Source organism: Hyperolius riggenbachi, chromosome 3 (genome assembly GCF_040937935.1).
Source record: "Hyperolius riggenbachi isolate aHypRig1 chromosome 3, aHypRig1.pri, whole genome shotgun sequence".
Classification (NCBI taxonomy): Eukaryota; Metazoa; Chordata; class Amphibia; order Anura; family Hyperoliidae; genus Hyperolius; species Hyperolius riggenbachi.
In genome coordinates this window covers 45,343,062-45,415,150 of record NC_090648.1, presented here as the reverse complement: position 1 = coordinate 45,415,150, position 72,089 = coordinate 45,343,062, and the positions used below count along the sequence as shown (strand labels likewise).

The following is a 72,089-nucleotide window of genomic DNA, read 5'->3' as shown; positions in this document are numbered from 1 at the left end:
CCTTAAAACCCTGCTGTGCGTTAAATCCGTAATTTTCCCAGGGATTTATCTCACTCCGCCATGCCCCCAGGTGTTAGACCCCTTGAAACATCTTTTCCATCACTTTTGTGGCCAGAAACATTATTTGTAGTTTTGAAAGTATTGAAGTCTGCCTATTGAAGTCTATTGCGGTCCGCAAACTTTTGCGGAAGTTTGCGTTCGCGGTTCACGAACCGAAAATCAAAGGTTCGAGCCAACTCTACTAGCAACCAATCATTGGAGGGGAGGCTCTGCCCTCCCCTCCTGTATATAAAGCGTTGGCCATTACAGAGCTCCGTCCTTGCTAGACTCTGAGAGCCTCTCCAGGCCATATTGCATCACATCAGCCTTTTCTCTGATTTCATTGCTCTATTACTGTATTTGATACTTGTATTTAGCTAGCTAGCCAGTGATTAACTAAAGTTAGTTGTAGTCAGTGTAGTCGTCAGTGACAGTGTACCAGTGGCGGCGCCAGGGGGGTGCTTGGGGGTGCTCAAGCACCCCCTAAATTTGTCCAAGCACCCCCAAAGCACCCTCTGGCGTGAACTGACTTCAGGCGTCTAAGAGACGCCGAGTCAGTTCACAGCAGCAGCACGGAGCAGCAGGCAGGGCTACGGTAAGATGCCAGGCTGTGCGGCGCAACAGGAAAGATACAGGCAGCCCACCTCACGCTTGGGCTTGGGGGGGGGGAGGAGCCGACGACAGCGAGCGAGAGTAGGGTGGCCGCAGGCAGCCATAAATACGCAGTGTGTGACTGCGTCGCACTCACAGAGCCTCTCAACCTGAGTCAGTCCAGAGACTAGCAGACTGGCAGGCAGCCAAAGCCAGCCAGGAGCAAGCTCATGGAAGAGGGGTAGGAATGGGGTATCACATGCATGCATAAAGAGGTGGAAGGTGTGGGTGTGATTAGGCAGGACATGGGTGTGGTTATGTGGTTGGGCGCGGTTAATTTAACCACTCCCATAGGCGCCAGAGAAAATCTTGCACCCAGGTGCCAGGCACCCCAGGCTCACCCCTGTGTGCAGCAGCAGTGTGCGGCGGAGCCCAGCCCCAGAGGGTGGAGTCTGTTTGGCCAGTTGGACTCGGGCTCCTCGCTGCCACTGCTGCTAGTGTGTGCCTTGGCCCTTGCTGCCGCTGCCCGCTAGCACCTCCATGGTCCCCCGCCCGGACCCCCACCGATCCTGGCCCGGCGCCTTCTTCCAGTTCCACCTGCCATGAGATGGACCTCATGGTAAGTAGGCAGTAAGGCAGGCAGTCTATGTACTGCACTGCCTCTCTCTTTCTGACGTGGCTGCTGGGGGAGGGGGAGGGGGGCGCTCTTTTTGCCCTGGGCTGGTGGTCAGAACCCACCATGGTGATGGTCTAACAGTGTGACTCCCTGGCTGGGGGTAGGGGGGCACTCTTTTTGCCCTGGGCTGGTGGTCAGAGTCTGACCACCAACCAGCCCAGGCAAAAAGAGTACCCCCCCGTCCCCAGCCAGGGAGTCACAGTCAGACCATGGTGGGCTCTGACCACCAGCCCAGGGCAAAAAGAGCACCCCCCCTACCACCCACAGCCAGGGAGTCAAAGTCAGACCATGGTCTGACTGTGACTCCCTGGCTAGGGGGGGAGAGGGTCACTCTTTTTTTCCCTGGGCAGGTGGTCAGACCACCATACTGTGACTCCCTGGCTAGGGGGCGGAGGGGTCGCTCTTTTTTTTTTTTCCTGGGCAGGTGGTCAGACGCAGAGTAAAAAAAAATAAAAGTAAAATAAAAATGGTGAGTTGGTTTCAAGAAGCCTTTTGACATGATTTCACTTAGCAGCTTTGATTGGGGGGGGGGGGGGGGGATCTTTTGACTCTCGAACTGGGTGAAATTTAGCCTAGAAACTGCCCTGCTCCTGAGTTTTCTCCTAGGTGATATTCTTAAACTTGTCAATAAAATGACTTTTAAACCACCAACAAGCAAGAAACGATTATAACTAATTTTGATAGTACCTTTACCTACTTTTTTATACTTTTTCATGTACGTATGTAAGTGCTGAAAAATTATCTTCTAGGAGAAAACTCAGGAGAAAAAAAATAATTGCATATGTGCCAAGTTGTAAAAATATCACCTAGGAGAAAACTCAGGAGAAAAAGTGAATTGTATATGAGCCTTTTTCTCCTAAGTTTTCTCCTAGGTGATAATTTTTAAACTGTTCTTTAAAAGGACTTTTCAGCATTTCGCAATTTAAAAAAAGTACCAAAACTAGTAGAAAAAGTGCTATCAAATTAATATTTTGCATTTTCTTGCTTGCTGGGGGGTTTAAAAGGCATTAAAAAGTGGGCAAAGATCAACTTGAAGAAAACTAGTTATCTGCTAGATCATTTTCATATTCTCTTTAAAATAACTTTTAAAGCATTTTATAATTTAAAAAAAGTACCTAAATCTTGGTCAACAAGTACTATAAAAATCATTACATACTCACCTAAGAAGAGGGAAGGCTGTGGATCCCATAGAGCCCTCCTGGTCATCTCCCCCGCCGGGCCACCGTTGCAGCGTCCGACTGTAATGTGGAAGTACTGTTGGATGGCTGCAACGGGGGCCCGGCGGTGGAACGAGGGGATGCAGAGAAGACCAGGAAGGCTCTAGAGCAGTGATGGCTAACCTTGGCACTCCAGCTGTGGTGGAACTACAAGTCCCATGAGGCATTGCAATACTCTGACAGCTCTAAGCATAACTCGAGGAGGCAGAGGCATGATGGGATTTGTAGTTTTGTCACAGCTGGAGTGCCAAGGTTACCCATCACTGCTCTATAGGATCCAGAGCCTTCCCTCTCCATAGGTATGATATATTATTGTTTTTTTTTTGGGTGGCTACAGTTATCCTTTAACAAAAGAAGTGTTGCTCTACATTACATAAAGATGGCCTAGGCCAGTGATCTGCAAACTTGGCTCTCCAGCTGTGAAGGAACTACAAGTCCCACGATGCATTGCGGGAGTCTGACAGCCACAGTCATGATTCATAAAGGCAAATGCATTGTGGGACTTGTAGTTCCTCGACAGCTGGTGGAGAGCCAAGTTTGCAGATCACTGGCCCAGGCTGTAAGAAATGCTGTCCTATGAAAAGATAAAGTTAAACATTGACAAAAAAAAAAATTGAAGGGATATACTCACGTGTTGTAAAGGATAACATTACAGATACAACTAAATAATAATAATAATATTAATAATAATAATAAAAAAACAATTATATTAAAAAATGCATTGATTTATAGTATGGTTATACACTTCAGCCCTGCACAACAATGTATTGCTCAGTGATCATCATCCCAGCCTGCCCCAGGGAACTATCTACACTTCACAGTCTAGTCATTCCATTCTTGTGTTTTCTGATAAAACACAGTGCAAGCATGGAGGGTAGATAGGGGAGCAGTGAAAGAGAGTGAGATAAAAACCATACTCACCGCAGCTCGGTCCAGCAGGACTCTGGGAAGAAAGGACGGGAGCAGGCTGAGATATTGCAGACAGTTTGAGGCCAAAGTAGAGGGGGTGGCTCTGCAAAGAATGGGGAGGGTGTACAGACTGCTAAAAATCAATTTATCATTTCACCTTACGTGGCAGGTATGAAGCCCACAGCACATGTCATACCTGACACACCTCAGATACCAACTTGCCTGTAAACACTACCGCCATAAATCAATGTCGCAATTATCCTGCTCTACAGGCATTGCTGAAATCTTCAGCCCCCCCCCACACACACACACAGTGAACGTAAGAGGGCAACGTGGTGGGAAGGGCTAAACAATGGGTGTGACTTAGAGGTAAATGACCAAGGATTACATGCTGTAGCCCTTGTGGTAATGGGCCATACTTCCTGTATTCGTCATGTCATCTTGTTCGGCCTCTCTCCATTTGCCATTTCTCCTAGGAGATAATTTTTCATCTTAAAACGAAAGTTTCAGCACTCTGCAATTGAAAAACTACCAAAAATCAGGTGGAAAAGTGCTGGTGGCTTAAAGCGGACCCAAACCAAACATTTTTTTTATTAAAAATATTTAGTTGCACCACTCTGACACATACAAAGATAAATAAACTCTTCTTCAAGCCTATGAGCATTTCAGTGCATGCTTTTCACCCTTCTCTTTTCATAACTAGGATTATACTGGGGGCAGCCATTAGCAATTCCTCCATTGCCGGACACCACCTACTTCACCAGTTTGCCGGATTTTGTCCCGGCACTTTGAAAGGAAGGGAGGGGTTCCTCCAATAAATGTAAAATATTTTATATTTGTCATCATGCAGCTGAAAAAGGCTGCTATTTATTATTATAATTTAGAAAATAGATTTTATTTCTGAAATCTTGTATTTTTAATTTCGGTCCACTTTAACTAGTTACGGCATCTTGTGCAGTATATCTATGTCCCTCAGAACTTCATCTAAAATCCCAGGGACGTAGATATTTCTCTACCACTGCTGAGGGCTCCTGCGCTTTCTCACCACCGATCGTTAGTGAGGAGATCAATGAATGGGAACGCAGTTCCTATTCATTGATCTAAGTCCCCATGTCAGTGATCCCCAACATTAATGAAATGCCTGCAGTCATTGTAATACCGAAAGTAATACATACACACATTACTTCCTGTTAACTAATCGTACGCGCAGGAAGATAATGTGTGACCAAATAATAAAATTACACCTACATACATTTTTCATAATAAAAAGTCCTACACATACTATAAAAATTAACCCCTTATCTCCCACACTCTCCCATAGTTAACCACATAAAACATTTGCATAAAAAAAAAATGACGATAAAAAAATACATAAATAGTTACCTTAGAGATTGAACATTTTTAATATGTTGTCAAGAGGGTATATTACTGTTATTTTTTGCCAATATGGGTTTGTAATTAGTGATGGAAGCAAAACGGAAAAAATGCACCTTTATTTCCAAATAGAATATTGGCGCCATACATTGTACTAGGGAAATATTTCCAACATTGCAAATAATCGGGATAAATGGGCAAATAAAATATGTGGGTTTTATCCACAGTAGAACCTTTTATTTTAAAACTATAATTGCCAAAAACTGAGAAATAATGATTTTTTTTTTCATTTTTTTCCCATTATTTCCATTAACCTCCTTGGCGGTAATCCCGAGCTGAGCTCGGGGTATGCCGCCGGAGGTCGCCGCTCAGGCCCTGCTGGGCCGATTTCAATTCTGAAAAAAGCAGCACACGCAGCCGGCACTTTGCCAGCCGCGTGTGCTGCCCGATCGCCGCCGCTCCGCGTCGATCCGCCGCGTGCAACGGCGAAAGAGGGTCCCCCCAGCCGCCCGAGCCCAGCGCAGCCGGAACAAACAGTTCCGGCCGGCGCTAGGGGCTGGATCGGGCGGCTCTGACGTCAGGATGTCGACTGACGTCCATGACGTCACTCCGCTCGTCGCCATGGCGACGAGGAAAGCGAAACAAGATAGGCCGCTCATTGAGGCCTATCTTGTTACTTTCGATTGCCGGAGGCGATCGAAAGTACGCTTCCGGAGCGCCCTCTAGTGGGCTTTCATGCAGCCAACTTTCAGTTGGCTGCATGAAATATTTTTTTTTTAAATTAAAAAAAAACACATTGCAGCCTCCCTGGCAAAATAAATAAACCGCCAGGGAGGTTAATGTGCATTTAGAAAAAAATAATTCTTAGCATAATGCACCACCCAAAGAAAGCCTAATTGGTGGCGAAAAAAAACAATATTTAGATAACTGTGTTGTGATAAGTAGTGATCAAGTTATTGGTGAATGAAAGGGAGGAGCGCTGAAAGGAGAACATTTCTCTGTTCCTTAAAGTGTAACTGTCGGGCATAAAATTAAAAATCAATTCTTTATTTTTATCTGGTAAACAAGTAATAACGGTGCTAACCAGGCAACCCAAAAGTTAAAAATCACTATTACTTTTCTTGTTGATAAATTATCATTCCCCAGTTTACCTCACTGTTATTTGGTACATTGCCGCACAAATGAAGTTGCAGGGCATGCTGGGTTGTCCTTTTTTGCTTCTCTATTTTCCCCTCAGACTTGTTTTCCCTCCCACACCTATGTTCCTCTCTGATTGGCCAATATTTCTCATGCTGAGACAATGCACTTTCTATTGCAGAGCTGGGTGGGAGTACCCGAAGACTGGTAGGAGGGCGGGCAATGCATACACAACCAAGCTTTAGGAGGGAGATTTAGGGTTAGGGTCAGGTGGGGTCAGGTTTAGTCACCACAAGGTGGGAGTCGAAAAGTTAGGCACCACCAGGGGGGGCCTTAGGGTTAGGCACCACCCGGGGCGGGCTAGGGTTAGACACCATGGGGTGGATCTTAGGGTTAGGCACCACCAGGGGGTGTTTTAGGGTTAGGCACCACGGGGGTGGTCTTAGGGTTAGGCACCACTGGGGTTGTCTTAGGGTTAGGCACAACCAGGGAAGGGTTTTGTGTGAGTGTAGGATTAAGTTTAGCCACAGCAAAATATTGGTAAATATTACCAAGATTTTACTATCAAAATCAAAATGCAGTAGTAGAATATCATCACTAAGCTTAGCAATGTTTTACTAGCAGCAATCCCAGGCACCCTTTTTACCAGACGCTTTCTTTACATGTATGTCCCCAACGTAACCAATTATGAGAAAATTCACTATATTGGTCCTTTAACTTCGAGGACCATAGGTTTACACCTGCCGAGTGACCAGGCTTTTTTTTACAATTTAGGCCACTGCAACTTTAAGGGCCCGCTGCAGGGCCATAAAACTCAGCACACAAGTGATTTCCCTCCTTTTTCTGTCCACCAACAGAGCTTTCTGTTGATGAGCTTTGATTGCTGCAAGGATTTTTGTTTATTTATTTATTTTTTTATGTGTTTGCTGGGTTTTTTTTTTTCAATACATTTTACTATTTTTTAAATTTATTTTTTCCTATCCACCACCTCCCTCCCCCCCCCCCCCCCCCCAGCCAATGACAGCGATCGGCTGTGATAGGCATCAGCCTATGAGAGCTGATTGCTTTTGTGCCTCCCCAGGGGACAGCCGAGTGTCACAGCTGTCCCCAGTACAGCACTGCCTTAGATCGCAGCACTGTACATTGTAAATAGATGGCGAAATTGCAATCGCTGCTGGGAAACTGATGATGATGATGATCATTCAAGCGGGCGATCTCCTGCAAAACACGCCCCCAGGACTTGACGCCAATCGGCGTTAGACAGTCCTGGGGAGCCACCGCGTCCACACCCATCGGCGTGACGTGGTCGTAAGGCGGTTAATGAGGAGAAATGTATAATATCTGATAGATACTCAAACAAAGCATGAACAAAACTTTAGTGAGACTGCCCGTCTGCTAAACTAGTCCTGGTGGTAGACTCTGGCCTTGGATAACTAGTAAAACATGTTTAAAGGAATCCTCACAAAACAGGTTCTTCTGTATATATACGGTATATACAAAACTTCATTTGAAAAGCAACATATAAATCTCTCCAGTATGACAAAAAATGTAACAAATTCTTGTTTCAAATATCTTATTTTAATTTATGAAATATAATACACAAGAGCAGCTATTTTAGCTGCGTGTCTGTTTATGTAACTGGGTACATCTGTCGGTAATGGGTACTGTTGATACCTATATGAAATAGAGGTGGGAGGAATATGGGTGCTTAAGACAGCCCCTAGTAGAATATTAGAAACATTACTGATATTCTGCTATTAGCCTCTATGCAATTGCAATAGTAAAATATTGTTTATTTTTGTTATTTTACTACCACCTAACCTGACTCCAGTCTCACTTGAGTGCTCCCCCAACGAATACCGAACCCCAACCAACCCCCCGACAGATGTCTTACCTTAACTGAACCCCCATAACCCAAATATAACCCAAATATATATAAAATGCTGTAATTTGTTCTCCAAAAATAATAAAGAGTGCACCATTCAGTTCTTTTGTAATCTAGTACCCCTCCCCCATCCCCAATGGCTTCCCTGGTAGTCTAGACTAGAGTTCCCTACATAGCTTCACTGGTGGTTTAAAGTCCCCCTCCCCCAAATACTCATTGGTTTCTCTGGTAGTCTAGTGCTCCCCCTGTGTCCCCTATATGCCCCCCCTCCCCTCATGTCCAGGGCTGCCTCCTTTTGGATTGTGGAGTCTGGATAAACATGGAATGGCAGTCTCCTGATCTAACCAGAACACCATCACCACTACCTTGTGTAATACTGCTTTACCTCCCCAAAACATTACTCCCAGTGCTTCCTTTATGCAATTATTTAGTTACCAATGATAGTATATCACTACTAATGGTGGTGGCTGGATAGTGTATGGGTTAAGGGCATTGTTTTCCTATGCAGTGTGCCAGTACTTATTCAGTAAGGAGTCCATGGGCAAGACTCCATAACACTGCAGAGTGGCGATAGAATGGAATTTTGGAGTTTCCCCTTTTGATGCGATCAGGTAATCTTGCTCATATGCAGCTTTCAATAAACATGGATAAAACAAACAAAAAGAGTGCTCTGAGACTGGCAGAAAGTAGCAATCACTGGCGTAAAAATAGGGCCTGCAGCTTGGGGCCGTTTTGGGGGGCTGGAGGGGTCGCAGCATGAGGGGAAAGCCATGCTGCACTTCGGTGGGGAGGGGGGACGGTCCCCCCTTCCCTCACCTCGGGTTCTCCCCTCGCGCTCCCCTCCAGCATTGAATAGTTTGTGTATGCAGGCGGCGGGCAGCGGCAGATACATACCTTCCGTGCGCTCCAGCATGGACGTTTCTCCCTCTAGTGTCTGACACGACTTCCTGTATAAACAGGAAGTCACGTCAGAGGCTAGAGAGAGGAACATTCACGCTGGAGTGCATGGAAGGTATGTATCTGCCGCTGCCCGCTGCCTGCATACACAAACTATTCAATGCTGGAGGGGAGCGGAGAGCCTGAGGTGAGGGAGGGGGGGGCCGTCCCCCCTCCCCGCCGAGTGTGGCCATAGCTTTCCCTGTGGTGACATATTGGGGTGCTTATGATGTAAGGATAATACAGGAACATATTTCTTTCATTTTTCTGACTGTATCACATAGGTTTGTCTGTTAGCCAGTCTGGCTTTGAAGGCTGGCAGCTAGCTTCCTGGAATTCCTTATATAATGTAAATTACCTCTATCATTGTCTGCTTCTAATTAGGAAACCCTTAATCAGACAGTTGCTGTGAAGCCTATACAGATGGTCAGAGTCTGTTGTCTGAATACTGTCTCAAAGGTGTATTGTGCTTAGGAGCAATTGTCACCTGGACTGGCTGCAGTATGCATTGAAGCAGCTCACACCAGCCTGAGCCAGGACTTTACATATGACATCCTGCTGCAATGTGAAAGCCTTAATCAATTGTCACCTTTAACCGGGAGTAAGGAAGTCTTTTGTTGTGTGTGCTATAAGGCCCCGTTCACACTGCACGTGTTTCCAGCCGCGTTTTGGAAACGCGTGCAGGTGGCCGACACGCACGATATCAGACATTGCATAGAGTGCAATGTCTGATGTTCACACTGCATGCGTTCCGGACCTGTGCGGTCCGGGAACGCATGCTGCACGCATTTTTTGTAAAAACGCGTGGCTGTCCCATTCACTTTTCAGTGATGGGATCAGCCACGCAACGCACACAAACGCGGATGGCGTGTGTTCGTACGCGTTTGCGTTCCGCGTGCGTGCCCGTCCGCGTTTGTGATGTGAACGGGGCCTAATACACTCTTTACATGTGGAACTAGATCTCTGGGAATCAAATTATGTCTGAGGATGTAATTAAAACTAGTTCCCCCCGTCCAAACAGGCTTGCAGCCTCAAGGCAAATATTCCAGCATAAAAAGCAGGGGGCAGATACCTAAAATCAGTCCCCTCCTGACGGTAGCTGAAGCTGGATTCCCAACCCACGCGAAGTGGGCTCCTGGTCCAACCAAAACTGTGTCCGTCCACAAAAGTCCAATGTTCTTCTATCTTGATCCCTGTTATTTTGGTAAGCAAATTGCCTTGTGTGTAACTTTGTAACTTTTATCCTTGTAATTTTTACTGTTTTTGTAAATCTTTTGTATATATTATTTTCTGCATTGTTCCATTTTTCCCTGGAATATTAAATTCTTATTTAATAAGTTTGACTTCTGCAGTACTAAACTAACACTCATAGCCTAGAAGAGACTGAAGTGTAACTAAGTTCATGCCTGATTGTATGATTGAGCGACACTACCGTATAAGATTGTAATTGCATTGTGTGTGGGGCGTTTGTCATATGTTGGCCTAAAGCGCGCAGCTGACCCAACGTACGAAAACACCAGTGCGAGTAGCTCGACAGCAGACTGGCTAACAGTATCGTTCGGAACGACTGTTAGTGGTTTTGCTTCACTACAGTGTAAGATTGCAACTGTGTGTGTGTGTGTGTGTGTGTGTCTGCGTGGCGTTCCCGTATTCGGCCTAAAGCACAAAGCTGACCCAAATACGAAAACGCGGATTGCGCGCTGAGCACTCGACAGCAGAGTGGAAGGGTCTAGCAACAGCTAGTGGTGGTAGTGAGAAGTGTTCTGAGGGGTCTCAGCCTTGTTTTAGCGTGACTAAGACTGCTTTCCCTCTCGATTTGGTCAAACTCGCAGTCGGGAACCGTATACGCAGGTGTGCCGCGGGCCGGTTCCCCTCATGCTGCGTCCCCTCCAGCCCCCCAAAACGGCCCCAAGCGGGCCCCGAGGGGGGGGGGGCGCTTAGTATTTCTGCAGGGGGGCCCGGTGGGACCTTGTTACGCCCCTGGTAGCAATCACACTGTCCTATCCAGGGCAGGTCTTACCTGGAATGTAGTGGCTGTCGGTAAGGAGTTAGCTTGTGTCCCTCTTAGATGGCAGCCGGGCATGAGACCAACACACAAAAGATTGTCCACAGGCCTCAAGTCTTGCTTCATATATCATGGGGAGTCATAGATCACAGTAGGAGGTTCATCAAGCCTCCAATGCAAATCCTGTCCATACTTAAAGGGAACCTGAAGTGGGGAAAATTATTTAAAATAGACACATGATGTAGCTGCAAATGAATATTACATACTAACCTCACAGTCAGTTCCTCTCAGAAGCTCACCATTTTCTTCTTACAGTGATCTCTTCCAGTTCTGACAATATTTTGTCAGAACTGAAATATACCAGTTGCTGTCAGTTATATATCAGCTGCTGTCAGTTACAACTGAATGTACAAGGTGATGTCCATGTTTCCCTAGGGCTCAAGTGGGTGATATTACAGTTTAACAGTGTGCTGACCAGGTAGTTGTTATGGGGTAATGGCCATTTTTAAAATGGAGGACAGAGAATTCTATTGCTCACAGTGGAAAAATGGGACGCAGGAGAGGAGAAAGAGATTGAGGAGTAGACTACACAGGAGGTAAGTATGGTACCTGTATATGGTTATTTTGACTTTTTATTTTCAGTTCAGGTTCTCTTTAAGCAATCGGATCCGGACTCAACCCTTGAAAAGGTAATCTTCTTACTGAGTTTATTTTCATTATTAAGAGTTTATACAGCAAACAGTAAGCACAACGTTTCAGGCTACATGCCCTTTCTCAAGGGCTTAACCATCTGAGCCTACTCAAACCTTTACATAGACAAACCAACATAGACACACCCCTCCAAGGAATTGGGGGGCGGGCACACAACGTTTCCAATACATTAACCCCTAATACTGAAAGGATAACCAACTATCATAAGAAGCACTTTAAACTGAAGTCCTCGTTGAGGCCACCGGGGGACTGCGTCTCCAGCTTGATGGATTGACAGGCTGGGGACGCAGTCCCCCGACGGCCTCAACGAGGACTTCAGTGAGAAGAGACATGGGGGAGTGAGTATAAGCTCCACTGCCAACATAGCACATTGTTTGTCCCGAAATTGAACACCGCTAGAGCTTTTCACCCCCAATGCCCCACGCTGATCTAGCTATATATTTGACACGATTGGCCGATTTGATCAATTTTGGCTGGAAATCGATCAATCAGCATCATCTGCGGCATCGAATTTTACCAGATTTGAATGTACGCCCACCTTAAAGGACAACTGAAATGAGAGGGACATGGAGGCTGCCATATTTGTTTTCTTTTAAACAATACCAGTTGCCTGGCAACCCTTCAAATCTCTTTGACTGCAGTAGTGTCTGAATCACACCAGAAACAAGCATGCACCTAATCTTATCAGACAATAATGTCAGAAACACCTGATCTGCTGCATGCTTGTTCAGGGTCTATAGCTAAAAGTATTAGAGGCAGAGGATCAGCAGGGTAGCCAGGAAGCTGGCGTTGTTTAAAAGGAAATAAATATAGCATCCTCCATATGCCTCTCACTTCAGTTGTCCTTTAAGTACCTTGCATGCTCATTTCTATAACTATCTGTTCATTCACATCTCTCCATGGAGTCAGTCCTTCACTCCAGCGACTGATTTCAGTGCAGAGATTGTTTTCTGTGCACATGAAGAAAATCATACTGCCTCCTGCTGGCAGGCCTTGTCAGCACAGCGTAAGCTGCTATAGAATATCATTCTTTGCACTTGCCGCATCAACTCCAAACAAGTCAATGTTAAAACTATGTGTTATCTCCCTGGTGCACGGGGTGTGGTGGAGTCCCGAGGCTAAGGAAACCAGCAGAAGAGATTAGCAGTGATAAGGGACAAAGTAAGGGCATAGTTGGTATAATTTTGAGCCGTAGCTAAAAGAGGTGATGTTGTATTTGCATTATTAGTTTGGTATCTGTCTGCAGTGCAAATAGCAACATTATCAAGAGAGGTCAGAGGACCAGGGCCGGGCTGAGGCAGAGGCGAGAGAGGCTCCAGCCTCAGGGCGCAGTGTAGGAGGGGGCGCACAACTCACTCAGCTATCATTCCCCTGTTGTGTTTGAAGCAGAGAGAAAGAGGAAAAGGGGATACATGGCAGTGACTGCAAGCCGGATAACTAGAGATTAAGGTGTTGGGGGGCCCTGGGGCGCCTCTTAGACTAATAGCAATCAGTGTGTGATGGCTGGGGTGGGAGGGATGGAGGGGCGCACTTTGGTGTTTCAGCCTTGAGGGCTGAGGACCTTGTCCCGGCTCTGCAGAGGACTATTCATAGTATGGGCTTCAGAGTAGATCCAAACAATTTTTTACGTTCAATCAGCATCTCCAAGTTTGATTTTCGGGTGGTAAGAGGGAGCCAGTTTTGAATTAGAAGATCCCTAGGTAGAAGGGCTTCAAGTCTCTTGAATCCATCAAAGTGTTGAAATAACTCACCGGGCACCAGAACTCTACAATTACTGGAGTGTCCTCCATGATTAAGACGGGCCTCCAACAGTTTGATGACCTCCTCAAACTTGTCCAATGGAAAAATCCCCGCCACCACAACCTGGCGAAGGAAAGAGAGAGATTTTAGATTTAGATTTGATTTTACAAAACGGGTTTTGAAATGGAACACACATCACTATTTGGTAGTACTTTTGTATTTATAGGCGGAGTTGGATCATGTAATAAGGGTTGAAAATTGTGATAGCAGATTTATTTCCCCAACACTTTCATATTATCTATATCTATATATATAATAGGCTAAGTGCCTCAACCTTCAAGCAAGAAGAAGAAGTATTGCCCTGCCCCCAGGGCCGGTCCAAGCAAGAAGAAGTATTGCCCTGCCCCCAGGGCCGGTCCAAGCAAGAAGAAGAAGTATTGCCCTGCCCCCAGGGACGGTCCAAGCAAGAAGAAGAAGTATTGCCCTGCCCCCAGGGACGGTCCAAGCAAGAAGAAGAAGTATTGCCCTGCCCCCCGGGCCGGTCCAAGCAAGAAGAAGAAGTATTACCCTGCCCCCAGGGCCGGTCCAAGCAAGAAGAAGAAGTATCGTCCTGCCCCCAGGGCTGGTCCAAGCAAGAAAAAGAAGTATTGCCCTGCCCCCAGGGCCGGTCCAAGCAAGAAGAAGCTAAACACTGCATTCCAGCAGCTCTGGAGGTGTGTTTAGCTTCTAAAGGCAAAAATGGTTAATTTGCATATATTCAGCAGTGTTGCACTGGGAGACATCTCAAGCTCACTCCAACCTGAATTATCACAAATTCTTTCTGTTTTAAGAAAGCAAACTTTTGTTTTTCTTAGCATTTTAGTAAGGGGGCTTTTAGGACCATTGTAGTCCCTTACACACTCCAATGAGTTCTGGGTCACCATGAGCTTGCTGGATAGTCTGTACCTCTTGGTGTTACAAGCCCTACTTCATAGAGCCACATTAATCCATGCCATGCGCTGATGAGGATCAAACAATCCAAAACAGTCTGTGTGCATGTTGGATAATTTTGGCTCTGTACACCTTAACAAGCTGACACATCATTGCATTCCAGTGGTTCTGGAGGTGTGCATAGCTTCTAAGGGCAACAATGGTTAATTTGCATATATTCAGCAGTGATACACTGGGAGACATCTCAAGCTCACTCACTAAATTATCGCAGATCTATTATATATACAGTATATATATATATACATATATATATATCCACTGTATATCTATCTATCTATCTATCTATCTATATCTATATGTATAATAGAGTAAGTGCCTCAACCTTCAAACAAGAAGAAGAAGTAGCGTCCTGCCCCCAGGGCCGGCCCAAGCAAGAAGAAGAAGTAGTGTCCTATCAAACCAAGGGCAAAAAGGGATAATTTGCATATTCAGTAGCAGTGCATTGTGGGTAACCACAAATGTTCACTTATAGCTGAATTATTGCAGATTTGCTTCTGTTTTAAGAAGGAAAATTACACCAAGATTTGCTTTTTTTTAGTAGAAGGTCTTTTTGGTCTATTTTATCCTCCTATACATTCTTAGTAGTTTGGGTCACCCTTAGCTGCTTGGTTACTCTGTTGTACTGGTCCAAGCCCTATCTCATACAGCCTTATCAATCTCTGCTATGTACTGATAAGGACCAAATGTCTGAAACAGGCTGTCACATGTGGGATTAATATGACTGTGTAAAGCTTAAAGCTATAGGCTTGCTTGGCTTACTAAGGGTGAAAAGGAATAATTTGCATATTTAGTAGTGGTGCATTGTGGGTAATCACAAATGTTCACTTATAGCTGAATTATTGCAGATTTTCTTCTGTTTTAAGAAGGCAAATTAAACCAAGCTTTGATATTTTTAGTAGAAGGTCTTTTTGGTCCCTTTTATCCACTAGAGATGCAAAGTTTGGATCTTTTCAAGGATTCGGATGATTTGAATCGGATCATTGAAAAGATCTTTGATCCAAATCTCGGATCATTTTACTAGGGAAGCATTGGGGGGGGGGGGGGGGGGGCAGAGAGCGGAAATGTTTTTTTGCACACAATACCCAATTGCAATCATATGCTTTACATATATTTCACCTATATGTTCATCTGTATACTCTGAATGCAAACGTCTCACAGTGAAAGAAAGCATTCCCATTTTCTCACCTCGAACACATCATAAATTTAGGGAGAAGATAAGTGCAGCTGTTTAGAGCAGTGCAGGAGGATCATATTGCACAGCAATCACTGTGCCTGTGTTCCAAGCTGTCTGCAGAGTTACTGAGCTGTGCTTCTCAGCCAAAAGTTTCCCATTTGTTCACAACTACAACATATAATCAGCAGCACATTGCAGCCAGTAGTGTGCTCTACACATATCTGGCAGTGGCACCCATGTCCCCTTTCCCAACTACCTGTCCCTGCAAGGCTGGCTGGCTCCCCTCCAACTGAGCGATCCATCTCCGCTCTGCTTCCAGGACCCCGCTGCCCGCTGAGAGAGGGGGGCATGCCGCTCCTGGCTCCACCCCTTTTGATCCGAATCTGTTCATTTTGATGATCCGGATGATTCGACTCACAAAAGAGATTCGGATCAAAGATCCAAATCGTTCATGATCCGGACAACACTATTATCCACGTATACATGCCGAGTGGTTTGGGTCACCCTGAGCTGCTTGGTTACTCTGTTGTACTGGTCCAAGCCCTATCTCATACAGCCATATCAATCCTTGCCATGTACAGATGAGGACCAAAAGTCTGAAACAGGCTGTCACATGTGGGTTTGATATGGCTGTGTAAAATTTAAAGCTATATGCTTGCTATACACCATAAGGCAGGGGTCACACTTGTCTTTCAGTTTCTACACTTTTCAGAAAACTGAAAGACAAATGTGACCTCTACCTTACAACAGCTAATGTAATTTATAGAGAAAACTGACAAATTGCGCAAGATGTCAGTTTTTTTTCTGCATGTGAAATCTGCATTAAAGTGTGACCTAGCTCATTGATTAACATGAGTTCTCAGTTGAAGTCAGTTTTTCTGTGCAGAAAACGCGTACGAAAGCCGGTAAGTGTGACCCCTGCCTAAGGGTTACTAAGGGTGAAAAGGAATTATTTGCATATTTAGTAGCAGTGCATTGTGGGTAACCACAAATGTTCACTTATAGCTGAATTATTGCAGATTTCCTTCTGTTTTAGGAAGGCAAATTACACCAAGCTTTGCTTTTCTTAGTAGGAGGTCTTTTTGGTCCCTTTTATCCCCCTATACATTCCGAGTGGTTTGGGTCACCCTGAGCTGCTTGGTTGCCCTGTTGTACTGGTCCAAGCCCTATCTCATACAGCTGTATCAATCCCTGCTATGTACTGATAAGGATCAAAAGTCTGAAACAGGCCTTCTACGTGTGGGTTTGGTATGACTGTATGAAATTTAAAGCTATATGCTTGCTTGGCTTACCAAGGGGGAAAAGGGGTAATTTGCATATTTAGTAACAGTGCATTGTGGGTAACCGCAAATGTTCACTTATAGCTGAATTATTGCAGATTTCCTTCTGTTTTAAAAAGACAAATTACAACAATACAGTGTGCGGCATTGCAGGAAGTGACGACAGTGGAACGCACGATGGAACATGGAAGAGGTGAGTCATCCCCGCTCGCTGCCTCTTACTAATAGTGGCGGCTGCTACTGTGCTTAAGCAGGAGGGGGAGGTTCCTGCTGAGCTTAAGCTGGAGGTAGAGCACACATGGGGGACCCAGTTTAGGGGGGTCTGACCCCCCTCCCCGCCACTGTGCCCAATACCCCCTTCCTGCCCTCTACCCTCTTATGTGGCGTATGCTACGCCGCGGGTCGGCTAGTATATAATAGAGTAAGTGCATCAACCTTCAAGCAAGAAGAAGAAGTAGTACCCTGCCCCCAGGGCCGGTCCAAGCAAGAAGAAGGGGCTGGTCCAATCAAGAAGAAGAAGTAGTGTCATATCAAACCAAGGGCAAAGAGGGATACTTTGCATATTCAGTAGCAGTGCATTGTGGGTAACTACAAATGTTCACTTATAGCTAAATTATTGCAGATTTGCTTCTGTTTTAAGAAGGAAAATTACACCAAGCTTTGCTTTTTTTAGTAGAAGGTCTTTTTGGTCTCTTTTATCCTCCTATACATTCTTAGTAGTTTTGGTCACCCTGAGCTGCTTGGTTACTCTGTTGTACTGGTCCAAGCCCTAGCTCATACAGCCTTATCAATGCCTGCCATGTACTGATGAGGACCAAAAGTCTGTAATAGGCTGTCACATGTGGGTTTGATATGATTGTGTAAAACTTAAAGCTATAGGCTTGCTTGGCTTCCCAAGGGTGAAATGGAAGTATTTGCATATTTAGTAGCAGTGCATTATGGGTAATCACAAATGTTCACTTATAGCTGAATTATTGCAGATTTTCTTCTGTTTTAAGAAGGCAAATTACACCAAGCTTTGCTTTTTTTAGCAGCAGGTCTTTTTGGTACCTTTTATCCCCCTGTACATTCCGAATGGTTTGGGTCACCCTGAGCTGCTTGGTTTCTCTGTTGTACTGGTCCAAGCCCTATCCCATACAGCCATATCAATCCTTGCCATGTACAGATGAGAACCAAAAGTCTGAAACAGGCTGTCACATGTGGGTTTGATATGGCTGTGTAAAATTTAAAGCTATAGGCTTGCTAAACACCAGTGGTTCTTGCTTGGCTTAGGCAGGGTTCACATTTGCGTTAGCAGTCAGGATTTTCCGGACCGGATCCGGAACGTATACTGTAACAACGGAACAGACGTTTGACAATCCAGTGATAGTCTATGGATGCGTACATACTCGTCCGTTCCACGCGGACCGGATCCGGACTCCAGACAGTTTTCCAACTTGCTCTATTTTCCCGTACGTTGGATGGATCCGGCCACCGCACCCGGACCGCATCCTGACTGCACCATCCGCACAGCTGAACCAATGAGAAACGGAAAGGAGGCAACACACTGGCAATAAAAAAATCTGGCATTCTACCCACTTCCTATGCGTTTTCTATGGTCATAGCGGCCATTTTGGATGGTACATGGGCCCAGTGTTTGAGGAGTGGAGCAGCAGTGACTTGTGGCTGGAGATATTTGGCAGCATGTCGGATGAAGAGGTGAGGCCCTACACACCTGAGGACCTGATTCTACAGGTGCAGCAGCTACCTGCCTGGTGCAGCCACCATCTCCTGCGAGGAGCACGCCTTCTTCCCACGTAGTATAGGTAAAAATCAAAAAGGAGACAATTCCCAGGTAAAATGAGTACAAAAACACTGGATCCATAGTCCAAACTGCAGTCTCTATATCCAAGGGTGGTCTCCACACGTCAAGCTGTCTCCAACAATGTCCCCAGGGCTTCTGCAGACCTCCCAGACCCCAAGAATTTATATAGTCTGTATCTCTTTAAAAACGGATCCGGATATCAACCTAATCACCTACTGATGAAAAACCGGATGCAAACGGAACGGATCCGGAACAGATCCTGAGTGCAACCGTACGCATCCGGTCCGGATGCGCACAGAACAGATCCGGACATCCATTCCGTGTTTTGCAAAAACGCAAGTGTGAACGGTGCCTTACTAAGGGTGAAAAGGAATTATTTGCATATTTAGTAGCAGTGCATTGTGGGTAACCACAAATGTTCACTTATAGCTGAATTATTGCATATTTCCTTCTGTTTTAGGAAGGCAAATTACACCAAGCTTTGCTTATTTTAGTAGGAGGGCTTTTTTGGTCCCTTTTATCCCCCTATACATTCCGATTGGTTTGGGTCACCCTGAGCTGCTTGGTTACTCTGTTGTACTGGTCCAAGCCCTATCTCATACAGCTGGATCAATCCTTGCTATGTACTGATGAGGGCTAAAAGTCTGAAATAGGCTGTCACATGTGGGTTTGATATGACTGTGTAAAATGTAATGCTATTTGCTTGCTATTCACCAGCAGCCCTGAATGCTTGCTTGACTTACCAAGGGGGAAAAGGGGTAAATTGCATATTTAGTAGCAGTGCATTGTGGGTAACCACCAGGGCCGGATTTGGACTTCCAAGTGCCCTAGGCCTGGTATCACCATCCGCCCCCCCCACCGCACACACACACAAACACACACACACACACTCAGGGTGCATACGCACATCAGACCATAGTCTTTGGAAAAGGCAAGTTAACAGACCAATTTTTTTTTTTGAATGTGCACAGCATCTTTGTGTTCAGCATCTTGCAAAGATTTTTATCTGATGGGGAGTTCAACTCAATAGAATAGGCTGTGTAGGTATGGCTCTCATACTACATGAAAGGGGGTAAAATTGGTCTGTGATCTTTCATTTTCCAAAGACTATGGTCTGATGTGTGTATGCACCTTCACTCAATATCATTCTGTCCAACACCCTGACTTAAAGGGAACCTAAACGGAGAATGATATGGATTTTTTCTTTTAAAATAATACCAGTTGCCTGACTCTCTTGCTGATCCTTTGTCTCTAATACTTTTAGCCGCAGCCCCTCAACAAGCATGCAGATTAGGTGCTCTGACTGAAGTCAGACTGGATTAGCTGCATGCTTGTTTCAGGTCTGTGATTCAGCCACTACTCCAGCCAAAGAGAGCATTAGGACTGCCAGGCAACTGGTATTGTTTAAAAGGAAACATCCATATCTTTCTCAGTTAAGGTTCCCTTTAAGGGGCATACACACATCAGACTATAGTCTTTGGAAAATGAAAGATCACAGACCTATCTTACCACCCTTCATGTAGTATGAGAGCCATACCTTCACAGTATATTCTATGGAGCTGAACTCCCCATCAGACAGAAATCTTTGCAAGATGCTGCACACACAGATGCTGTACAGACACAAAAGATCAGTATCTGCAAAAGATCTGTTCCTGCAAAAGATCCGTTCCTGCAAATTGCATTTATAGTCTATGAGATCTGCAGATCCTCATACACACCTTGTTTAACCACCTTAGCGGTATGGACGAGCTCAGCTCGTCCATTACCGCCAGAGGGTGCCGCTCAGGCCCTGCTGGGCCGATTTTGATCAAATAAAGTGCAGCACACGCAGCCGGCACTTTGCCAGCCGCGTGTGCTGCCTGATCGCCGCCGCTCTGCGGCGATCCGCCGCGAGCAGCGGCGAAAGAGGGTCCCCTCAGCCGCCTGAGCCCTGTGCAGCCGGAACAAATAGTTCCGGCCAGCGCTAAGGGCTGGATCGGAGGCGGCTGACGTCAGGACGTCGGCTGACGTCCATGACGTCACTCCGCTCTTCGCCATGGCGACGAAGTAAGCAAAACACGGAAGGCCGCTCATTGCGTGTTACTTTTGGCCGCCGGAGGCGATCAGAAGAACGCCTCCGGAGCGCCATCTAGTGGGCTTTCATGCAGCCAACTTTAAGTTGGCTGCATGAAATAGTTTTTTTTTTAATTTAAAAAAAACCCTCCCGCAGCCGCCCTGGCGATCTTAATAGAACGCCAGGGTGGTTAACTGACATTCATCTGCAGATCAGACAATCATCTGCAGATCTGAAAATCCATCCTGGTAGATCTTATTTGCAGATGAATGTCAGTTAAACAAGGTGTGTATGATGATCTGCAGATCTCATAAACTATGAATGCATTTTGTAGGAATGGATCTTTGGCAGGAACAGATCTTTTGCAGATACTGATCTTTTGTGTCTGATCAGCATCTTTGTGTGCTGCATCTTGCAAATATTTCTGTCTGATGTGGAGTTCAGCTCCATAGAAAAGACTGTGTAGAAATGCTCTCATACTACATGAAGGGTGATAAGATAGGTCTGTGATCTTTCATTTTCCAAAGACTATGGTCTGATGTGTGTATGCACCCTAACGATCACTTGTTTGCAGGAGGAAATTCCTGTTTTAGTGACTTGTGTATACCTATGAATGTTTTCTCTCTAAAAAATGATGAATGATTGTTTTTCCTGTCAGAGCAGTGAGTCCCTAATGCCTGGTACGCACCAGATAGATGGGTTGAATCGATTTTCCGATCACTTATACAAAGTCGATTAGAAAAATTATCAGAAATCTGATTGGACCTGTCAGAAATAATTGATTTGACCCGTCTATCTGATGGGAAATTGCATAGTGTGTACCAGGCATGAAGTAGCAGAGCGGCGTTCATCTCCCTCTCTGCTCTTCTGTAATCACAGATCTGTTGCATTTATTTTCTATTATTTATTGTACTGATTCTTTCACAGGTTTTTTTTTTTACTGTTTGCCAACACGGTACAAATATATATGTTTTTTTAATTTTTAGTATATGTTATTACTTTTGGTATACAAAACAGAATGTAACAATACAAAAGTATACGACAGTACATTTGCAATTATAATTATAGAGAAGTTGTCTATCTCATACTACTGCAGACAGTGCTGCTGCCTTAAAATGAGCCAGAAAGGAGTTAAGATTTAGCTTAGAAGGGGCTGTCATAAGGAAAGAAAAACCTTATCTTTGTTTTTAAGATTTACAATCCAGGGGGAGAGAGGAGAAGAAATTGCTCAAGTCATTAACAGAGTCTGACTAGCAATACATTGTTTAGCCCAGCTTGAGTTGTAAAGTGGAAATAATTCTGTTAAAATGTTTACTTTTACTGGATCAGAAATTGTGTCTACAACCAGAGTCAGCCCAGCAAGCACATGGCAATCCATGTTTTCCTACACAACTGGCATTAAACTGAAGCTTGTATGTTCAGGAGATAGCACTGTCTAATCACATACCATGAAGTAAGGAAAATACACAGAGCTCTGGAATTCTGACTGTGTGTGCAGCAAAGCCGGGGCGGCTTCAGAGCAGGATAAATTATTTATTTTGACATTCAGCCTCTTATCTCTCTCAGGTCCTGCCGCCCTTTTATCCTTCTGATTTTTTACCGCCCTAGGCCATGGCCTTTGTGGCCTTTGCAGAAATCCGGCCCTGGTAACCACAAATGTTCACTTATAGCTGAATTATTGCAGATTTCCTTCTGTTTTAAAAAGGCAAATTACACCAATACAGTGTGCGGCATTGCAGGAAGTGATGACAGTGGAATGCACAATGGAATACGGAAGATGTCAGTCATTCCCGCCCGCTGCCTCTTACTAATAGTGGCGGCTGCTACTGTGCTTAAGCAGGAGGGGGAGCACACATGGGGGATCCAGGTGAGGGGGGTTCCTGCTGAGCTTAAGCTGGAGGGGGAGTGCACATGGGGCACCCAGGTGAGGGGGGGTTCCTGCTGAGCTTAAGCTGGAGGTAGAGCACACATGGGGGACCCAATTAAGGGGTGTTCCAACCCCCCTCCCCGCCACTGTGCCCAATACCCCCTTCCTGCCATCTACCCTCTTATGTGGCGTATGCTACGCCACGGGTCGGCTAGTTATTGGTAAATTGCTAAAATGAAAATGTCATCAAAATGCATGAAGTCAATGTGAAGGGAAATGTGTGGTGGTTGGTTCACAGTGAATTGAATGGACAATTCTTTCTAAATCATGGCCAAGGTTGATAGGGAAGCTTCAGTTGACCTCATTTCTCCCACCCCACTTCTTCAGACTGTGAGGCCCTTATTCAGTTCACTTTTTTCCCTCAAGGTGCCCATACATCTACCAGTTTTTGGCCTTATCGACCATCCAATTTGATGATTTGAATTGGGTGGAAATTGGTGCTGCAACAAACATCCCTGATCAACAATTCGACTGATTTCAGGCTGAAACCAGTTGAATGCATTGATCGGACATGCTAGAAAAACATTGACATGCTAGAAAAACCTTGGGATGACTGACGGACCCCAGACTGCTGTCATACCAAGCGTAAAGTGTCCCCTTCCCCGAGCCCTTGCAGTGTAAAATCTCACCTCTTCCGCTGCCTCATCTACTGTCACCACCACGTGGCACCACATACGTGTACGTGTGTGACATCATGTGGTGGTGCTCAGGCGTGACAACGGAGAAGGCCAGAAGTCACGGCAGTGGGACAGGTGAGATTTCACACTGCATGGTCCCAGGGAGGTGCCAGGCAGGCGGCATGCTGAAATCATTAGGGAATAGGCCTGCATTGTATGGGCAGAAATTGATCCGTGGATTATTAGAAGGCATAGGTTTTTCATGCATGACCCTCCATACCGTTAGTCCGCGGTCAATGCGACTCGTCCGCCGCTCCAGCTTTATCGCAGCTTCCCAAAACATGTGGTCCATTTATCAGAACGTGCCGAAGGAATCCATTCTGACGCAGCAATGTGGACGGATCCCATTGATTAACATAGGATCTGTTTATCCCCGTTAGGTCCGTTTCGCTCAGCTGCTTTTGATGTCAGTGTGAATTGGGCCTAACTAAAAAAAATTGCGTTCATCTAAAAGAATTGTAAGAAAATTTGAGTTCTTAGCGAAAAAGGTGCCTTAATCCTATATAATCAACCCTCCATGTCCCTGCGTCCTCTCCTGTCCCTGAGTCCGTGCCTTTGCGCTACTGCGCATGTGTGGCACGCAGCCGGCCATTGGGACAAGAGGAGGACAGGTGCAGGGGCAGCATGGCCGTGCACATGGGTGCGTGGTCCAGTGCGCATGTGACAGGTAGCAGCCTTGCATGCGCGTTGACATGCGGAGGATGGTGGCGGTGAGAGAGGCGGGAGGGGAGGGGGGTTGTGAGGGAGGCTTAGAGCCCGATATTGGAACACGCTTAGGTCTGCTAATAGTAAATATTTCCTAAAAATAACTAACTGGTCATGAATTGGTTTGACTAGTTTCATTGGGAGTGATACTGAATTTTTTTGACATAACATTTTAGCAGGATTCGTACCATTAACACCCGTATCCCAATAATACTTGCATCTCTTTAGCAGTGGTAGAATCTGAACATATAGAAATATATGAAATAGAGGACCTTACCTTGGAGTGAATACACTTGAACTCCTTTGGCAGGTTTGGTGGAGGATTTTGTATGTGGACCCCAAGAACTCTTGTCACTCTTGGATGGCCAGAATTAATTGTATCTAAATTTGTGGATCAGGCCACCTACACCTCGTCATCTTATCCTGGGGGCAACGTAAAGAACTTGAACTACAGCCGTCTCACCGTCATCAACCAGGATGAAGGACTGTAGAGGAAACATCAACAACTGAACGATACAGACAAAAGTCCATAATTCACTCAGTGCTCGAACCCTAGAGGAGTTTGTAATATTAATGGCCCCCTCCCACCCCATGGTAAATGTAGAGTAGTGCAGGGAGCGCTTTGATATCCACCTGATTCGGACACTGGATCAGGTCTCCTCTTCCACCAGGAAACTGCGTTGTATGCCAACCAGAGGCATTGCTAGCCCCAAAGATCAGTGGCATGTGCCACAGATCTATTCTGGAGTCAGAGCTGTGGAGCCTCTTTGGGGGCATGCTGGTAGCTGTGATGAGTCAATGGGGGTATGCTGGGTGCTGTGGTTCCTCTATGGGGGCATGTTGGGTGCTGTGGTGCCATGCTGGGTGCTGTGGTGCCTTTATGGGGGTGTGCAGGGAGCTGTGGTTATTCTATGGGGCATGCTGGGAGTTGTGCTGCCTCAATGGGAGCCCCATGAGAGCATGGGAGGGGGTCCATTAGAAGGTCAAGGTGCTTTGAGGAACTGCCAGATAACCTGGTGGCAGGCCAGCCCACCCAGGAGAAAGCCAGACCAGCCAGCACAGAAGCCAGGTAACTCTGCCTAGTTATGTTTAAGTGGCACTGCTTATTTATGTGATATGCTGCATTTATTTATTTGTATTAAAGGAAAGGGGGGCTTCATCAGGGCTGGTTCAAGTAATAATTGAGCCCTAGGGCAAAAATAGCCTGGGGGCCCCCTCAACAGACACCCCCGACCAAAAAACGTCATTAGAGGCCCTTTGTTGCAGCCAAATTTTCCTCCTGGACCCGAGCTGGCTGCTGACCGCCCCCCCCCCCCCCCCAATCACCTCCCAACTTAACAGACTCTGCAGAGTCCCCGGGTAGCAACAGTTAAGATGGGGAGGGACACCTTGGGGGCCCCTACAGGCTCTGGGGCCCTGGGGCAATTGCCCATTTTTTCCTATGGTAGCTCCGGCCCTGGGCTTCATCCAACATTTTGCTGGGCAGGCCTACTTAGACTGTTGTAAAGTTCATGTAAATTTGGCTCCACCCATGACCACACCCACATTCTGCCCAGAAGTGCCTCGGATCTCTTAGGATCCTAGCAATGCCCCTGATGCCGACATCATCCTTGGGTTCTCAATCGCATGATGTGACATGAGATTGATATGATATGACATGAGATTGATATGATATGACATGAGATTGGAACCTGAAGGAGGGTGTCAGTATACAGAGCCTTTCCGTGTTGCCACGTTTGCAGCAGTATATCTATGCCATACGGAAAGACTGTTCCCATTCCAGGGCCATAGAAATTGGTCTCCGCGACCCCCCCTCCAGTGTAGTAGTACACTGATTGGTGATTGGGAACACAATTCCCATTCACAGATCAAAGTAACTGTGATCAGTGACCACCAGCACTTGTTCACCACTGACTTGTCCCTTCTGGCATGCTGCTCCATTAGTACATGCATTACCATCTTCATCCTCGCAGGGGCGCCTCTTCTCAGGGACCTGGCACATGTTTACATAATTGCATGCACCAGGTCACTGAGAAGTTGTAGCCAATGGGGATGAAGATGGGGCAGCATGGACTAATAGAGGCATGTGCTGGCCAGGACAGGTAAGTTGGTATGCTGCTGAAAACTTTGCAGTTGCCCCAGAAGCACAAATCAGGGGGGAGCTGGGGTATCCCAGCATGACTTCATCCACCCTTCTGCACTGCTGAGATTGCTGTTACAGGACAGAGCAGCCAGAAGAGCGGCCACAAGATGCCAAATGCGCATGCATGAATATAAAACCTTCAAAGGCCCTGGCCAAAACTAGTCGGGGCCTAGTATGGGACACAATGGTGAATAAATAGATGGTTGTGGGGGAAATGGACAACATAATCCAGGATTGGTTATTGTCCTGGATGTAACTATATGCTATTATGCTGTTATGGGGGGGGGGGGGGGGGCTTGGATATCCTTTAAAATTAATAATCAACTAGGCAACTTTGTGCTTAAAAATAAAAACACATTCAGAATAAAAATTCCCATTTTGTATTCTCAATCCACCCTTCCCCATTCTTAGCCACAAACATACGCCTCCAATGGTCCTTCAGCCATGGTATTGGGAAAGTAGTCTGTTCCACGGAATACTCCATGTGAGATAGACATGATCTCCTCGTAGTCGTTAGCTTGGTTGGTACTAACTCTAAACGTACCGTAGATGAATTCCTTCCCGATTCCAGATGGCAATCAGATAAAATCCCTGGATCAACATCATTAGGCATTACCTAGTAATTGTAGCCATGGATGTCTTTCAACGCAAGGAAAGGGGCTTAGACAGGGGCGTAGCAATAGGGGGTGCAGCGGTAGCGACCGCATCGGGGCCCTTGGGCCAGAGGGGCCCTGAAGGGCCCTCCCTCAACTACAGTATTAGTTCTCTATTGGTCCTGTGCTCATTAAAATCACTTCTATATATACATTGAGTAGTGGTAAACATTAACAAGCTGTTCCCATCCCCTTCTTGCACTTCTGACACTGTAGTTGCCATTGGCAGGTTTTGGTGCGCCGTATCAATTGTTATGTATAGAGTGCCTGGGGGGCCCCATTGTAAAACTCGCATCGGGGCCCACAGCTCCTTAGCTACGCCACTGGGCTTAGATGCTTTCCTTGCGTTGAAAGACATCCATGGCTACAATTACTAGGTAATGCCTAATGATGTTGATCCAGGGATTTTATCTGATTGCCATCTGGAGGCGGGAAGGAATTTTTCCCTTTAGGGGCTAATTGGACCATGCCTTGTAAGGCTTTTTTCGCCTTTCTCTGGATCAACAGGGATATGTGAGGGAGTAGGCTGGTGTTGTACTTTATACTGGTTGAACTCGATGGACGTATGTCTTTTTTCAACCAAAATAACTATGTAACTATGTAACTATGTAACCTGATCTTACTGTATAAGATGAGCCTGGTAGCTGCAGATGAGAAGATATGCAGAGCTAAGGTCCAAATGTAGGCAGATATCAATGATAGCTTCAGTTAACATAGATTAAATAAATGCAGCATAACTAAAAAGGAAACACAGAACTCTAATACTTCTTATATGACATATTTCTTATAAGACGTATTTCCTCTTCTTTTCCTCATTTTACCAAAACATCTCAGTGTTTAGAATGTGTAGTTGTGAAGACCAACTGTGTCCACCTTTGTTATCTCTGGAACCCTAAAGCAGAGGTCCCCAACCCCGGTCCGCGTCTCCCTTCCGGTCCATGAGCTGTTTTGTAATGGTAGAGAGAAGAAGTCAGACCCGCAGACCAGGGGTAAGGCTGACTGGGGTCACATCTAGCTACCTTGGAGGAGGGCTACATAAAACTGGGTGCACGTCTAGCTATCTTACCTGGGAGGTGGCTACATAACACTAGGGCAAATCTACCTATCTAATACTGGGGGAATATCTGTGCCTGTGTGAGGTTGTTTTGGGGCCCATTGGTTTTCCATGCCCCAGCACCATAGTTCCTTGTCCAATCATCCGACCATCCCTGACCCCTACCTATTCCTTGGAGGAATGTTTGGAATGGAGAGCCGGGCAGAAAAATGTTGGGGACCCCTGCCCTTAAGGTGCCCATAAATCACTTGATGTATGGGCAGGTTAATTATGAGTCAGATCCCTCTCTGATCGAATTTGATCATAGAGGAAACTGTTGCCTGTCCATACACCACAGACTGATTTCTGATACAATTCAGCATTAAATATATCAGAAATTGACCTAACCCCTCCACTTCCACCACCTGCCTGACCACCCCCCAATTGTCATTGTCCTTCCTGGTGCCCGTGCTCAGTAAAGTTTCACCTGTCCGCCGGTGTGACTCCTAGCCTTCTCCAGTGTTCGCGTTACCATGAGCGCCTTTACCACGTGGTAGTGACATCACACATGCGCCTGATGTTACATGGTACAGGCGCTCGCAGTGACGGCGGACACCAGAGGAGGCCAGGAGTTGTGGCGTCAGACAGGTGAGACTTGATAACTGCAAACGGTCATGAGGGGAACACTTTTACACATTTGGATGGACACTGGCCAGGGGTTCACTGTCTACTTCTTCGCAATATCAAACACCATTACCCGATCAAACACTTGCAACCAAGATTTGCCAGCATGACCAATTGATTCTCTCTGAGAATTTCTGGCAAAAAGCGAAAGATCAGGCGGTCATGTTGCTGTACCCATTCTTTTCCCATTTGATTAAATTATTGAACTGGAAGTTCAATCGGGCCACAGTAATGAGTGGTGTATGGGAGTGCCTCTACTGCACGGGACGCCCGTTCCCCTCAAGATTGCCGATAAGCTGTATGTCAGCAATATCGGGGGGTGACAGCGCGGCCCAGGGACATCAAGAAGCCCCAGGTAGGTTAAATTGATTAAATTCTTCAGGTTACTTTTCTTTAAAAGACACTTGAAGTGAGAAGGACATGGAGGCTACCCTTTTTATTTCCTTTTAAACAATATCAGTTGCCTGGCATCCTGCTGATCTCTTTGGCATCAGTACTGTCTGCATCACTCACCTGATACAAGCATACAGCTAATCTAGTCATTCTTCAGTCGAAGCACCGGATTTACACATGCTTGTTCAGGGTCTGTGGCTAAATGTTTTAGAGACAGAGGATCAGCAGGATAACCATACTGAAAACTGTGGTGTAGGTGCCAAATATATCTAAATCTATATACTATATATGCCCATAATAATCCCAGCCAGGTCAACATCTGCATGGAGTTTGTATGCTCGCCCTGTGTCTGTGTGGGTTTCCTTCGGGCACTCTGGTTTCCTCCCACATCCCAATAACATACAGATAAGTTAATTGGCTTACCCCCAAAATTGGCCCTAGACTACAATACATACACTACACGATATATACATTGACATATGACTATGGTAGGGACTAGATTGTGAGCCCCTCTGAGGGACAGTTAGTTACAAGACAATATGCTCTGTACAGCGCTGTGTAATATGTCGGCGCTATATAAATATTTGCATAAATAAATAATAATAATTATTTATTTATATAGTGCCAACATCTTCCGTAGCTCTGTACAAAACAAATAATGGGGAACAAATATATATGGGGATAATGGGGAACAAATTCAAGACACTGTACAGTCATGACAATTCAATAGTAGAAATACAAATACATACATAGTTAACTTGTAGATTGATATATCACGCAAAAAAAACTATGGACAGCAGCACTACTGCCAATAGCAGCAAATCATAAAGGGGGGGGGGGGGGGGGGGGAGGGTTAATGACTTAGGATTTTGAGTTACCTCTGAGCTTGTTTATTTTTTTTTAGGGGTGGGACGACGAATCCGGCGAATCCACGAATCCCTCTAATATTGGGAAATATTCGAGATTCGTGGATTCGAATCCCGACGGCATTTTTCACTTTCCAAATCCCGACGCTGCATCGCCGCATACGCCGCTCCCCCCGCCCGCACTCGTCCTCCCCCGACCTTCTCCGACCCCCCCACGCCTCCTCCGTTCGCCAGCATCAACTCACCTGAGCGGAGCGCACAGAGCGGCAGACCTCTCGCCGACTTCCTGGTTCCCCCTAGTGACCGGCTCTTACAATGATGTCATCAGTAAGAGCCGGTCCGGCCACTAGAGGGAACAGGGAAGTATCGAAGAGGTCTGCCGCTCTGCGCTCCACGGACAGGTGAGTAGATATTCATGCAGGGGTGAGCGGAGGAGGCACGGGGGGGAGGGGAGCGGAGGAGGCACGGGGGGAGCGGAGGAGGCACGGGGGGGGGGGGGAGGAGGCCGGGGAGGGGGGTTGGCGGTGAGCAGAGGAGGCATGGGAGGCCCCTATACCTACCTACAGGCCCCTATACATACCTACAGGCCCCTATACCTACCTACCCACCTACAGGCCCCTATACCTACCTACCTACCTACCTACCCACCTACAGGCCCCTATACCTTCCTACCTACCTACCTAAAAGCCCCTATACCTACCTACCTAAAGTCCCGTATACCTACCTACCCATCTACCTACCTACAGGCCCCTATACCTACCTACCCACCTATAGGCCCCTATACCTACCCACCTACAGGCCCCTATACCTACCTACCTAAAGGCCCCTATACCTACCTACCTACAGGCCCCTATACCTACCTACCCACCTACAGGCCCCTATACCTACCTACCCACCTACCTACCTAAAGGCCCCTATACCTACCCACCCATCTACCTACCTACAGGCCCCCCTACCTACCTACCTACGTAAAGGCCCCTATACCTAATTACCTACCTACCTAAAGGCCCCTACACCTACCTACCTACAGGCCCCTACACCTACCTAAAGGCCCCTACACCTACCTACCTAAAGGCCCCTATACCTACCTACCTACCTACCTACATGCCCCTACACCTACCTACCCACCTACCTAAAGGCCCCTATACCTACCTACCTACATACCTACCTATACTGAAGGTCCCTTTACCTACCTACCTAAAGGCCCCTACACCTACCTACCTAAAGGCCCCTATACCTACCTACCTAAAGGCCCCTATACCTACCTACATACCTACCTATACTTAAGGCCCTATACCCTGCTACCTATACTGAAGGTCCCTTTACCTACCTACCTAAAGGCCCCTATACCTACCTACCTAAAGGCCCCTATACCTACCTACCTAAAGGCCCCTATACCTACCTACATACCTACCTATACTTAAGGCCCTATACCCTATATACCTATACTGAAGGTCCCTTTACCTACCTACCTATACTGAAGGCCCCTATACCTAGTTAACTACCAATACTGAAGGCCCATATACCCTGCTACCTATACTGAAGGCCCATATACCCTGCTACCTTTACTGAAGGCCCATATACCCTGCTACCTATACTGAAGGCCCATATACCCTGCTACCTATACTGAAAGCCCATATACCCTGCTACCTATACTGAAGGCCCATATACCCTGCTACCTATACTGAAGGCCCATATACCCTGCTACCTATACTGAAGGCCCATATACCCTGCTACCTATACTAAAGGCCCATATACCCTGCTACCTATACTGAAGGCCCATATACCCTGCTACCTATACTAAAGGCCCATATACCCTGCTACCTATACTGAAGGCCCATATACCCTGCTACCTATACTGAAGGCCCATATACCCTGCTACCTATACTGAAGGCCCATATACCCTGCTACCTATACTGAAGGCCCCTATACCCTGCTACCTATACTAAAGGCCCATATATCCTGCTACCTATACTGAAGGCCCATATACCCTGCTACCTATACTAAAGGCCCATATACCCTGCTACCTATACTGAACGCCCATATACCCTGCTACCTATACTGAAGGCCCATATACCCTGCTACCTATACTGAAGGCCCATATACCCTGCTACCTATACTTAGGGCCCCTATACCTTGCTACCTATACTGAAGGCCCCTATACCTTGCTACCTGTACTGAAAGCTACCCATATTGAAGGCACCCATACCTAGCTAGCTATACTGAAGGCACCTTTACCTCGCTACCTATGTCTGGGTACCTATACTGCGGGCAACTATACCACGGATCGCACAATTTTTATGTGCAGGATTCGTTAGATTCGGGATTCGAAAGGTTCGAGATATTCGAGAACCTTTATAGATTCGGATTCGAAGAAATTGTGGATTCGTCCCATCCCTAATTTTTTTATTTTCAGGTGGTAGCGGCAGGGCACTAGCATAACAGGACACTGTGTTTTTCTCTTCAGAATAATACAATACAATAATACAATACAATAACATTTCTATACCGCTTTTCTCCCATAGGACTCAAAGCGCTAATAATAAAGATGTTTTGTTTCAAAAAGAAATGCTACAGTAGTACTGGCTCTATAAACATGCATAACATAAGCTGTGACTAAACAGAAGATACATTACCTTAGATTAGTTTTACATTAGATTACTTTTACATTATACGAAATATAGAAATGTGTTCACTGACTGTCGAAATAAGGTCTAAAGCTGCATTCACACGTTCAACAAGCGCACAACATGCAAACGACCACCCGCATAACACGACGAACTGCACAACCTGACTTACTGCACAACCTGTATGTCCACACGTCCGGATTGATAAACGATCATCTCATGTACACACTACGCACTATAGCGGAACGACAGACTACACATTGAAAACAAGTACAAATCATTTAACAGTCGTTGTTTGCACGCGTACACACACACCTGATTGTTGTCCAACAGTCTAAAACGGACTAAAGACGAACGACAATTAGGAAGTTTTGTTGAGCGTGTGTCCAGGTCTTAGAAAAGACACTAGCATTATCACCTGGCCTGATGTCCGTTATAGAAAGCAAAAACAAACTAACCTAGAATCACATGATTTGGCTGGCAGCACCGTCTGCATCATCTGAATGCCAATCAGGATTTGGCTGGAAGCAGAGCCAATTGAAGGTGGAATTTGTAAATGGTTTTGAAAACAGTGTTTGAAAATAACAGACAGCCTGGGAATTACCGGATCTCTTCTTAGGAGAGAAATCAATAACGCATTATCATCGCATTCATCCTCTGAGGACAGTTAGGTTGATTTAGCATATTTATAAGTACACTTTCAGCTTCACCTAATGAATACTAAGAGGTGCCTACTGCCTATCAACTTAAAGGGAACTATGGTTTCCTTCCCCCAAGTCAAATAATTAACATTTGCTATATAACCTATATACACGTAGTCCCCGATTAATGAACAAGATATGGACTGTAAGTTAAAGGGGTCCTGAGCAGAGGCATAAAATTCAAATCTGGACTTACCTGGGGCTTCCTCCAGCCCTGCGTAGCCCACTAGGTCTGCTCTGGGTCCCCCCCGCGGTCCTGCTGGCGGCTCTAGTATACTGCTATACTGGGGGCAGCACCCCCAGTATAGGTAGCCAAAGGTGTCCCCTCACCACCACTGTATAGGGCATTGGTGTCAGTGGGGACATGTAGCGTCCTTCTGGCTCACCATCCCCAACACTCACACACCTGCAGATCAGTGGAGACCCGAAAAGAGGAGAGCAGCACACAGTAACTGTGTGACGCACATCAAATGCAGGAAATGAGCAATGACATCACTTCCACCTCTGATGTGTACTCTGTGGTCACTGCGCTGCTCACCCCTCTGTTCACATTGTCGCTGGTCTGAGCTCTGTGTGTGAGTGATGGGAGGCAGGGGTGGTCATACAAGTCACAGACAGGTCAGCCTGGCAGCACGGGAGGCCCTTGCTGTGGGTGAGACCCCAGGCATCCACTTGGTTTGCTAGGGCCAAGCTACACCCATGCCTGGGCAATAGCACAAATGTGCTGAGGCTTCAGCAGAAAAAGCCAAGACCTGATCTGGGTCTGTGCTACTGCGGATCTGGCTCACGCTCACTCAGTAGTATGGACCTGCTTGGGCTTGGCCATTCCCACTGAGGCCTGAGCGGGTCCGTGCTACTGCGCATTTGTGCAAGCTGTCAACAGGGCCAATTCCAGACTTTTTGCTGCCCGGGGCAAACTTGTGATGATGCACACAACCCCCCCTCAAAGTGGAATGATTGCACAGCACCCAACAATTTGCCTCCCGCGTTATAGCTGCAGTGAACTCCTGAAAAAACACCCTCAGTATAGGTAGGTAGCCAGGTTTAGGTGCCCCCAGATTGGTGGCAAGATACAGCTGCCCTCAGTATAGGTTTTCCAGGTACAGTTGCCCCAGTATAGGTTGGCCAGGTACTCTCTCCACTTCTTGATTCTGCTTGCTGCTGTCCCCAGACTTCTGCCGCCTAAGGAAGTCGCCTCAATTGGCTCCATGGGCGGACTGGACCTGGCTGTCAATAAGCCCTTGTCAGGGTTTTGCCAAGGGGACAGTGACGGAACGGCCTGGCAGAGAAGGATGGGTGAAACCTCTGAAGGATCCAGAGGCTTCCCTCTCATGAGGTAGGTAGCTAAATTGGGCCCTTTTTTCCTTCACAGATTTCATTTAATTCACCCACTTCCTTTTTTGGTGACCCCCAATCAGAAAGGCAGGAAGTGACAGAAAGTCCCCCCATTAGCAACAGAGGCAGACACAGGAGAGGCGGAAATTGTAAATACCTTTTTGCAATGCAGTTTGTGGCTTGGCCATGGTGCTGGTCTACTAGTGCACAGGGGTCGCTTGCAGGCCTGAGAAGTGTAAGTGGGTTTCAAGCAGATGGACTCATAATGGAGGAGACGTCCAGAGGCGGACCTTTAGCTGGGACTTATTCTCATCCATTGTAAAGCACTGGACAGTTACTTGAGTTTGCTGAGGGCACCTCACCCCGGACAGTGAATGCAAATCTTGAGGCTTCAACAACAGCTGAGATACCTTATGACAGAAAACTTCTGATGCAGACACAGTCATTCCAGTATAATGGCAGGTGTGAGAAGCAATGAACCATGGGAGCTGTAGTTTTTGGAGTCCTCCTGTCCCATGTGTTTGTTTTTCCAAATCTAAATGTAGATATCTCCCAGTTTGTGAAAGGGGAAAGAGGCAAAGTACAACTAGTCACACACTAAGTACATGGGCAGAGGGGCCCTACTAAGTCTAATGCACAAAGGGAGAAAGAGACTGCTACACTCACGTGTAATACGCAAAAGGGAGCAGGAAAGTCAGATGCCAAAGTTCATAGGTAACCAAGGAAATCCCGCTGCACCAGTTGGTTGGGTGAAGTAGAAAATCTTTTTATTTACAATTAAAAGCTCACGCGTATCGGAGGATAAGGTGGCTCCTTAATCATAGCTTACAAACACAGGTGTTCCACAGGTTGTATAGTATGCCAAGCCACACCCAGAAGGGTGTATGCCCTGGACTTAAAGGTATATACAGCACAATTAAAAAGGTGGTGTGGACCACTACAATACATATATGAAAATCCATTTAAAAACACACATAGAAACTGCATGACATAGTGGCCCTACTAAGTCTAGTTGAGCCCTTGACTGAGTAGTTGGCATGGTTAAGGCAGCATTGGTTAAAAAGTGTAGTATTTATTGGGAAACTTTGTTTTGATATAAAAAATTACACTTTATAGCAGGGATGTCAAACCGGTCCGACGAGGGCCGAGGTCCTCGCACATTTTTGACACAGCTCAAATTAATTGATGGGTCTGATTCAGGAACAGTGTGGTCCATCAGGTAGAACACATTCCTCTCTTTCTCAGTCCATCCTAAACACTGGCATGGATCTGGCCCTCCAGGCCTGGAGTTCGACACATGTGCTTTATAGAGAATTTATGAGTGCATCAACCCAAGTAACACCTGACAAATCTGGCTTTGCAAATTTGGCCTAATTGGCTATTCACGAGACATAGTGAATTTGGATGGTTGGAGGCGCCCAATGGAAGTGATAAGCAAATCTTCAAAATGGAAGAAGATAAGGAATAAGAGTCAGTATTCTTTGACTAATAAATTTTGCTTGGTCAGATTAGGGTAAAATATAATTTAATTTATTAATTGCGAACAGCACTGTGACAACGCGTTTTTCGGCGTAAGCCGCTTCCTCAGGTCGAAAAAGTGCCCCCCTCAAGCAGACTCAACAACGACTGCGATTCAGACAGTCAAACACATTTATTAGGAACTCTAAAAAGTAATGGAACGCGTTTCGCAGGTTCAACCCCGCTTCATCAGGCAACATAGGGAGGAGTATACACATAGTCCCTGGTTAATGAACGAGATATGGACCCTGAGCAGAGGCATAAAATTACAATCTGAACTCACCTGGGGCTTCCTCCAGCCCCGCGTAGCCCACTAGGTCTGCTCTGGGTCCCTTCCGCGGTCCTGCTAACGGCTCTAGTATACTGCTATACTGGGGGCAGCACCCCCAGTATAGGTAGCCAAAGGTGTCCCCTCACCACCACTGTATAGGGCATTGGTGTCAGTGGGGACATGTAGCGTCCTTCTGGCTCACCATCCCCAACACTCACACACCTGCAGATCAGTGGAGACGCGAAAAGAGGAGAGCAGCACACAGTAACCATGCGGCACACATCAAATGCAGGAAATGAGCAATGACATCACTTCCACGTCTGATGTGTACTCTGTGGTCACTGCGCTGCTCTCCCCTCTGTTCACATTGTCGCTGGTCTGAGCTCTGTGTGTGAGTGATGGGAGGCAGGGGTGGTCATACAAGTCACAGACAGGTCAGCCTGGAAGCACGGGAGGCCCTTGCTGTGGGTGAGACCCCAGGCATCCACTTGGTTTGCTAGGGCCAAGCTACACCCATGCCTGGGCAATAGCACAAATGTGCTGAGGCTTCAGCAGAAAAAGCCAAGACCTGATCTGGGTCTGTGCTACTGTGGATCTGGCTCACGCTCACTCAGTAGTATGGACCTACTTGGGCTTGGCCATTCCCACTGAGGCCTGAGCGGGTCCGTGCTACTGCACATTTGTGCAAGCTGTCAACAGGGCCAATTCTAGACTTTTTGCTGCCCGAGGCAAACTTGTGATGATGCACACAACCCCCTGAATTGGAATGATTGCACAGCACCCAACAATTTGCCTCCCGCATTATAGCTGCAGTGAATTCCTGAAAAAACACCCTCAGTATAGGTAGGTAGCCAGGTTTAGGTGCCCCCAGTATTGGTGGCTAGATACAGTTTCCCCCAGTATAGGTTTTCCAGGTACAGTTGCTCCCAGTATAGGTTGGCCAGGTACTCTCTCCACTTCTTGATTCTGCTTGCTGCTGTCCCCAGACTTCTGCCGCCTAAGGAAGTCGCCTCAATTGGCTTCATGGGCGGACCGGCCCTGGCTGTCAATAAGCCCTTGTCAGGGTTTTGCCTAGCGGACAGTGCTGGAACGGCCTGGCAGAGAAGGATGGGTGAGACCTCTGAAGGATCCAGAGGCTTCCCTCTCATGAGGTAGGTAGCCAAATTGGGCCCTTTTTTCCTTTACAGATTTCCTTTAATTCACCCACTTCCTTTTTTGGTGACCCCCAATCAGAAAGGCAGGAAGTGACATAAAGTCTCCCCAGTAGCAACAGAGACAGACACAGGAAAGGCGGAAATTGTAAATACCATTTTGTAATGCAGTTTGTGGCTTGGGCACAGGGGTCACTTGCAGGCCTGAGAAGTGTAAGTGGGTTTCAAGCAGATGGACTTATAATGAAGGAGACGTCCAGAGGCGGACCTGTAGCTGGGACGTATTGTCATCCATTGTAAAGCACTGGACGGTTACTTGAGTTTGCTGAGGGCACCTCACCCCAGACAGTGAATGCAAATCTTGAGGCTTCAACAACAGCTGAGATACCTTATGACAGAAAACTTCTGATGCAGACACAGTCGTTCCAGTATAATGGCAGGTGTGAGAAGCAATGTGACCATGGGAGTTGTAGTTTTTGGAGTCCTCCTGTCCTATGTGTTTGTTTATCCAAAGCTAAATTTAGATACCTCTCAGCTTGTGAAAGGGGAAAGAGGCAAAGTACAACTAGTCACACATTAAGTACATGGGCAGAGGGGCCCTACTAAGTCTAATGCACAATGGGAGAAAGAGACTGCTGCACTCATGTGTAATACACAAAAGGGATCAGGAAAGTCAGATGCCAACGTTCATAGGTAACCAAGGAAATCCCGCTGCACCAGTTGGTTGGGTGAAGTAGAAAATCTTTTTATTCTTTAAAGTGAACCTCCGGACTAAAAATCGACTCAGCAGCACTGAAAAGGCTTTGTGTTTCTTTAACAGTTTCACAGCATCAGAACTTTGTTTCTCTTATACAAGCCTCATTTTTAGCTGCACAGAAGGAAACTGCCCAGGCTTTTTTCCACTGATGCTGTGCAAAGCATGATGGGATTTCTGATTTTGTTGTTCTCGTTCTGCTGTTTTGGTGCATTTTTCTTTTTACATTTTGAATTTGACATTTGAAGCCTAGCATGTGCAACTGGGAGGGGTAATCAGGATACAGGACAGTTGGAACTGAGTCTCCTGCTCCTTGTCACCTCCTTTCAACCAAAAAGATGGCTGCCCCCATGACAAAGATTGCAGCCCCCATGAATCACAAACATTTGCCTGTTCTCTTAAAACAGGGTGGGTAAGAGATTATATTACCTATCTATTCTAATTAACATAACTAATGTAATTTGATGACAGTATGTTTGTTTAGGCTGAAGTTCCCCTTTAATCCATCATCAGTGTTACAATTAAAAGCTCACGCGTATCGGAGGATAAGGTGGCTCCTTAATCATAGCTTACAAACGCAGGTGTTTCACAGGTTATATAGTATGCCAGGCCACACCCAGAAGGGTGTATGCCCTGGACTTAAAGGTATATACAGCACAATTAAAAAGGTGGTGTGGACCACTACAATACATATTGAGCCCCTGACTGAGTAGTTGGCATGGTTAAGGCAGCATTGGTTAAAAAGTGTAGTATTTCTTGGGAAACTTTGTTTTGATATAAAAAAAAAAATGCCACAGTTATAAATGGGTGCTGCACAAGTCATGTTGCAGTTGAATGTTATTATAAATGTTTGTTTTTCGTTTCGGTCTACAGGTTGGACAAGAATTTTCAAAACTGTTGGGAAGCTTTGCAGCCATGGAGACAGCACTCTGTGTGGACCACTGTTTCCAGGAGACCTTGCTGAAGGTGTAACTAGCTTCACAGGGCAGGAGCCACTGTTACTCAGTTTTATCTCTTCCTGAACTAATCTGTTTCACTCTTATTGTTAGGAAACAATTGGGAATGACAGTTTTTTTTATATGTGTTACGGCCAGAACCCAAAGTGGGCCACCTCAGGATCCGCAGTGCCGGCTTTAACTACTTAACGACCCCCCCACGCCAATGGGCGTGGTCCCGGCGGCAGCCCCAGGACCGCCTAACGCCAATTGGCGTCAAGTCCTGGGGCTGGGATTTGCAGGAGATCGCGTGCAGGCTGCGCGCGCATCTCCTGCTTGAGGGGCGGAGCTCCGCCCCGACTTCCGTCTCCGAGTGACGATTGCCGCTCGGGAGACTGTTAGACCGTGTTTACCCATTGTACAGCGCTGCGATCAGTGATCGCAGGGTGATCAGCGCTGCGATCAGCGCTGCGAGGGTGATCCGCTGTCATAGGCTGAAGCCTATGACAGCCGATCACACTGATTGGCTGGCGGGAGGAGGGAGGGAGGGGGGATTTATACATATATAGAAAAACAGCACATTTTTATTAAAAAACAAGTAAATAAACAAACATCAACAAATAAACAAATTTCTGGGTGTCGATCAGACCCCACCAACAGAGAGCTCTGTTGGTGGGGAGAAAGGGTGGGGGGAATCACTTGTGTGCTGAGTTGTACGGCCCTGCAGCTCTGCCTTAAAGCTGCAGTGGCCCATTTAGTTAAGATTGCTCTGGTCTTTAGGGGGGTTTTCCACTGCAGTCCTCAAGTGGTTAAGACAAGGCCCAATAGTCCATGGCCTAGGGCAATACAGGATCAAGGGTGGGTGGGCAGCAGGTTATACTAGGGGAAAGGGAGGGGGGTCATCAGGCTATCTATATGGAAGATGGGGAGGGTCATCTGGCGTCTTATTCCAGAAGGGAGGGGTCATAAGGATACCTATACTGGAGGGAAGGAGGGTCATCAGGCTAAACTTGAGGAAAGGGCAGGAGAGTCATCTGGTTACCTTTACTGGATTAGAAAGGTCAATAGGCTACCTATGCTGGTCAGGGCCGGTTTAAGCAACAATGGGGCCCCAGGGCAAAATAAACCTGGGGGGCCCCCCAACATATACCCCGGAACAAAAATCGGCATTAGGGGACCTGGTATAGTCAGGGTGTGAAGTCCCAATCGGTCGGAGCTCCACATTCTGGCTATCCCAGCGTGCATGGGGGACAAGGGGTTAAAAAGTTTCAGGAGGGGGGACTCCACATAATTTTTTTTTTTAAATTCACACACTCTAAACATAAAAAAAATTTGGGAAAATAGGAAAAAATGCCAGGGACTTTCATACAGCCATATTGCAGCTGTATAGCGATCCCTGGCCAAAGCGCTGCGGCTGCGTATAGACTTCCTGGAAACCCCGTCAGGAAATTTATTGCGCTTTCGTTTGATGCATGTAAAATTACACTACCGTTAGGTTTGCTACTAAAAGTGACATTTACCGCATTTAAAAGTATACTTTTTTCCTTCGAAATTTTAAAATCGATTTTCTCAAAAACTATAAGGTCTTTTTGAAAAATAGTTTTTTCCTCTTATTCCTAATGATCTCCTTAACATATCCTGCAAATTTAGTGTTTCTAGCATTTAAGGTGGATTTGCTATCAACCATTAAAGTTGGCAGGTTTAAATGTGTATTTTTTTTTCCTTTAAAACTTTAAAATCGATTTTCTCAAAAACTATAAGGCCGATTTGAAATTTTTTTTCCTCTTGTAGCCACTGGGGGCCCCTACAACCTCTGGGGCCCTGGGGCAGCTGCCTCCTTTGCCTCTATGGTAGCACCGGCCCTGATGCTGGTGGTAGGGGGAAGTGTTACCTGGCTACCTATACTGAAGGGCGGTAGGGTCATCTGGCTATCTATACCAGTGGTTCCCAACCTTTTCCGGCCCGGGGAACACTGTCTGACCAAATTTTTCTCCGGGGAACGGCGCGCGCGCGCGGGGGGGGGGGGGGATGCGGCCCCTGGTTGTTTGCGCGCCCTAGTGGACAGTGCCGTGCGCAGCAGGCTATGGGGGGGGGCTGGGGTGCGGCTGCATAGCTGGCATAGTTGCCCCAGTGTAGGGAGTTTAGTTGCCTCAGTATAGCTAGTATAGTGCCCCAGTATAGTGCCCCAGTATAGCCAGAATAGTGCCCCAGTATAGCCAGAATAGTGCCCCAGTATAGCCAGAATAGTGCCCCAGTATAGCCAGAATAGTGCCCCAGTATAGTGCCTCAGCATAGCCAGTATAGTGCCCCAGTATAGTGCCCCAGTATAGTGCCCCAGCATAGCCAGTATAGTGCCCCAGTATAGCCAGTATAGTGCCCCAGTATAGCCCCCCAGTATAGCCAGTATAGTGCCCCAGTATAGCCAGTATTGTGCCCCAGTATAGCCAGTATTGTGCCCCAGTATAGCTAGTATAGTGCCCCAGTATAGTGCCCCAGTATAGCCAGTTTAGTGCCCCAGGATAGTGCCCCAGTATAGCCAGTATAGTGCCCCAGTATAGCCAGTATAGTGCCCCAGTATAGTGCCCCAGTATAGCCCCCCAGTATAGCTAGTATAGTGCCCCAGTATAGCTAGTATAGTGCCCCAGTATAGCCAGTATAGTGCCCCAGTATAGCCAGTATAGTGCCCCAGTATAGCCAGAATAGTGCCCCAGTATAGTGCCCCAGTATAGCCAGTTTAGTGCCCCAGGATAGCCAGTATAGTACCCCAGAATAGTGCCCCAGTATAGCCAGTTTAGTGCCCTCCCGCCCGTCCCCGCGGCCGCCGCTGTTATTACCTTAACAGCTGCCGCTCTCCCCTCTCCGCCGCGTGTATATTCAAGCAGCGTATCTCCGGCTGCTCTGTGTGATGCGGAAGGAAGGAGGGCAGCGGCTTCCTGTAACGGCGATATGTATCGCCGTTACTATGGTAACCGAGCCCTGCCTCCTGCGCATCACATACAGAGCAGCCGGGAGATACGCTGCTAGAATATACATGCGCTGGAGAGGGGAGAGCGGCCGCTGCTAAGGTAATAACAGCGGCGGCCGCGGGGACGGGCGGGAGGGGGAGAAGAGGACGGCACACCAGGCAACGTTCCGCGGCACACTAGTGTGCCGCGGAACAGTGGTTGAAAAACGCTGATCTATACTGAAGGGGGTGGCTGCTGACAGTGGCCTTGGGTGGTAAAAGAGTACAAATCTGGCCCTGAGGATCTGTCCGGCCAACAGGGCTGGATTTCTGGAAAGGCTACAAAGGCCCAGGCCTTGCACATGGAGGAGGAGACTTCAAAAGGGAAGCTGCAAATGGAAAGCAACACAAGGAAACACAAGAGATCCGATTTACCGCAACTCGGTAATTTTATCCCAGTCACAGAACTCGGAAGCATTGATCCAATCAGAGAATTACCGCAGTCATTTTAGAACAATCACAAGGTTCCGTTTTTCCGATTTCCAATTTCTGGGGAGGAGGGGGGGGGGGGGGGATTTGTAGGTAAGTTCTGACACACAAAAATTGTCATTTTTTGTGTCAGAGCTTAGAAAATCAGAAAAACTGAAAATCAGGAAAATAGGAATCAGAAATTGGCATTGGCAGAAATCGTAATTTCCGTGCAATTGGAAATGAGGATGTCCGACCATACCTAGAAATAGGCCGATCCAAGTTTACAGGAAGTGTGTTGGATTTTGCATACAATGTGCAGGTAAGCCGTAAATATTAGCACCTAATTGACCACCTCTAACTGTAGGACAGAAAAAGAATGTGGATGGTGGTGGTGGTGGTATCTAAGAAATTCAGGACAGGCGCAGAGGAGGGGCGAGCATGGGCATCCATGCAAAAAATGACGCCGGGAAATTTGGACGCGGGGTTTAGCCAAAAAATGGCCCAATCTGCTCCTACAAAAGTCCCAGCGGTGTTAATTACTATTCCCCCTCTACCGTCGGACACTCGAACGCCGCTATCGACGCACTCCCGACCCGCCGGCGATTGAGTAAAATCTTCCGCACGGACGGATTGACAGGAACGATTGATTTCGGACGGAAATCGATCATTCTGTCAGCGTTTGCACAACGATTTCACAGCAGATTCAATCACAGTGATCAAATCTGCTGTATCTCGGCGGGAAAATCCTTAGGTATATGGGCTCCTTAAGACAGACATGCAATCTGTTTCCGGGGTCTCACCAGCTTCTTCAGTGGCCACAGATAAAGGTAAGGACTTTGCCTGTGGCCTCTGCCAGATTAGGTGAAACCTGCGAAACGTCTGTCAGGCTGTCCACTCCGTGTTGTATGTCTGTCTTACCGAAGAAGATATAAAGATGTGCTCTGGTATTGGAATTGTTCTGGTGTCTGGATCTTTCAAGTCTAAACCCTGCTGTATCAATTATCTGGTTTACTGGAGACACAGCCTTTCACCAAATTCTGACTGATCGTGCAATTAGTGCCTTAGTGTTGATTCTTTTGCCTTGGTGTTATTATACTAATTGTGGGTTGAATCCCATCACTTACGTATCCATTGTTTTTAAGTTTAGCCATTGATCTTGATCTTTAGGGGGACACATGTCTAAATAAATGGTAGTCAGAATCAGACATGATACTTTGGACCTTGTATATAGATGAGTGAGTTCTTTGCTAAATATTTGTAAGCTGTTTTTATCCAGTCCACTTAATCATTTAAAGGCTCACCTATTAAGGGTGCAAAATGAGGTATTTTTAATAACATTAAAAGCCAAAAAGACTTGTGCAATACCGAGTGAAAGAGACAAGTTTCAAGTTCAATAAACTTTTAACCACTGCTAACTTATAACCATGCCCACTTAGTACTTTGCTCTTTTTTTTCCCTTTCAAATGCTGAGAGGTATTAAAAATGTTGGTCTGAGAGACAAAGAAAATTCCTACAGAGAAAGACTTCAAAACTTCCACTTCCATTGCTCCCTAAACCTGCAGTTATAGAGGAACTTGTCAGATCAGATGTCGTCATAACCTCTAGCTGCTGAAGTTTCTCCAGGCGGAGAGATTTCTCAAGTCCTCATGATTCGCATTCACTGTCCAGGGCGAGGTGCCCTCAGAAAACTCAAGCAATTGTCCAGTACTTTACTATGGATGACCACATGTCCCAGTTACAGGTCTGCATCTTGTAGCCTTCTGCACTATGAGTCCACCAGGTGGAAACCCTGCAACACTTCTCAGGCCAGGAGACGACCGCTGAGCACTAGTAGACCTCTACAGGCACAAGACCAGAGTAGTCACATAACTGCACAAGTCAGCAACACTGTGACCAAGCCACAAACTACAGTGCAAAAAGGTATTTACATTTCTCTGTTGTCTCTTCTTTCCTGGGTCCCTACTGGGGATACTTTCTGTCACTTCCTGTTTTTCTCATAAGCGTTCACCGAGACAGGAAGTGGAGGCATTCAAGCAAATGTTACAAACTGGGCATGGGCATAAACCATTCATTACAAAATCAGGGAAGTACAGAATAAATAATTGGGAAGCCTGATGACATAGCTCCCAACTGTCCCATACCTCACAACTTTTTGAGATCAGAAACAGGGATACTTAAGCCACACCCCAAACCACGCCCACGGCATTTCATAAGAAAAATATGTTGTTTTATAATTCAAACCACACTGGTCCTTTCTATCCTGGTTCACTGAAAGTAAGAAATATATCAATTTAAAACATGAAAATAAAGTTTGTAAAAAAACATCTGTCTCACACTGCAGAAAAGTTCTGATGACTTCATGTACAATGTTGCAAACAAAGGAGTCACAGGTTAAAAAAAAAGTTGTAGACTTGCCCTTATTCAGCAATCCCTCAGAAGAGATTCCTAGATTCTTATCACACACAGGCCAGTGACCTTATGGTGTCTCATTACTGACACAGTGGAGTGTTACTACAGTGGAGTGGGTAAGATTGATGTCTGACTGTCACTGCCTCATTGAGAGCGGGGTCCCAGATCCTGTAATAATAGTATCAATCAGTGACATTCTGAACGTTTTGCCAAAAGTTACATTGATACTATATCTTCTGTTCAGCATGTCTTTGTTGTGCCTCCATGTAGCATGTGCTCTCATGTACTAAAATAATACGGCTGTGTGTGTATGTATGTACTGGGAGCAGAGCTGCGACGAGGGTCGCCTGCATGGGGCTGGAGGAAACCCCGAGTAAGTAGATCTGGGGGTAGCATAGAATGTCTGACATTTCCTTTAAGTCTAAGCAGTGGCGTCCCTACCATTGGGCGCAGGGGGGCGTGGCACCCCGGGTGACTGACACCCAAGGAGGTGTCGCCACGACCCCCCATGGAAGGGGAAGAGCAGCGCTAGAAGGAAGGGTGGGGGACAGCGGCGGGGAGGGGGGACAGATCCCCTCCCTCACCTGGGTCCCCTCCTGCCTCTCTTCCCCGCCGCTGCCTGCCCACGCCCGGTTCATCTCTCTGCAGCCCACTGCGGGGACTGCATCCCAGAGGTAGTGTTGGGCGAACACCTGGATGTTCGAGTCCGTTCGCCGAACATGGGCCAGATGTTCGGCATGTTCGGGCCAAACCCCGAACTCCCCCGAACATCCTGCTTTTGGGGGCCCTATGGGGTCGCAGGCATAAGGGGGGAGCATGCCCCGATCGCGGGGGGGGGGGGTCGGAAATTCCCCCCACCCCCTCCGCTAGCGCTCCCCCCTCTGCCCGCTTCCCCATAAAAAAAGTTTGATGAAATTTAAATAGTACCGGTGGCTGGCAGTGGAGTGAGTGAGGAGGAGGAGGAGTCCGACTAGGAGAGTGACGCGTTGAGGCCGGGCAGCGGGCGGTTCAGCGGTAGTACCCTTGTGGTACTTCCGCCCTTTCTCTGACCTCACGTCCTCTACGTGATGACGCATACGAGGGTACGCGTTACGCGTACCCTCGTATGCAGAGGACGTGAGGTCAGAGAAAGGGCGGAAGTACCACAAGGGTACTACTGCTGAACCGCCCGCTGCCCGGCCTCAACGCGTCTCTCTCCTAGTCGGACTCCTCCTCCTCCTCCTCACTCACTCCACTGCCAGCCACCGGTACTATTTAAATTTCATCAAACTTTTTTTATGGGGAAGCGGGCAGAGGGGGGAGCGCTAGCGGAGGGGGTGGGGGGAATTTCCGACCCCCCCCCCCCCGCGATCGGGGCATGCTCCCCCCTTATGCCTGCGACCCCATAGGGGGGCAGTATTCGGGCGAACAGGGCCCTGTTCGGCCGAACAGGGGCCCTGTTCGGCCGAACAGGGGCCCTGTTCGGCCCTGTTCGGCGGGCATTCAGTAGTTCGGGCGAACCCGAACTAAAAAGGCCGAACACCATCAGGTGTTCGGCCAAACTCGAACATCACCCGAACAGGGTGATGTTCTGCAGAACCCGAACAGTGGCGAACACTACCCAGAGGCAGAGCAGGGCTACAGGAAGATGGCTGCCGAAGCCCTGCACTGGAGACTATTTGTGTCTCCAGTACAAGGCTTCAGGCGCCATCTTCCCGTAGCCCTGCTCTCTGCCTGTCAGCGCAGGAGATTTACATTGACTGCAGGAGGCTCGTCGCTGGAGGATCGTCAGGGAGCTGCGCATGTGAGGCCGGCCAGGTGAGTGAATTTTTTTTTTTTTACAGGATTATTTTCTGGTGACTGTTGCCCACATAACGATTATTTTCTGGTAAATGCTGCGCACATAACAATTATTTTCTGGTGAATGCTGCGCACATAACAATTATTTTCTGGTGAATGCTGCGCACATAGCGATTATTTTCTGGTGAATGCTGCGCACATAACGATTACTTTCTGGTGAATGCTGCACACACAGCGATTATTTTCTGGTGAATGCTGCGCACATAACGATTATTTTCTGGTGAATGCTGCGCACATAGCGATTATTTTCTGGTGAATGCTGCGCACATAACAATTATTTTCTGGTGAATGCTGCGCACATAACGATTAATTTCTGGTGAATGCTGCGCACACAGCGATTATTTTCTGGTGAATGCTGCGCACATAATGATTATTTTCTGGTGAATGCTGCGGACATAGAGATTATTTTCTGGTGAATGCTGCGCACATAGCGATTATTTTCTGGTGAATGCTGCGCACATAATGATTATTTTCTGGTGAATGCTGCGCACATAGCGATTATTTTCTGGTGAATGCTGCGCACATAATGATTATTTTCTGGTGAATGCTGCGCACATAACAGTTATTTTCTGGTGAATGCTGCGCACATAACGATTATTTGCTGGTGAAATGCTGCCCACTTTACGATTCATGGTGAAATGCTGCTCTATTTACGATTATTTTATGGTGAAATGCTGCTCTCTTTACGATTATTTTATGGTGAAATGCTGCTCACTTTACGATTATTTTATGGTGAAATGCTGCCCTTATAATAACCAGCACCGGGTGTCAAACGCCCTAGGTACGCCACTGAGTCTTAGTGTTGTTATCTGCATGGGGAAAACACATTGGTCCTCAGTTTTCCTGTGCAGAAAGCGAGGGGGGTGGGGCGCCCAATTCCAAAGTTTCGCAGGGGGGCCCGGTGATATCTAGTTACGCCCCTGGCACCATGGTCATATTTTGTGAGTTTCAACACTTCCTGGTTTATTGTTGCCGCTTGCCAGATATAATTTTAATAATCCAGCCAAGACCAACTTAAAGAGTCTCTGAAGTCTCATTTTTTACTAGTTTTTTTAATGTAATCTTTATTAGCATTAAAGCCTTACTTGAACCACCGCAATCCCACCGCAAAACGAATGTTTTATCATATAAAAAAAGCCCTGCAAAGCTTCCAGGCTCGCAGGGCTTTACTTCCTAGAAGAGGAAGAGCTTTGAGCTGTAGCTCTGCCTCCTCCGCAGTCAATCTCTGCGGATTGCTGCTTCTTTCCACCACTCTCAGTCTTCTTTCCCTGAGAGGGGTGGGGAGGAGGCGGAGATTGATTGCGGAGAGGCAGAGCTACAGCTCAAAGCTCTGCCTCTCCAGGGCAGCATGATCTGCGACCTGCAAAGTTGTGGAACTTTGCAGGTTATTTTCCTAATGAAAAAAAACACTCCTTTTGCGGCGGGATTGCGGCAATTCAAGTAAGGCTACAATGCTAAACAAGATTACATTTAAAAAACTAGTAAAAAATTAGACTTCAGAGTCTCGTTAAAGGGAACCTTAATTGAAAGGGATATGAATGTTTCCTTTTAAACAATACCAGTTGCTAAATTGGCAGTACTGCTGATCTCTTTGGCTGCAGTAGTGGCTGAATTACACACCTGAAATAAGCATGCGGCTAATCTAGTCTGACTTCAGTCAGAGCACCTGATCTGCATGCTTGTTGAGGGGCTGTGGCTAAAAGTATTAGAGACACAGGACCAGCAGGAGAGTCAGGCAACTGGTATTATTTTAAAAGGAAAAATCCATATCCTTCTCAGTTTAGGTTCCCTTTAAACTACCAGAAATGAGCCATAATACAGTAAATGCGCACCTTGTCAGGTTCATGTGACACACTTATAGTGTACCTGGATAAAATGTTAGATTAAATAATGGATGCGGTTCCTATAAATGTTTGCAGGAACTTGCAACTTTTCTGTGGGCCTCAGTGCCCCTCCTGTTCCCCGTTACAGCAAAATGTATTATTCAACTGCTGGGCTGTAAAAACTTTTAGACTCGTAGCCTGAGCGACGGTGTACGATCACATGACCCGTAAATGTGAACAAGCATATTTGCACTGGGCATGTTTGCGTTTACAAACTGTGCAAGAGGACTCGCTCCAGCATGAGTGATCCCTATTACTGGCCATGTTCCGTTTCATGCATGGGAAATGCACTTGTTCAGCTGCCAGTCTTGACATTCTGCACATCATCTGACTAGCCTGTATGTCATCTGCCTTCAGCCTCCAGCCTAAAACTTGACCTAGAATTGACCCATCATCTGTCAGTAGTCTTATCACTGTGGACCCATTTTTTAAATGTCTTGCTGTGATAGCAACCTTGTTGACGCTTGCTGCAAAATTAGCCTGTTGCCCACTAGGGGTAGCACCTCATCAACCCTTGCAGGATGCTCTGGTGAAGACCAGTGGCTACTTAGACTCAATCCCTAGAAAGCCCATGCCTACCACTGGTATCAGAGTCAACCTAGTCAACTGTGACAACACTAGTACTTATTTGTCAGATGCCCACATTTTAACTTTAGGTCAATGTTAACATTTTGTTCTTCTCATCTTCTTCAGCGGCTGGGCTCACCAGTAACACTATCACCAGGTCAGATACATCTATGGCACCTGTAGACTTTAAACTGGCCACAGCTGGGGACTATGACGAGCTGATGTCTATCTCACATGGTCTATTCAATGGAACAGACTATCTGCCTTTTATATACCATTCTTGGCTGAAGGACCACCGGAGACATATGTTTGTGGCCAAGAGCGAGGGAAAAATTGTGAGTACAAAATGGGATTCTGCAATATTTATGTCTATTCTGTAGCACAATGATATCAAGTTGTCCATTTATCTTAAAAATGGGAAATAACTAGCTTTTTGATGATGGTGATGCTTTATATAGTGCTGACATAAAGAGCTCTATAACCTTGTAAACTTGGAGTTCTATACTCTACAAGCAACTGCCGAAACTCGAGTCGGGAAGGGGAGGCTATTTTTATATGCAATAAAATAAGAATAACTCTAGTAAGTGCACCCTCCGTGTGTGGCCCCTTTTATTCTGCAGTGTGCACTATTTGTTCATTCACCTCCATATCCAGGAAGCATCTTTTGGCTGTCACTGGCTTGAGATCACAGAACGTAACCACGCTGGAACGCACCACCGGTGAAACAGAGTGATCACCTGACCGGAGAACCATGAGAATCTGGAGGCTGGCCGCAGCATTGTTCTGAGCGGAGCCTTGCCGCTATTGCAGTAGCAGGCTTGCCGCGGGATAATCACGATTACAGGGAGATTATCTTCAGTGTCAGTGCTCGTAAGTGCGCTATAACTTCAGAAGAAAGTACTGTTGTTTCTAATTGTTTGTTCAACATCATCACGGGCTGATAGCGCCTATGTAAGTCACTTCCTTTGAGCTGGGGTAATTGTCTACAATGTTTAAATTGTTGCATTTCTTACCTTAACTACTTGCCGACCGGCTAACGCCAATGGGCGTGGCCGCGGCGGCAGCCCCAGGACCGTCTAACGCCGATTGCCGTCAAGTCCTGGGGCTCTGAGTTTCAGGAGATCGCGCGCAGGCTGCGCGCACATCTCCTGCTTGGGGGCGGAGCTCCGCCCCCTCTCCAGTCTCCGAGCGGCGATTGCTGTTAGACGGCGTGATCGTAGTACAGCACTGCGATTAGCAGTAGCGCTGTACTGGAGACAGCCGTGTGACGCGGCTGTCCCCCTGGGGGATAAGAGAGCGATCGGCTCTCATAGGCAGAAGCCTATGACAGCCGATCACATAATTGGCTGGGTGCAGGGAGGGAGGGAGGGAGGGAAGGAATAACAAAAAAAAGCATATTTTGTTTAAAAAAACGCAGATAAATATTTATTTAAAAAAAACAACAAAAAAACTACTTGGGGGCGATCAGACTCCACCAAAAGAGAGCTCTGTTGGTGGGGGCAAAAGGGGGGGAAGATCACTCGTGTACTGTGTTGTGCGGTCCTGCAGCTTGGCGTTAAAGCTGCAGTGGCCATTTTAGTTCAAATGTGCCTGGTCTTTAGGGGGGTTTACCACTGTGGTCCTCAAGTGGTTAAAATGCAGTATGCTTTCTAATATAGTTTTGTGAATATTACAGCATCTGTGGAAATGTGAAAACTGACTTTTGCAAATGAGTTCTTCATAAACTCTGTAGCTGGAACAGTTATAGATTGGTGTATGTGGATGGATGGGGCGAATCGGGAAAAAAGGGCGCTTGAGGCCGAGCCCTTATGGAAAAAATGCTGCAGTTATCGGCAAAGAACAAAATTTAGGTAGTGAGTGCCACCGTGCACCTCTGGGCGCTGAAATGTACCAAATCGCGGCTTTTATAATGTCCACGATATGCGACAAGCAAGGTAAATTTTGTTGCGCAGAGACGCCCGATAGAATTGCGGGCACTCAGAGCTTTCAGAAATGCAAATTGCAGCATTGTATCATGGGGGGTTTAAGGTTTAGGAAGGCGGGTAGGGTTAGGCGCCACTGGGTGGGGGTGTTAGAGTTAGGCACCACGGGGGTCTTAGGGTTAGGCACCACTGATGGGGGTCTTAGTGCGTGGGGATGTTATTGATAGTGATATAAATTTTTTGCCATTTGCTGAGTTTTATAAATTTTATCTAATTTTTTCCTAGATGGGTAAAAAAAAAAATGATAGAAAAATAAGTTGACCACATCAAGTTGGGTGGTACGAGAGATCTATGAAATGCTTATTTGTTGCCCCAGGTGTTTGTCTACTTTGTGGTTAATGGGTGTTTGTGGGTTGGATGGTCTCCAGGCAGAACATTTCCAGACTCCTCTTTGGCCCATCTCTTTCTTTCTGGTTAAAACATAACTGTTGTTTTGACATCAAAATGTCCTGAAATGTATTTTGGACAGATTGGTGGTCACATGACCTGAACTCTGGACAAGCCTACAAAAAAGGAAAAATAAAAATTGGAGAGGCCTCATTATGAAGATGACAAGCAGCTGATGTCCAGGAAATAGCATTACTTAAAGGGAACCGAAGTGAGAGGGATATGGCTCCAGGTACAGGTGGAGGCCCAGTATAGGTAGCGAGCTATAGGTGCCCAGTATAGGTAGCCATGTACAGGTGGAGCCCAAGTATAGGTAGCGAGCTATAGGTGCTCAGTATAGGTAGCCAGGTAAAGATGGTGGAGCTTCAGTATAGGTTAGGTAGTGATTTTTAGGTGCCCAGCATAGGTAGCCAGGTAAAGGTGCTGCCCCTAGAAACTTACGTGCCAGTGTTCCATCGGTGACATCCTCTTACAGCAATCCTCTAGTGCTCTCCTGTCACCGGGTACGGCTTCGCTTCTACTGCCGTGGTTATTACTACCAACGTCATGAGAGGTGCTGCCGGCCTGCCGGGTAATTATGGCGATAGGAGAGAGCAAGGACTCTGAGGAGAGCAGAGTCGCAGATGGAACTCTGGCACGTAAGTTGTGGGGGCCGCGCAGAGCACAGGGCAGGCAGACAGCGGAAAGCGAGGCCCCCCTCCAAAGCCAGGCCCAAAACGGGGAAGTGCCTCGCTTGTATGCTGGCGGCACCCCTGAAAGGAAGTATTCCTTCAACAGACCTCCTTCAACTTGGAGCACAGAGTTCATTTTTTTGACAAGCAGCTGATGTCCAGGAAATAGCATTACTTAAAGAGAACCGAGGTGAGAGGGATATGGAGGCTGACATGTTTATTTCCTTTTAAATAAGGCACATTGCTTGGCTGTCCAGCTGATCCTCTGCCTCTGATCCATTTAGCCATAGACCCTGAACAAGCATGCAGATCAGATATCTATGAAAAATCTGACAAGATTAGCTGCATGCATGTTTCCAGAAAGATCAGCAGGACTGCCAGGCAACTGGTATTGTTTAAAAGGAAATAAATATGGCAGCCTCCCAGGGTCTCTCATCTCGGCCTTCTTCAGTTTTCAGAATTTATAAAAGTTGTGATCAGCTTAAGTAGTGTTGGGCGAACAGTGTTCGCCACTGTTCGGGTTCTGCAGAACATCACCCTGTTCGGGTGATGTTCGGGTTCGGCCGAACACCTTATGGTGTTCGGCCAAACTGTTCGGCCATATGGCCGAACTAAGAGCGCATGGCCGAACGTTACCCGAACGTTCGGCTAGCGCTGTGATTGGCCGAACGGGTCACGTGTAGTGTTGGGCGAACATCTAGATGTTCGGGTTCGGGCCGAACATGGCCGAACTCCGAACATAATGGAAGTCAATGGGGACCCGAACTTTCGTGCTTTGTAAAGCCTCCTTATATGCTACATACCCCAAATTTACAGGGTATGTGCACCTTGGGAGTGGGTACAAGAGGAAAAATGTTTTAGCAAAAAGAGCTTATAGTTTTTGAGAAAATCGATTTTAAAGTTTCAAAGGGAAAACTGTCTTTTAAATGCGGGAAATGTCTGTTTTCTTTGCACAGGTAACATGCTTTTTGTCGGCATGCAGTCATAAATGTAATACATATAAGAGGTTCCAGGAAAAGGGACCGGTAATGCTAACCCAGCAGCAGCACACGTGATGGAACAGGGAAGAAGCGCCATGCAGTCATAAATGTAATACAGATGAGAGGTTCAATAAACAGGGACCGGAAACGCTAACCCATCACAGATGTTCATTGTTCATGTTACTTGGTTGGGGTCCGGGAGTGTTCCGTAGTCGTTTCCAATCCAGGATTGATTCATTTTAATTTGAGTCAGACGGTCTGCATTTTCTGTGGAGAGGCGGATACGCCGCCGATCTGTGACGATGCCTCCGGCAGCACTGAAACAGCGTTCCGACATAACGCTGGCTGCCGGGCAAGCCAGCACCTCTATTGCGTACATTGCCAGTTTGTGCCAGGTGTCTAGCTTCGATACCCAATAGTTGAAGGGTGCAGATGGATTGTTCAACACAGCTACGCCATCTGACATGTAGTCCTTGACCATCTTCTCCAGGCGATCGGTGTTGGAGGTGGATCTGCACGCTTGCTGTTCTGTGTGCTGCTGCATGGGTGTCAGAAAATTTTCCCACTCCAAGGACACTGCCGATACCATTCCCTTTTGGGCACTAGCTGCGGCTTGTGTTGTTTGCTGCCCTCCTGGTCGTCCTGGGTTTGCGGAAGTCAGTCTGTCGGCGTACAACTGGCTAGAGGAGGGGGAGGATGTCAATCTCCTCTCTAAAGTCTCCACAAGGGCCTGCTGGTATTCTTCCATTTTGACCTGTCTGGCTCTTTCTTCAAGCAGTTTTGGAACATTGTGTTTGTACCGTGGATCCAGAAGGGTATAAACCCAGTAATTGGTGTTGTCCAGAATGCGCACAATGCGTGGGTCGCGTTCAATGCAGTCCTAGGCCGAAGAGGTCATAGCCTAGGGTCACAAAACCTGTTTATTTGGGCAATTTCAATGGTGGCGAGTCTGACGTACATAAATCGCAGCAATGGCCGTTAGCAAAGTCTGAATCTCACGAAATGTCTCATGCAGGTAGAAGACATATTGTTAGACTTGGATTCCAAAGATGGGGTCCCTACATCTCTGCAAACCAGAGTTACAGGGGTCCAAAATTGGTAAAATCCCCCATAGGATTTCATTGCCTCCCTATTTCACTTTCCAAAATCTCACATCTTTTCAAAGGGCAATGGCTCAGCAGTACCAAATTTTCTAGCATTGTAGGGACCCTTAGGGGGAACATGACTGGTGAGTTTCGGGCCTCTAGGCCGAAGAGGTCATAGCCTAGGGTCACAAAAACCTGTTTATTTGGGCTATTTCAATGGTAGTGATGGGGGCGTACATAAATCTCAGCCATGGCCGTTAGCAACGTCTGAATCTCACGAAATGTCTCATGCAGGTAGAAGACATATTGTTAGACTTGGATTCCAAAGATGGGGTCCCTACATCTCTGCAAACCAGAGTTACAGGGGTCCAAAATTGGTAAAATCCCCCATAGGCTTTCATTGGGCCTCCTATTTACCGTTCCAAAATCTCACACCATTTCAAAGGGCAATGGCTCAGCAGTGGCAAAACTCACCAGTCATGATCCCCCTAAGGGTCCCTACAATGCTAGAAAATTTGGTACTGCTGAGCCATTGCCCTTTGAAAAGATGTGAGATTTTGGAAAGTGAAATAGGGAGGCAATGAAATCCTATGGGGGATTTTACCAATTTTGGACCCCTGTAACTCTGGTTTGCAGAGATGTAGGGACCCCATCTTTGGAATCCAAGTCTAACAATATGTCTTCTACCTGCATGAGACATTTCGTGAGATTCAGACTTTGCTAACGGCCATTGCTGCGATTTATGTACGTCACCATCACTACCATTGAAATATCCCAAATAAACAGGTTTTTGTGACCCTAGGCTATGACCTCTTCGGCCTAGGGGCCCGAAACTCACCAGTCATGTTCCCCCTAAGGGTCCCTACAATGCTAGAAAATTTGGTACTGCTGAGCCATTGCCCTTTGAAAAGATGTGAGATTTTGGAAAGTGAAATAGGGAGGCAATGAAATCCTATGGGGGATTTTACCAATTTTGGACCCCTGTAACTCTGGTTTGCAGAGATGTAGGGACCCCATCTTTGGAATCCAAGTCTAACAATATGTCTTCTACCTGCATGAGACATTTCGTGAGATTCAGACTTTGCTAACGGCCATTGCTGCGATTTATGTACGTCACCATCACTACCATTGAAATATTGCAAATAAACAGGTTTTTGTGACCCTAGGCTATGACCTCTTCGGCCTAGGGGCCCAAAACTCACCAGTCATGTTCCCCCTAAGGGTCCCTACAATGCTAGAAAATTTGGTACTGCTGAGCCATTGCCCTTTGAAAAGATGTGAGATTTTGGAAAGTGAAATAGGGAGGCAATGAAATCCTATGGGGGATTTTACCAATTTTGGACCCCTGTAACTCTGGTTTGCAGAGATGTAGGGACCCCATCTTTGGAATCCAAGTCTAACAATATGTCTTCTACCTGCATGAGACATTTCGTGAGATTCAGACTTTGCTAACGGCCATGGCTGCGATTTATGTACGCCACCATCACTACCATTGAAATAGCCCAAATAAACAGGTTTTTGTGACCCTAGGCTATGACCTCTTCGGCCTAGGGGCCCGAAACTCACCAGTCATGTTCCCCCTAAGGGTCCCTACAATGCTAAAAAATTTGGTACTGCTGAGCCATTGCCCTTTGAAAAGATGTGAGATTTTGGAAAGTGAAATAGGGAGGCAATGAAATCCTATGGGGGATTTTACCAATTTTGGACCCCTGTAACTCTGGTTTGCAGAGATGTAGGGACCCCATCTTTGGAATCCAAGTCTAACAATATGTCTTCTACCTGCATGAGACATTTCGTGAGATTCAGACTTTGCTAACGGCCATTGCTGCGATTTATGTACATCACCATCACTACCATTGAAATATCCCAAATAAACAGGTTTTTGTGACCCTAGGCTATGACCTCTTCGGCCTAGGGGCCTGAAACTCACCAGTCATGTTCCCCCTAAGGGTCCCTACAATGCTAGAAAATTTGGTACTGCTGAGCCATTGCCCTTTGAAAAGATGTGAGATTTTGGAAAGTGAAATAGGGAGGCAATGAAATCCTATGGGGGATTTTACCAATTTTGGACCCCTGTAACTCTGGTTTGCAGAGATGTAGGGACCCCATCTTTGGAATCCAAGTCTAACAATATGTCTTCTACCTGCATGAGACATTTCGTGAGATTCAGACTTTGCTAACGGCCATTGCTGCGATTTATGTACGTCACCATCACTACCATTGAAATAGCCCAAATAAACAGGTTTTTGTGACCCTAGGCTATGACCTCTTCGGCCTAGGGGCCCGAAACTCACCAGTCATGTTCCCCCTAAGGGTCCCTACAATGCTAGAAAATTTGCCACTGCTGAGTAATTGCCCTTTGAAAAGATGTGAGATTTTGGAACTGTAAATAGGAGGCCCAATGAAAGCCTATGGGGGATTTTACCAAATTTGGAGCCCTGTAACTCTGGTTTGCAGAGATGTAGGGAACCCATCTTTGGAGCCCAAGTCTAACAATATGTCTTCTACCTGCATGAGACATTTCGTGAGATTCAGACGTTGCTAACGGCCATTGCTGCGATTTATGTACGTCAGACTCGCCACCATTGAAATTGCCCAAATAAACAGGTTTTGTGACCCTAGGCTATGACCTCTTCGGCCTAGGACTGCATTGAACGCGACCCACGCATTGTGCGCATTCTGGACAACACCAATTACTGGGATTATACCCTTCTGGATCCACGGTACAAACACAATGTTCCAAAACTGCTTGAAGAAAGAGCCAGACAGGTCAAAATGGAAAAATACCAGCAGGCCCTTGTGGAGACTTTAGAGAGGAGATTGACATCTTCCCCCTCCTCTAGCCAGTTGTACGCCGACAGACTGACTTCCGCAAACCCAGGACGACCAGGAGGGCAGCAAACAACACAAGCCGCAGCTAGTGCCCAAAAGGGAATGGTATCGGCAGTGTCCTTGGAGTGGGAAAATTTTCTGACACCCATGCAGCAGCACACAGAACAGCAAGCGTGCAGATCCACCTCCAACACCGATCGCCTGGAGAAGATGGTCAAGGACTACATGTCAGATGGCGTAGCTGTGTTGAACAATCCATCTGCACCCTTCAACTATTGGGTATCGAAGCTAGACACCTGGCACAAACTGGCAATGTACGCAATAGAGGTGCTGGCTTGCCCGGCAGCCAGCGTTATGTCGGAACGCTGTTTCAGTGCTGCCGGAGGCATCATCACAGATCGGCGGCGTATCCGCCTCTCCACAGAAAATGCAGACCGTCTGACTCAAATTAAAATGAATCAATCCTGGATTGGAAACGACTACGCAACACTCCCGGACCCCAACCAAGTAACATGAACAATGAACATCTGTGATGGGTTAGCGTTTCCGGTCCCTGTTTATTGAACCTCTCATCTGTATTACATTTATGACTGCATGGCGACAAAATGCAAATTGCTATCCGCACGCTTCTTGTCCTCATGCAAGGCCTGGGTTGTTGTGTCTCACAAAGCGTGGCCTTCTCCTCCTGCGCCACCCTCCTCCTGTTCCATCACGTGTGCTGCTGCTGGGTTAGCGTTACCGGTCCCTTTTCCTGGAACCTCTTATATGTATTACATTTATGACTGCATGCCGACAAAAAGCATGTTACCTGTGCAAAGAAAACAGACATTTCCCGCATTTAAAAGACAGTTTTCCCTTTGAAACTTTAAAATCGATTTTCTCAAAAACTATAAGCTCTTTTTGCTAATTTTTTTTTCCTCTTGTACCCACTCCCAAGGTGCACATACCCTGTAAATTTGGGGTATGTAGCATGTAAGGAGGCTTTACAAAGCACAAAAGTTCGGGTCCCCATTGACTTCCATTATGTTCGGAGTTCGGGTCGAACACCCGAACATCGCGGCCATGTTCGGCCTGTTCGGCCCGAACCCGAACATCTAGATGTTCGCCCAACACTAAGCTTAAGGAGGAACTGTAGTGAAAATAACGTAATAAATGCAATGTTTCTCTTACAGGTGGCCTTTGAGTCCTACCTGTTGGTTGATGATGGAGAGACGGCGGTGATGCAGGGTATTCGCGTCGCCCCCTGGGCAAGAGGACGCGGCTTTAGTGTTCAAATACACAAATTTTGTTTAGATACCCTTCGTTCTAACCATCCAAGAGTGAGAAGAATCCGTCTTGCCCAATCAGAGCATCTCACCCCACACCTGGTAAAAGACTTCAGAGTGCTCCACACCAAGGTACTGTCCATCAGTAGTGTATTAGATGTCTTCTGTTTATGGTTTGAACACCACTAAGCATTTATGGCAAATACATTCAATCCTGTTAGGGCCATCTGAAGAGAAGGAAAGGATCCCCTCAACCGATCCATAAAAGTCCAATCTTTATTGAAAAAACGTGCACAATGGACATAACACAAAGTTAAGCTCATACGTATCGGAGCTTTACATTTGCTCCGTCCTTAGTCATAGCTAAAAAGGCTCCCACAGGAGCAACAATTTATACAAACACAGCACCACCCAAATTGGGTGGGCTCAAACATCAGCATATACAAATGGAAACATCTCAAAAACATACCACATGCATTTCAAATTATGCAAAAGTACAAAAAGTGCTCATTTAAGAACAATTTATTACTCCAATTTATTACTGGAAAAACAGGAATATCTGAGTACAGCACAAGAAAAACAAGCATAAGTTAGAGTAATTGGAACATGCAGAGGAACATATAGATGTACATTTATAAATCATAAAAAAGAAAGAAAACATCCCACCTAGAATTCAGGCCCTCAGAAACACGAGTCCCGAGTCGACAAACCGAAAAGGTCTCACGTTTTAAATTGTTCCTCTGGTTGTCCCCCCCTCTAACAGACCTTCTCACCCTCTCGGTTCTTGTGACAGGTTGCAAAATGTATTGACACCTTGGAACCCCCCAAATTTTCTTTAGATGCTCCACTATAATGTTCTGAAATTCTTTCTCTAAGGGGACGTGTAGTGCAACCTACATATTGTACAGAGCAGCGTTGGCAGTGGATAGTATAAATCCCATTAGTAGTAGCACAGTTTATAAAACCCGAAATTGGAAAGGATCGTTGTTTTGTAAACGAAATTACCTCCCGGCCCAATTGAACATAAGGACAATATCGACAAGTGGAATATCCACACCTGTAAGAGCCAGTAGTAGATAGCCATGTCCCACTATGTGGAACTGAAGTTGAATTAAATAAGCTGAGGGACAAAATAGATCCAAGGGTACTGCTTCTCCATGAGGGAAGGGGCAACCATTATGAAAAATCGAATCTAACTTCTGGTCTGTGAACAAAATTGGTAAACATTTTTAAATAGCTAAAACTACTTTATCATACTCTAAGCCAGGGGTAGGGAACCAATGGCTCGGGAGCCAGATGTGGCTCTTTTGATGGCTGCATCTGGCTCATAGACAAATCAGTAGTGCTCAAGCAGCGCAGCTTCATGTGACAGAGCAAGTACAATTTTACTGCTGTAGCATTCACTACCAGGGCCGCCATCAGAAATTTTGGGGCCCCTAACACATCATCAGGCCTGGGCCCCCCCTCCCCAGGCCCACCCACTGGTTGCTAACCCCGCTCACTAGCCACCCCACACCCGTGTCTGTGTGCGCAAAGTGCACTGCAGCGAAAAATGTACATGGCTCCGACACTGAAGAAAGTGGCATGCACAGCATGATGTGGCAAAAAGTGGAGGTAAAGGTAGTCAAGTATAGGTGGTGCCCCAGTATAGGTAGCCAGGTATAGGTGGTGCCCCTGTATAGGTAGCCAGGTATAGGTGGTGCCCCAGTATAGGTAGCTTAGGTGGTTCCAGCGCCAGTATAGGTAGCCAGATATAGGTGGTGCTACAGTATAGGAAGTCCACTGTAGCGGGCTCACTCATCTGTTCCCCACGTTCAAGAGCTGATGTCATTCTTCTCTCAGTGCTGGAAGGCGGTGTGCTGGGTAGTGAGCCGCAGGCCCGCAGCCAGCACATGCGGCCCTTCCAGCGTTTTTGGGGGCCCAGGGCCCCCAGAAACCCTGGGCCCCTCACTGAAGTGTCAGTTGCCCCCCCCCCCCCCCCCTGATGGCTGCCCTGTGCACTACTAACCTACTCACGCTCCCCCCAAAACTAACGACCGCTCCAATCCTGTCCTGTCAGGTTCAGTGACTTTGTAGGATGAGATCCCTGCACTTTGATTGGCCCAATAGGATGCCTGTCACTTGATAGGCAGCCTATTGGCCCAAAGTGCGGGCTTCTCATCCTACAAAGTGAATTGTCCCCCAAGTCAGCTTGCTAATTGTACAAGTTGTTAGTTTGTATTTCTCCTGTCTGGCTCTCTGAGAAACTGCTGATGTTGCTGAAACCCAAGAGAAGCCTTCAGGCCGTCTTGTTCACTCTAATTGATGCAACTTGCTGTACCTTTTGGGATTAAATTTACACTTGAGCATTGGAATTGGTGCCCAACCTGCTTTTCTTCTTTGAATTGGATTTATCGTAATAAATTGTAATTACCCAAAAATTAGTCATAATTAGGTGAAATGTTGTGTAATTACCAATTAGCTTTTCCAAGAATAATTGTAATTACTAAAGTAATCGTAATTACGATTATTTATGTAATAGCTAATATGTAATTACGCAAGATTTCACCTAATTGTAGCCAATTTACACACAAATGCGCCTAGTTTCTCAAAAATTCACATAATTTTTCGTATTGAGAATTTTGCTGTTATGACCATAATCGTAATTACAAAAATAACACAAAATTATGATATTTACCATTAAGATCCCCTTGCAGCGGGGAGGTGTACTGTGGTGCAATGCAGCACGCAAGCATGCATGCAAGGGGCCTCAATGAAAACCACATTGAATCAGAATTAATTGAAAACTTAAAATTTTTTAATTTTTTAAGTTTTCAATTAATTCTGATTCAATGTGATTTTCACTTACTAAACATTATTTACAAGAATATTTATATCTCACTTTTTTCCTGGCCAACTCAAAGCGCCATAGCTGCAGCCACTAGGAAGCGCTCTATAGGCAGTAGCAGTGTTAGGGAGTCCTGTCCATGGTCTCCTCACTGAATAGGTGCTGGCTTACTGAACAGGAAGAGCTGAGATCTGAACTCTGGTCCCCTGTGTCAGAGGCTGAGCTCCTAACCAGAACACTATCCAGCCACTGCATTTACAGTTTCCTTAAATGAATCACAGGGCTAGATTTATCAAAGCCCTACCGACAGTTTTTTCTTCTAAAACTGTTCTAACCAGCAGAGGAACTGTTCTGCATGATAGTAAGAAACTTTCCAAAGCCTACATAACAGCAGCAGTTTAGCATGGATTTCTAGAGCTGCAATACAGTTAAGAAAAGTGCAAATCCATTCCTTAACTGCTGCAGATTAAGAAGTGCTTCATAGCAGTTCTCTAGATAGTGCAGCAGTGCAGGCTAGACATGATTTGTGAACGGCTCCTCCCCCTTCACTCAGAGCCTGCTGACAGCAGATGTGTTGGTTACCTCAGCAACAGCAATTTCCTTCACACACTGCACTGCCTGAGAAACCTTCCTAACTCCTCCTATTCTTAACAGTTTAAGAAGGAATCTGCACTATTTAGTGATTTCTTAGGATGTCTGAGATAGTTCTGCAAGGATTTCTAAAAACCTACTAATATATTCTTGATAAATGTCCCCCAGTGTCTATACCCACATTTATTATTTCCAAATTGTGAGATATGTTACACTAGCTGATGGCCCGGCATTGCCTGGGTATGTATTTGGCTGGTGTTGATCCGTCCACTTTTTCTAACCCTAACACACACTTACTCATTTACTCAATGACCTAGTTTGTAAACTTTGCGGTCTTTGGCATCAATAATTTGCATTATAATGAAACAAATCTGATTGGCTGTGGATCAACCCCCTTTTCTGAATTTGAACCCCAGTCACCCAATGACCAACTGTACCAGGTTTGAATCTTGTGCCATTAACAGTGCAAGAATGGCAGCAATTAAAGATTCCCCTTGAAAATCAATAGGTGAATTTTGATTGGCTTTTGTAATCTCCACCAACTTTTCTGAATATTAATCCCAGTCACCCAGTGACCAACTGTGAAAAGTTTGAGAACCCTGCCATTAACAGTGTAAGAATGGCAGCAGTTTACATTTCCCCAGTGAAATTTGTATTTGTCTCCGCCCACTTATTGGTTATGGGGATAAAAAGTATCATATATGTTATTCCAGGTAATGTACTATGTGTGTGCCAAATCTCATTCAAATCCTTTCAGCCATTGTTGCTTGATTGAGTAATAAACATCCAAAGTTTCGCATTTATAATATTAGTGATATTTCAAAACCTCAGTCCCTGTTTTCCATCTTCCCTTCATCAGGCTGTGGTGGGGGTGATTCTTCAACTGGACAAACTTGAGGAAGCCATGAAGTTGTTGGAGGCCCGTCTACATCGTGGAGGACACCCCAATAATTGTACCGTCCTGGAGCCTGTGGAGGTGTTTAAACTCTTTGATGCATCAGAAATTGTAGAGGCGCTGCTTCCTAAGAACATTCTGGTCCAAAGCTGGCTTCCACTTACTCCTGTGAGGTCCAACTTGGAGATGCTCTTTGAAAGTAACATTGTTTGGTTCTACTCTGAAGAACATACTGTGAATTGTCCTCTGAAATGTCCCAATACTCCTTCAGCCAGTGATAAATATAACACTCGGAGCTCACCTTCTTTGTCCCCATCACTGCCAACCTCTTCTGCTGGTTTCCTTAGCCTCGGGACCCCACCCTACCCTGTGCCTTGGGGAGATAACACATATTATTTTGACATAGACCTGTTTGGAGTTGAAGTAGAAAGCGCTAAGCACCATATTCTAGAGCAGTTTAAGCTGTGCACACGAGGCCTGCCTGCAGGAGGCAGTATATTATGTTTTATGATTGCTGAGGAAAGTCTCCGCACTGAACTGCATCGCTGGTGTCAAGGACTGACTCCATACAGGCACATAAGCGAACTGATAATTAGAGACATGGACTTCTAAAGTATTTGGATGACAGCCTTCCCATCCCTGCCATTGTTTATGACTTAAAAAAGCAGAGGGAGGTACTTGTCTTCTGTGGTACAGCCAATCAAATTCTTCCTTTTATTGTATAAATAAGAAATATGCTAGTATTAGGCTGTTTAGTATTTAGTCATCTTTCTCACAATGCAGCCTAGAATTGTCTCAACAAGATTTAAAAAAAATGCTTTTTATTCTGCCTTAACCCCTTCAGTACCAGCGGTCTCTGGCCCATTAAGGACCAGAGACCCCTGGCACCAAAAACTGTCTCCTTCCGACAAATCACCTCTCTGAATCACCGATACCGCTGTATACGCCACACACCCATCGCCTCAGGCTACCCACTTTGCCATCTCTATGACGGAAGAGCTCTGTGAGCTTTGATTGGCTCCTGACCCCGTGATCAATGTAAGCCAATGGGATTCTCTCACATTGATGACAGGGTCAGAAGCTGATTTCATCATAGAGATGGCAGAGCAAGTGAGCTGCAGTGGGGAAACAGTGACGTGATAGGCAGGAGCGACAAGAGTGGGGAGACCTCATTGCATTGTGGGGAATAACGGCTTTTTCCAACTTCAAAGCAAGCAGTATCTCCCTCTGTGCATAGAACTCTCAGTAACGACCATTCCGTACAGAACTAAAGCTGTCACCACCAGTGATAAATTTCAGGAAAGATTTTACAATGGGCAAATGTGATGGATTGTGGAGAAGCCGCCGCGCGTTCTGACAGTGAGGCGGCGGTATCTGCGCACAGAGCGGCGGTTTCCCCGCAGCAACATGCGTCTGACTCGGCTGGACCTAGTAGTGCACACAGATGGAGAGCTACGCGCGCGCGCCGCAAGATAGGCTCTTTATGCCAATAGGAGAAGGGTCAGCTGATCGAGGCGGTCAGCTGATCCCAGCTCAGCAGGTGATTGGTTGATGGGAGCTGGGCGGCGCTGTGGAGCGCTTTACTATATATATATCTCTTGCTGTTCAGTTGCTGGTTGTCTGGCGTTGCAAATACCTATGTGTTAGCACTCAGACATTAGCCAGATCCTTCAGTGTGGTGGAACCAGGTGGACCTGGGAATCCACACTTAGCCAGTTTCTTGTGTATCATCTGTGTTATTCTCTAGCATAGTTCCAGGGTGTAGAGACCACGGACCTCACACCCCAGACTAGGAATACTGTGTATCATCTGTGTTTTCTCTAGTATAGTTCCAGGGTGTAGAGACCACGGACCTCACACCCCAGACTAGGAATACTGTGTATCATCTGTGTTATTCTCTAGCATAGTTCCAGGGTGTAGAGAGTAGAGACCACGGACCTCACACCTCAGGCTAGGAATACTGTGTATCATCTGTGTTATTCCTTAGACCAGTTCCAGGGTGTAGAGACCACGGACCTCACATCCCAGACTAGAAATACTGTGTATCATCTGTGTTATTCCTTAGACCAGTTCCAGGGTGTAGAGACCACGGACCTCACACCCCAGACTAGGAATTCTGTATATCATCTGTGTTATTCCTTAGACCAGTTCCAGGCTGTAGAGACCACAGACCTCACACCCCAGACTAGGAATACTGTATATCATCTGTGTTATTCCTTAGTCCAGTTCCAGGGTGTAGAGACCACGGACCTCACACCCCAGACTAGGAATACTGTATAACATCTGTGTTACTCCTTAGACCAGTTCCTGGGTGTGGGACCATGGATCTCACACCCTAGACCAGGCATTATTGGTTATCTGTTTATGAATATACCCTGCCTGTTCCTGGTTGCCAAATCAGTCTCCTGTCTCTGTACTTTATCTGCTTGTGTGTGGCCGACCCGGCCTGCCCGACCTGTCTGGCTGTCACCCTCTCCTAGGGTGCTTAGCCCTCCTGCAGGGGTCCCCTGCTCCTCAGAGGGGGCGCTGCTGCAAAACAGTCAGGGACTCCCCCTCCTGGAGTCCTTGACCACAGTAGAGTCTCTCTCTACTTATTGGACCACCTGCTACCCCGGTGGTCAGATTTCTACCGTTACACCAAACACACGCTTCAGGTGTCCAGAGGTTAGCAATATATCTGTATTATCGGTGATTCTGCAGATCATCAATAATCAGGTATATATCTGTATTCTTGGTGATACTGCAGATCACCAATAATCAGATTCTCTCTGCGTGCTGACACCAATCGTTACAGCAAACACTGACTAAATAATCTATAAATAAATATTGTAAAAAATAAGCAATTTTATTCATCATGTTATTTTCACTACAGTTCCTGTTTAAAGAGCACAATAAGTGCCTAGTTGAACACTACACCCTCTTCTATCAGCTTAATACTGTAAAAGACCTTGATCACCACTAGAGATGAGCGTAATGACCTAATTACGATTTTGCGAAATTTCGCGTAATTAGTGTAATTACGATTATGGCCGTAAGTACATAATCGTAATGAAGAAGGATTTCGCGAAATTTCGCGTAAGCGTAATTTTCGCGTAATTTTCGCATTACAGTCGTATCATGCTGTAATTTCGCATTAAACGCTACCGTAATTTCGCGTTAAACCGTAACGCTCCGTATAATATAAAAAAGCCGCCGACTTTAAGGGTTAATAGCAAAGCCCCCTCAAATGCTAAGAGCCTCAAATTTGAAGAATATATTAAGGAGATCAGGAGGAATAAGAGGAAAAATTTTTTTTTCAAAAAGACCTTATAGTTTTTGAGAAAATCGATGTTAAAGTTTCAAAGGAAAAATGTAAACATTTAAAAACCCGCCGACTTTAACGGTTAATAGCAAAGCCTGCTTAAAGTTTAGGAACACCAAATTCCCAGGGTATATTAAGGGGATCAGTGGGAATAAGAGGAAAAATTTTTTTTTCAAAAAGACCTTATAGTTTTTGAGAAAATTGATTTTTAAGTTTCAAGGGCGAAAATGTCTTTTAAATGCGGAAAATGTCAGTTTTTTTTGCACAGGTAACAATAGTGTATTATTTTCATAGATTCCCCCAAGTGGGAAGAGTTTTACTTACTTCGTTCTGAGTGTGGGAAATATAAAAAAAAAACGACGTGGGGTCCCCCCTCCCAGACCTCTTTAACCCCTTGTCCCCCATGCAGGCTGGGATAGCCAGAATGCGGAGCACCGGCCGCGTGGGGCTCCGCACCCTGACTATACCAGCCCGCATGGTCCATGGATTGGGGGGTCTCGGAAGGGGAGGGGCAGCCAAGCTTTCCCCTCCCCCTCCGAGCCCTTGTCCAATCCAAGGACAAGGGGCTCTTCTCCACCTCCGATGGGCGGTGGAGGTGGAGGCCGCGATTTCCTGGGGGGGAGGTTAATGGTGGAATCTGGGAGTCCCCTTTAAAAAGGGGTCCCCCAGATGCCCACCCCCCCTCCCAGGAGAAATGAGTATAGAGGTACTTGTACCCCATACCCATTTCCTTTAAGAGTTAAAGTAAATAAACACACAGACACTTAGAAAAAGTATTTTAATTGAACAAAAAACATAACCACGAAAAAAGTCCTTTAATATTCTTAATTAACCATTAATACTTACCTGTCCCTTTAAATAAATGATCCCTCGCAATATCCTCGGAAATGTTCTATCAGTTACAATGTAACAAAGTTATTACAATGTAACAACTTTGTTACATTGTAACTACGCCGCACCCGACGCCACTCGCCGCTCAGCCGCCGCATACGCGTCCGTGCAGGACGCTAAGTCCCCGCAGCTCCCGCTGTCCACCCCGCCCACATCTGTCACCCACATGTCACCCACATGTGGGTGACATGTGGGTGACATGTGGGAGAGGCGGGGAGGGCAGCGGAGCCGGCGGGGACTTAGCGTCCTGCACGGACCCGACAGAGCTCTGAGCTATATAGCTCAGAGCTCTGAGAAGCATCTTTGTATTTGGGCTCCAAGGAGCCCCATTGGTCCTTAGCAGAGCAATGGGGTTCCTTCAAATCAGAAGGAACCCCATTGGTCTGCTAAGGACCAATGGGGCTCCTTGGAGCCCAAATACAAAGATGCTTTCGAGAGCTCTGAGCTATAGTTCAGAGCTCTGTCGGGTCCTGCAGCGCAGACGCGGCGGCGGCGGCGGCGGTAAGTGACGTCGGGTGCGGCGTAGTTACAATGTAACAAAGTTGTTACATTGTAATAACTTTGTTACATTGTAACTGATAGAACATTTCCGAGGATATTGCGTGGGATCATTTATTTAAAGGGACAGGTAAGTATTAATGGTTAATTAAGAATATTAAAGGACTTTTTTCGTGGTTATGTTTTTTGTTCAATTAAAATACTTTTTCTATGTGTTTGTGTGTTTATTTACTTTTAACTCTTAAAGGAAATGGGTAAGGGGTACTACAAGTACCTCTATACTCATTTCTCCTGGGAGGGGGGTGGGCATCCGGGGGACCCCTTTTTAAAGGGGACTCCCAGATTCCACCATGAACCCCCCACCCAGGAAATCGCGGCCTCCACCTCCACCGCCCATCGGAGGTGGAGAAGAGCCCCTTGTCCTTGGATTGGACAAGGGCTCGGAGGGGGAGGGGAAAGCTTGGCTGCCCCTCCCCTTCCGAGACCCCCCAATCCATGGACCATGCGGGCTGGTATAGTCAGGGTGCGGAGCCCCACGCGGCCGGTGCTCCGCATTCTGGCTATCCCAGCCTGCATGGGGGACAAGGGGTTAAAGAGGTCTGGGAGGGGGGACCCCACGTCGTTTTTTTTTTATATTTCCCACACTCAGAACGAAGTAAGTAAAACTCTTCCCACTTGGGGAATCTATGAAAATAATACACTATTGTTACCTGTCATTTTCCGCATTTAAAAGACATTTTTGCCCTTGAAACTTAAAAATCGATTTTCTCAAAAACTATAAGGTCTTTTTGAAAAAAAATGTTTTCCTCTTATTCCCACTGATCCCCTTAATATACCCTAGGAATTTGGTGTTCCTAAACTTTAAGCAGGCTTTGCTATTAACCGTTAAAGTCGGCGGGTTTTTAAATGTATACATTTTTACTTTGAAACTTTAACATCGATTTTCTCAAAAACTATAAGGTCTTTTTGAAAAAAAAAATTTTCCTCTTATTCCTCCTGATCTCCTTAATATATTCTCCAAATTTGAGGCTCTTAGCATTTAAGGGGGCTTTGCTATTAACCCTTAAAGTCGGCGGCTTTTTATACTATACGGAGCGTTACGGTTTAACGCGAAATTACGGTAGCGTTTAATGCGAAATTACGGCATGAACGAAACGCGAAATTTCGCGTTGAAAATTACGCTTACGGTATTTTCAATTACGATTTTAATGGCAATTTCGCTACGCTAATTTCGCATCGTAATCGCAAATTTCGCATGCGTAATTATAGTAATGCGAAATTACGAAAATTTCAGCTCAACTCTAATCACCACCATTTTTTTCTCTTTTTACTGACGTTAGTCCTTAACATCCACCTCAAGACACCTCCTCATTGCCCAGATGTAGCCTCCATCCTCACGATACTCATGCCACATCTCGTCCCATACAGATGAATGGCAGGGGAGATATTTCCATATTGTCCCTCCAGGCCACTGTAGGCACAGGGCTGCCTTCTGCGACATGGTGACCCTCCTCCAGGAGAAATGCTACATGTTTTTGTGCACGTTTCTTTGTAGAGATGGCCCAACCGCTTTGCCGGCGAGCACTATCCGGCGAAGATCGGGTATTTGTGCTCGGTGCGAGCAGCAAGCACATGGCGCTATTCGACCCTCCCCCATGCATCATCATTGGGCTAAACTTTGACCCCTTACATCACAGTCAGCAGGCACGTAGTAGCCAATCAGCCTGCACTCCTTCACTGACTCCCCCCGCCCCCTATAAAAAAAAAAAGCTGCAGCTCCCGCCATGTTCCAGTCTGTCTTCTGCTGGAATAGAGAGAGGAAGGGACAAAGCTTGCTGGAGATAGGGAATGCGTTAGCTAGGTCTGTTTATTTTGATCCTCGCTGACTTACTTGCTGTTAAAGAACCCCAAACAGTCCTTCTGAGGGCTACTTGCTTCATCCTTCTGCCGTGTGTGTGTGTGTGTGTGTGTGTGTGTGTGTGTGTGTGTGTTCGTGCGTGCGTGCGTGCGTGCGTATGTGTGCGTATGTGTGCGTGCGTGTGTGTGTGTGTGACACCCCACAGCCCACAGGCAGCCACCATTGTGCCCAGTGCCCACTATAATTGTGTGTCACAATAGACACAAGCACAATAGTGCTCCAGGGCCTCTGTTTTTATCACTGTATTGTGTTTGAACTGTTGCATGTTCCCAGTGTCTGTCTACATACTGTCCACATACACACTAATAGTCAGCAGACAGATAGTGCCCACTGGCACTGACTCACACTTGTGCCCACTTCTAGTGATATTTGTGTGCCTACATAACAGCACACAAGCAGAGTACGAAGTACTGCACCAGGGCATCTTGTATTATCACTGTATTGTGTTTAAACTGTTGCATGTTCTCAGTGTCTGTCTGATAGTCAGCAGACAGAGCCCACTGGCATTGACCCACACCTGTGCCCACTTCTACTGATATTGAGTTGTGTGCCACTTAACACACAAGCACAGTTTTACCACTAGTGCTCCAGGGCAGCTGTTATTATCACTGTATTGTGTTTAAACTGTTGCATATTCTCAGTGTCTGTCTGATACTCCACACACAGAGCCCACTGGCATTGACCCACACCTGTGCCCACTTCTTGTGTAATGATATTGAATTGAGTGCCACATAACACACAAGCAGAGTACTATCACTACTTCTCCAGGACCCCTGTAATTATCACTGTATTCTGGCCTCTGCTATACTCCACTCTGGTCCGTTCAGTTGAGCGTGCAGCAGCACCACACACACACACCTAAGGGCCTTACAGACCTGTTATTGCTCAATCTCAGTAAACACAGCTTTTGGTCTGGCAGTGTGGAGCAGGCATAACCCTTACATTACCACTCTGGGCATAAGCAGCCCTTTATTCCTCAAATGTATTGTGATTTCTGCCTTTAAGGGATTATTATAACCCTACTCTGCGTCAACTCCGTAATTTTTGATGGAACTTTTGGCATGGATCCTCCTCCGGCATGCCCCTATCCACTTTTGTGGCCAGAAATAGTCTTTGTAGGTTTCCAAATTCACCTGCTCATTGAAGTCTATGGCGGTTTGCCCGGTTCGTGCAAACTTGAACTTTTCCGGAAAGATTCGGGTTCGACGTTTGCGAACGGGAAATTTGATGTTCGTGACATCTCTATTTCTTTGTTGTGTCACAAACTTTAATAAAACCCTCATGACATACTTACTTAGAAAGCGGAGTACCCATGGTAACTATTTATGCATTTTTTTTAATGTTGTCATGCTAAAAAAACAGTGGATAGATTTTAAAGGCTAAGTCCATTAACCCGTTCTGGATCCCATCATGGCATGTGAACAGCCCTGAAAAATTCAAATCAGGGGCGTATGTATGACTACACGTACTACCTTGTTTCCATGCGCCCCTGACATCATACAGCTGAGCACTAATCAGTGAATGGGAACATGTGTTCTCAAATCCAATCAAAGTGCATGTGAATGAATGATCAATGTATGATCACGGCTTCAGCTAGAAGCCAGTGATCATTTATTGCAATGAAAGTAAAAAAACACACGCACACACTTCCGGTGTACTGTTCTAAGTACACAGGGTAAAGTGTGGGGACATCTAGTGGCCAAAAAGTAAAAAAAAAAATACATTATAAAATACATCCATTATAGTTATATAAACCTTCTGCTCCCTCCCCCATAGTTACCAAAAGAAAATATTTGTAAGAAAATAAAAACAAAATAAAAACAAAGTGACAGTATTTAAAAAAATACATTAAACAATTACCTTAGGGACTTTTATTTAATATGTTTGTCCTGAGGGTATATTACTGTTATTTTTGCAAATAGGGGCTTGCAATTATTGATATAGTTTAACCACTTCCCCACCACAGGTTATTTCCCCTTTTCACATAACGTGCCTCCCATCCATTCGCCAATACCTTTATCACTACTTATCACACCAAAATGATCTATATATTGTTTTGTTTTCCATAAATTAGGCTTTCTTTGGTGGTACTTTTTGATAATAAATATTTTTATATATATGCATTTTACAGGTAATAAGAAAAAAAACACTGAAAAAATTTAACCCAACCCTACCCTCACACAAAATCCTCCCCTGGTGGTGCCTAAAACTAACCCCCCCCCCCATTCCTCCCCCCCCCCCCCCCCCGTGTTTCCTAACCCTAACCAGCCCCCTCCTAAAATGATCACATACTTCAAAAACTTTAACGTTCTAATGTTATTAACAATATTTATCGGGTGCCCTTTTTTCTACTTTTTTTCACCGTATTAAAAATAATTGCATTAGGGTCTATGTCGGTGCCCTTTTTTCCTGCTTCCGTTTGGTTTAAGTATTGTGTTACTGATGGTCACAATATTAAAAGTGAATTCTTGTTGTGGTTAAAGTTTAAATGAAACCGATAAAAAGTGGCAAAGCCATTAAAACACTATTTCTGTGTTAGTGACCATTTTTTTAGCGTTTATTGTTATTTTTTATCGTGGACCTTTAGCTTATTAAAGAGACATTGAAGTCTATTTTTTAACCTTATTTACATATGCAGCCAGCTTCAGCATTAAATTCCAAGCAGATTTGTGGCATTCCTGCATCAGAACGAGGTATTTATGCCCAAGAAATAGCACAGCAAAGTTCCACAACTTTACAAGTCTCAGATTTTGCTGCCCGGGGAGGCAGAGCTGTGCGTAGTAGCTCTGCCTCCTATCCAGTCAATCTCCGCTGATATCCACCTCTATCTATGAAAGAAGACTGAGAGGGGCGGGGAGAGGTGGAGATTGACTGGATAAGAGGCAGAGCTACTGTGCACAGTTCTGCCTCTTCCAGGAAGGAAGATCTGCAAGCTTGTGGAACTTTGCTCAGCTGTTTC

The 72,089-nt window shown here is 46.2% G+C and overlaps 1 protein-coding gene and 1 pseudogene across 1 annotated transcript; one reads left to right on the top strand and one right to left on the bottom strand.

The window, feature by feature from the left end:
* Window positions 1-12,476: 12,476 nt before the first annotated feature.
* LOC137562077 (histidine N-acetyltransferase-like) lies at window positions 12,477-25,795 on the bottom strand (annotated as a pseudogene).
* A 16,676-nt stretch (window positions 25,796-42,471) lies between these two features.
* On the top strand, window positions 42,472-65,361 carry LOC137562588 (histidine N-acetyltransferase-like). The gene is made up of 4 exons (XM_068274077.1): window positions 42,472-44,229; window positions 49,134-49,342; window positions 58,117-58,341; window positions 62,487-65,361. The coding sequence occupies exons 1-4, from the start codon at window positions 43,956-43,958 to the stop codon at window positions 63,132-63,134; spliced, it is 1,356 nt and encodes a 451-aa protein (XP_068130178.1). The 5' UTR covers window positions 42,472-43,955; the 3' UTR covers window positions 63,135-65,361.
* The last annotated feature ends 6,728 nt before the right edge of the window (window positions 65,362-72,089 follow it).

What these genes read in the sequence shown, in the direction of transcription:
- LOC137562588 (XM_068274077.1), top strand. Translation starts at nt 43,956, where the DNA reads ATGATTCGCATTCACTGTCCAGGGCGAGGTGCCCTCAGAAAACTCAAG. An exon ending in CCAAGAGCGAGGGAAAAATT is followed by an intron (nt 49,343 to 58,116) that starts GTGAGTACAAAA and finishes TTTCTCTTACAG; the next exon opens with GTGGCCTTTGAGTCCTACCT. An exon ending in TCAGAGTGCTCCACACCAAG is followed by an intron (nt 58,342 to 62,486) that starts GTACTGTCCATC and finishes TCCCTTCATCAG; the next exon opens with GCTGTGGTGGGGGTGATTCT.